Source organism: Saccopteryx bilineata, chromosome 8 (assembly GCF_036850765.1).
Source record: "Saccopteryx bilineata isolate mSacBil1 chromosome 8, mSacBil1_pri_phased_curated, whole genome shotgun sequence".
NCBI lineage: Eukaryota > Metazoa > Chordata > Mammalia > Chiroptera > Emballonuridae > Saccopteryx > Saccopteryx bilineata.
This window is the reverse complement of record NC_089497.1, coordinates 37158562-37230650: the sequence shown is the minus strand read 5'-3', so window position 1 is coordinate 37230650 and position 72089 is coordinate 37158562. Positions and strand designations below refer to the sequence as shown.

Below are 72089 nucleotides of genomic sequence, written 5' to 3'. Positions count from 1 at the left end.
CTCACCTTAGAATTGTAAGTCTAGCAAAAATGTATTTCCAGAAGAAAGGAAATAAACAAATTTAAGACACTGAAGACAGAATTTGTGTTCAGTAGATAAACACTACTGTGTTTATCATGTAGAAGGAAAGTTATACCAAGTGAAAACTCAGATTCAGGAAGAAATGAAGAGTTATAAAAAGGTGAATATGGGACAAATTGAAATGTATAGTAAACTAATGATGATGGTGATTATGATAACAATGTTTAAAATACAGGCAGAATTAAAAGACATACAATGATAGCTTGAATGTTAAGAGCAGACTAAAAAGAATTAGAGTTATCTAAAAAAAAAATAAGGTCCCTGCTGTAAGGTCGGTGGATAATGGGGGATGGTCATGTGGGGGACTCAGACCCGTGAACTTTGGCTAGGACCGCCCACAACCAAGCACGCCAAAGGAGGCTTCACAGGAACCGTTTGGAAAAAAGCGACCATCTACCAGCCAGTGGGGTTTCACCACATCATATTAGCTCAACTTCCCTAGAGGGACCCTTTAAATATCTCCCATGCGGTTTAATCCGTGCAACTTCCCTGACTTCCATCTTACCTCGGGGCCAGGGAACCTTGCCGGGTGGGATGCGCACTCTGTACTCAATAAAACCTTTTGCTATTCCACACTTTGTGGCTCTGGGCCCCTTCCTTCCTTCTCGGTGAAGAAAAATACCTTACATTTTGGTGCCGAAAACCTGGGAGGAGTAGAAGTCCGCAAGGACCGCTCCTCTTCCTCATCCCCTCCGAGAAAGAACCAGGATCTCTGACCTTCCACCCACTTCGGTGCACGGTGCAGTAAGTCCCCTGCCTCCAACCTCCCCTCAGTTCTTTCCTCCGAGACTCCCTGTCTGAAACCGTAGCTACATCAGGAAAGTCTTTTCCATCCGTCCGAGTGCGTGTGCTTGTCCCCAAGCACATCCACTTTACCTTTTCCGTCTGTGGCCAGACCTTGAGTTTTTAGGACGCTAATACTCAATACTGACCACTCTGAGGACTGAGGGTGGCTGTAGGGGCACAGGAATCTCCCTCCCTAAAGAAGAAGAAACTGTTCTTCTTCTCCGCTGTGGCCAGGCTACAGAACCCACTGAATTAGCCTCCTGAAGGGACTTTCAGTGTTAACACCCTCACCAATTTAACTATTGCCAAAAAAGCTGGGAACTGACTGGAGATCTCTTACATACATGGCTTCTAATTATTCGCGCACCTGTCCTTAATCTCTGTGCCGCCTGTTCCACACTGCACAGGTCTTTTTCTGGCCAGAGAAACCTCATCTAAAAACCTCCATTCCTGATCTTTCCTTCTCCGTGGACTCCCAACTCTCTCTCCCTCCTGTCTGACCCCCGGGGCACCCCTCTCTCGGGACTTTTCTCTGGTCCCTCTGCAGACCTCTTCAGTGCTCGGGTCTCTTCCCTCTGAGAGCCCCCTCCCCTCCCTTCACAAAAACCTGTTTCTTATTCACCACTACCATCTCTGTTTCTCCTCCCCTGCTGGCCAGGGGCCCCTCCCTTCACTGTGTTCTTTAACCCCTCCTCCGTCAGGCCTTTCTCAGCTTGGCATTGGCTCTTACACCAGTTTTCAGGACGTCCAACCCCAATTTTCTTGCAGGAAGTTCTGGCCCTGTGCTGCCTTTGGCTACAGCATTTCCTGTGTGATCTGGGTGCCGGGCTCCGCATGAGCCCCCCTCCTCTTATTCCTAAACCCCCAAACCCCTATCCGGAACCTGTGAACACGGCATTTAAAGTTTTTAATGGTCCCAACTGGTAGAAACAGGCCAAGGCTGTTCGCCAGGCCCACATGCAGCAGAAGGTAATGCTCCAAACCCAAACTCTTGTGGCAACCTTGAGGCCAGCAGAGCCACCAGCAGCTTGCTTTAAGTGTGGCAAGCAGGACCACTGGTCCCGGCAGGGCCCCTGCCGGCGGCTGCCCACTGAGCCCTGCCCTGACTGCAAGCAGCCCAGTCACTGGCGAAGTGATTGCCCCTTTGGGCAACAGGTTTTTTCCTCAGCGCCTCTACGTGGAGGACAAGCCGCCCAAATGGAAGGCCAATCCACCCAGGTGGGTGCATCGCTCAAACTCCTAGGACACGGCCTGGACTCGGAGAACCCAGGGTATGCTGACACTAGTGAGTAAGTCCATCTCATTTCTTGTGGATATGGGCTACCTTCTCTGTTTTGCCATCACACTCTGGACCTCTAATTCCCTCACAGGTCTCGGTTATGGGAATGGATGGGACCCCTTCCTTTCCCCTTTTTACGCCACTCCTGACATGCAGTTTTGCCTCAAGCTTGCCTCCTTATAGGACCTCTGGCAGTCGGAACCACTGGACTCCATCCATCTCCAGCTCACCAAAAGGCTGGACCCTGCAAATCCCCCTATTACTCCTCTCTTTTTTTAAATCTTACAGGACTGCATCTGCAAAGTTTCTCAACTCATGGCCAAACGGATGTTCCTCCTGACACCCCTCAAAGCCACCACCTTCCGATCTCCCCCTCACCACGATGCCCCTATTCAGCAGGAAGTAGCCAGAGAATAAACGGCGCCCTTTTCTATTTAACACAAAAGGTCAGAATGTAAGGTCGGTGGATAATGGGGGATGGTCACGTGGGGCACTCAGACCCATGAACTTCAGCTAGGACCGCCCACAACCAAGAGCACCAAAGGAGGCTTCACAGGAACCGTTTGGAAAAAAGCGACCATCTACCAGTCAGTGGGATTTCACCACGTCATGTTAGCTTCACTTCCCTCGAGGGACCCCTTTAAATATCTCCCACGCGATTTAATCCGTGCAACTTCCCTGGCCTCCATCTTACCTCGGGGCCAGGGAACCTTGCCGGGCGGGATGCGCGCTCTGTACTCAATAAAACCTTTTGCTATTCCACACTTTGTGGCTCTGGCCGTTCCTTCCTTCTCGGTGGGGAAAAATACCTTATACCTGCCTTGCCCATAAAGAAGGTAAAATATCGGCCCTGGCCAGTTGGCTCAGCGGTAAAGCGTTGGCCTGGCGTGCGGGGGACCCAGGTTCGATTTCCGGCCAGGGCACATAGGAGAAGCGCCCATTTGCTTCTCCACCCCCGCCCCCTCCTTCCTCTCTGTCTCTCTCTTCCCCTCCCGCAGCCGAGGCTCCATTGGAGCAAAGATGGCCCGGTCGCTGGGGATGGCTCCTTGGCCTCTGCCCCAGGCGCTAGAGTGGCTCTGGTCGCGGCAGAGCGACGCCCCGGAGGGGCAGAGCATCGCCCCCTGGTGGGCAGAGCGTGGCCCCTGGTGGGCGTGCCGGGTGGATCCCAGTCGGGCTCATGCGGGAGTCTGTCTGACTGTCTCTCCACGTTTCCAGCTTAAAAAAAAAAAAAAGAAGGTAAAATATCAATTAATATAGGGTGTGTTTTTTTTTAATTCATTTTTAGAGAGGAGAGAGAGAGAAGGGGGGAGGAGCTGGAAGCATCAACTCCCATATGTGCCTTGACCAGGCAAGCCCAGGGTTTTGAACCGGCGACCTCAGCATTTCCAGGTCAACGCTTTATCCACTGCGCCACCACAGGTCAGGCCTAATATAGGTTTTTTTTTTTAATTCATTTTAGAAAGGAGAGAAAGAGGGAGAGAGAGAGAGGAGACAGAGAGAGAAGGGGGGAGGAGCAGGAAGCATCAACTCCCATATGTGCCTTGACCAGGCAAGCCCAGGGTTTCGAACAGGCGACCTCAGCATTTCCAGGTCAACGCTTTATCCACTGCGCTACCACAGGTCAGGTGTAATATAGGGTTTTAAGAACCAAAAATGTATGTCATAATCTTGCAATGAATCTGTAAAAAAACTGCAAAAAAATGTGTAATTTCTAAGTGAGTAGAGGGAAAAGGTAGAATAATGATTTGCAGAAAAGGCCGGAAAGAAGAAAAATTTAGAAGAAAAGAACATAAAATAGGTGGGACAAATAGAACACACCGAGTAAGCCAGACACGAAACAATTCATGCGGAATGATTCAATTACTTGAAATTCTAAACAGGCAAAACTAAACTATGAGGTTTAAAGATGCATGCTTAGGTAGTAGAACACAAGAGAAGCTGGAAAATGATAGCCACAGATGGTCACAGGAGGCTTCCTTTGAGGGAGAGAGAGATGGTAGTGGTTTGGAGAGGACATGAACAGTTAAGGGTGTTCTATTGCTTGGCTAACCAGGTGGTTACCTGACGGGCTTTTGTGCTGATTCACTTAAATACAGGTATTTTTTGCACTTCCTTGTATTTATTCCATTTTCACACCAAAAAAAAAAAAAAAAAAGAAATAGAAATATAAGGGAGCTCTAAATGTACCAATATCGTATAATCTTCAGAAATATATAGTTAAATAAAATAAGGCACAAAACAGCAGAAATAGCATGCTCTTGTTAGTATTAAAAAGCTTACATACTCGGCCTGACCTGTGGTGGTGCAGTGGATAAAGCGTTGACCTGGAAATGCTGAAGTCCCCGGTTCGAAACCCTGGGCTTGCCTGGTCAAGGCACATATGGGAGTTGATGCTTCCAGCTCCTCCCCCCTGTCTCTCTCTCCTCTCTCTCTCTGTCTCTCTCTCTCTCTTCTCTAAAATGAATAAATAAAAAAATAAAATAAAATAAAAAAAGCTTACATACTCGGGCCCTGGCTGGTTGGCTCAGTGGTAGAGTGTCGGCCTGGCGTGCAGGAGTCCCGGGTTCGATTCCCGGCCAGGGCACACAGGAGAGGCGCCCATTTGCTTCTCCACCCCTCCCCCTCTCCTTCCTCTCTGTCTCTCTCTTCCCCTCCCGCAGCAAGGCTCCATTGGAGCAAAGATGGCCCGGGCGCTGGGGATGGCTCTGTGGCCTCTGCCTCAGGTGCTAGAATGGCTCTGGTTGCAACAGAGCGACGCCCCAGAGGGGCAGAGCATCGCCCCCTGATGGACATGCCGGGTGGAACCCGGTCGGGCGCATCCCGGTTGGGCGCATGCGGGAGTCTGTCTGACTGCCTCCCCGTTTCCAGCTTCGGAAAAATGAAAAAAATAAATAAAAACTAAACTTTGGGCCTGACCAGGCAGTGGCGCAGTGGATAGAGCATCGGACAGGGATGCAGAGGACCCAGATTTGAGACCCCAAGGTCGCCAGCTTGAGCGCAGGCTCATCTGGTTTGAGCAAGAGCCCACCAGCTTGAACCGTGGTCACTGGCTCCAGCAAGGAGTTACTCGGTCGGCTGAAGGCCTGCGGTCAAGGCACATATAAGAAAGCAATCAATGAACAACTAAGGTGTTTTGCAACGCACAATGAAAAACTAATGATTGATGCTTCTCATCTCTCTCCATTCCTGTCTGTCTATCCCTCTCTCTGACTCTCTCTCTGTCTCTGTAAAAAGAAAAAAGAAAAAAAAACCATAAAAAGCTTACATACTCAATAAAACATTGACCTGGAATACTGAGGTCGCTGGTTCAAAACCCTGGACTTGCCTGATCAAGGTACATATGGGAGTTGATGCTTCCTGCTCCTCCTTTTTCTCTCTCTCTCTCTCTCCTTTCTAAAATGAATAAATAAAGTCTTCAAAAAAAGAAAAAAGCTCACATACTCATATACATGCTTGTATTCACACAGATCATTTTTTAGGACATATGTAAGAAATTTGATCTGACCCCCTGCCTCTAAGAGGGGAGAGTAGGACTCTGGCGTTTACGGAAAGGAGGGGCTAATTTTCACCTATCCGCTTTCACTGGGAAAATAACTTTGAATTATATTTTTAATTACAAAAAAAGAAACTTTACCAACCTGTAAATCAACTTGGTAACAAAATAGGGTTACCATTTGATGAAATCATTATTTTCAAATTAATAACTGCAGCTTGAAATCTTAATTTAAGTGTGACAGTAATAACCAAGAATTTTAAATCATTGCTAAATTTGTTCAAAAGATGCATCCAATTTTCATAAGCAAGAAGGGAAGTGGCTTTTATTTTAAAATAAAAACCCATGAATCTAGTCTTTCCATTTGCCTCACACAAATGGAGTAAAGAAAGGTATAGATAATTCATGTTCATTTTAACTTGTTTCTGGAATATTGGTAGAAGCCTTTCCATCAGCATTACAATGGAATGGCACAAAAATTAGGAAGCTCTCAGCATAAACTGAATGGTTGAATTTAAGAATCTGCCATATATCATAAAATTATACTTTAGGCTTTTAGCCATGTTTACAGTAGACCAGTTCAGAATCTAATAACATGGATAATCTGAGTTGTCAGAGCAATTAGAACTAAATGCAGTATATATTTCAGAAATTCAGCAATAAATAAAAAGGTGACACCCACTGTTGACAAGGTGTGAAGAAATGACCCTCCCAGGACTTCTGGATTAAGAAAACAGCTTGAAGGCATGCTTCTAATTTTGTGTCTTATCTCAAGTCAATAAAATTTTAGAGGAGAAATTTTTTAAAAAGAAAAAATACAAATCAGAACAATAGGAAAAGAAAAAATCAGCAAGATTTTGGGAACTAGAGAAAGATGGGTAAGTACTAACTGACAGTAAATTCGAGAAAACTATTTCCTAACAATTACTGGGAAAATGTGAGAGCCCCCAATTTTACTACACAATGTTCAAAAGGCAAAGAGTTGCCTTTGAAACAGGTGGTGAAAGGAAAACTAAGATTAGAGAAAATAATCTTCTGTGAAAACTATTTTTTATAGCCATCAAATGCAGATTATAGGCCCTGCTATAGGCTACAGGTTTGTGACCCCCCCACATTCATATGTTAAAACCCTAATGTTTAGTGCAGTGGTTCTCAAAGTGTGCACCAGGTCACACTGGTGTAGCCTAGAAGATTTCCAGGTATGCCCTATGTATTCCAGAGAAATATGTGCCTGTTGGGGACCAAAAAACCAACAGGGTTTTTGGAGTTTAGATTTTGGGGGGACAGAGGTGTGGGGAATTGGCTGTAAGCTGACAATCTGCCCAACCCCCCATCTTACTTGCCTGATTAGGTTGCAGAAGGCTGTTAAGCTGTGGTGCTGGATTGTTTACACTAACCCCCATGTTCCCTGGAAAAACTGGAGGCAAGTTTCTTCTATCCTTTGTTGGTGTAAAATTAAGATGATATGTATGGTGGGGGTTTTCTGCACTCAACACAATTAAGAGTAAAAAGAGAGGAATTCTTCAATGTATTGATGAAGAAGTGAGAGTTTGCCTTCCAAATATATGCCCAAACATTGAAGAAATCGCTAGGACACATCAGGCTCATGTTTCTCATAAACACAAGAATGAAAAAACTTAACACACTTGCACCGGGACCTGCCGAATTTACTAAATCTTACTAAGAATGTATCTATATATATAAAAAGATAACTTTTTTTGTCATTTTTTTAACCCCTCTTTTTTACAAATTCTAAAAAGCATAACTCAAAAAATGTAACATAAAAATGTTTTTTAATCTCAGAATAAATTTAATTTTGTCATATTTATTTTGTTTAATTACTATAAAAGCATACTTGGACTTTAAATTTTTTTCTTTAATATTTGACTTAGTTATTATAACATATTTCTCAGAAATTTGTATATAGTATGCCTACAATTATTTGTAGGATTTTAAATGTGTCCTGTCTTCAAAAAGTTTGAGAACCACTGGTTTAGTGTAATGTCATTGGGATATGGGGCCCTCATGATGAAAATAGTGTCCTTATAAGCAGAAGAGAGTGTGCTTTGTGTCTCTGCTCTCTCTCACGTGAGGATGCAATGGGAAGATGACCAACTGCAAACCAGGAAGAGTGTCCTCACCAAACACTGGATCTGCTGGCACCTTCATCTTGGACTTCCCAACCTCCAGGACTGTGAGAAAGAAATATTTGCTATTTAAACCACCTAGTCAATGGTAATTTGCTACAACAGCCAAAGTAGTTTAACATCCCCCCAACTCCCACAATGAACAGGTCAGAAGTCTACACTGATGACACCATGCACATATTGAGAGGTAAAAAATAAATTGTATTATATCATGAAGCTGCCTAGGCAGAGCAGGATGGCACCCACACTGGTCTAGAATTGACTTGAGTTGTCTTAAGAGAAAGTGTGAGTGAATAGGTCTAGTTTTTATCATGATTGGGGAGGGGGTAAGGATTATAGAAGAATTCACTCCCGGAATGGTATGAACTTCCCTCTGACACCAAAGGACGGAGTCCCCTGGCTTTCTTGTCAGCTTGCTCAAAGAGGGGGCAGAAAGAGAAAGAATAAACTAGGTCTTGGAAGCTCTCAGTAGTCAAAAAAAATTTTAAATGTAGTTAGATTCTATTCTACTATTTAAGAAGTTAAACCTTCCAGATTCCTTCCTCTACTCTATTTTGCTGAGCAATTGATCCTTCCAACTCTGAGAGAAATCTGGTAGGTTGTTCTTTGAAGAAACTCAAAGCAAAGGATTTGGACTGATGATCCTGACACAGGTGAGAGTTGAAGTAAGGGTTAGGATGAAGTGATCAAATGCATACCTAATGCTGAAAGCAGGTAGCCTTCTTACCACCAACCTAGATCACCCTACCAAGGTGTGAACTCAGTTGATAAACATGGCCCACAGTGTAAGCTCTCAGAGCCTCTGAGGAACTTTGTAGCCCCCCCCCATTTTTAATATTAAGGATATATTCAGATATTACCAGATATCTGAGGAAAGCTCCGATTATGAAAGATAGAAACTAAAACTAATCTCCATCACAGAAAAGCATCTTGGAATAAATAATGCAGGGGCAAGTGGGGTGGGGGTGTGTAATAAGAATCACTAAAACTCAATGAAATTCAAGTAGTATTATCATCCTCAGAGAAATCCTGCAATCATAAAAATAGAACAGGATGCTATAAAAAAATTAAGAGAACAGAAAAGAGGTCTTGAAAATAAAACAGTAGAAGTGAAGTCATTAAAGGGTTAGAAGATAAGTAGAAGATGTCTCCTAGAAAGTAGAGCATAAAGACAAAGAGGCAGAGAATAAAAGGAAAAGATATAAGAAAACTATTCCAGAAAATTTTAGGGGGTGGGAGAGGGAACAGAGAACAGAAACCAAAACAAAATTATTCAAAAAAAATTCCCAGAACAATAGGAGGTGAACTTCATTCCTGAAAAGTTTACTGAGTAGAAAGAAGTAGATGAAATACCTACAGAGACATTTACACTTATAGAACATTATGGAGGGGAAAAAAGATTCTACCAACTTCCAGGAAGAAAAGGCAAATCAGAAAGCATCAAAAATCATAATGGCTTTATACTATGCAATAGCATCACTGTGAGCAAGAAAAAATGGAGTAATGTCCAGAATTCTAAAGAAAAATGACTTGTAACCTAAAATTATAGTCCATTTCTCAAACACTGTGAGGGTAGAATGACATTTTCAGACATTCATGGTCTCAAAAAAATAAATTTACTATTCATCCTCTTTCTCAAGAAAGTACTTGAAATATGCTGAACCAAAGTGTAACCATAAACCAAAAAAAAAATTCATCAAACTAAAAAAATTTTGCTCAGCATAAGAAATCATCAAACCTACTAAATGGGAGAAGTTATTTGCAAATAACATATACAATGAGGAGTTAATATGAAAAATCTATATATAAAGAACTTACGCAACTCAACATCAAAAACAAACAAACAAAACAACCCAATTCTAAAATAAGCAGAAGGCCTGAACAGACATTTCTCTAAAGAAGACATACCAAAGACCAACAGGCATATGAAAAGATGTTTGACATCAGTAATCATTAGGGAAATGCAAATCAAAACCACAATGAGATAGCACCTCACACCTGTCAAAGTGACTATTATCAAAAAGACAAGAAAGAATAGCTGTTGACTAGAATGTGGAGAAAAGGGAAACTTCTGTGCATTCTCAGTTGGATTGTGAATTAGTGCAGTCACTGTGGAAAACAGTATAGAAATGCCTCCAAAAATTAAGAATAGAACTACTATACAATCCAAGAATTTCATTTCTGAGTATCCAAAGAAAACAAAAAACACTAATTTGAAAAGATATACGCACCCCTATGCATCTTGCAGCACTTTTTACAATAGCCAAAATTATGAAAGTGACCTAAGTGTCCCTAGATAGATAAACGGTTAAAGCAGCCAATGAGATATTTCTCAGCCATAAAAAAAAAGAAAGAAAAGAAAGAAAGAGGCCCTGGCCAGTTGGCTCAGTGGTAGAGCGTCGGCCTGGCGTGCAGGAGTCCCGGGTTCGATTCCCGGCCAGGGCACACAGGAGAGGTGCCCATCTGCTTCTCCACCCCTCCCCCTCTCCTTCCTCTCTGTCTCTCTCTTCCCCTTCCACAGCCAAGGCTCCATTGGAGCAAAGTTGGCTCAGGCGCTGAGGATGGCTCCATAGCCTCTGCCTCAGGCACTAGAATGGCTCTGGTTGCAACAGAGCGACACCCCAGATGGGCAGAGCATTGCCCCCTGATGGGCATGCTGGGTGGATCCTGGTCGGGTGCATGCAGGGAGTCTGTCTGACTGCCTCCCCGTTTCCAACTTCAGAAAAATACAAAAAAAAGAAAGAAAGAAAAATCTTGCCATTTGCAACAACATAAGTCAGAAGAGAAACTCACATACAGAGAGCAAACTGATGGTTGCCAGAGGGGAGACGGGCAAATAAAGGTGAAGGGGATTAAGAGGTAAAAGTTTTCAATCATAAAATAACTCCCAGGAATGTACAGCATAGAGAATATAGTCACTAATATTATAATAAGTTTGTATGGTGACAGGTGATTACTAGACTTATTATCATTGTGATCACTTTATAAGGTACATAAGTGTCTAATCACTCATATACTTGAAACTATTGTAATATTGTATGTCAACTATAATTTAAAAATAAATTTATTTTAAAAAAGACATGGTACAGGACTATGAGTTCTAAAAACAAGAAAGAGATGAAGGGAGTCCAGGAGGATAGTGAGCAGACATCATGAGGTGCTCGCTGCTCGCTGGAAACTAGACCAGACTGGAGCAGTGTGAGTCTAGAAGAGTACGCTGCACGACATATGATTGGTATAGTTCTGTTTGTTTTTGTAACACCTCAATGAATGCCCTGGAGAGCCATGCCCAGTTAGAAATTTGGTGATCTTGACAATTTGCTGATAAATTTCCTGCTCTTTCCTCCAGGTCTTGCTGCCTAAATTGGCTGTGGACATTTATTTCATCACACCGAAGTGTTTCACTTTGCTTTAGCTCTGCGAGCTAGAACAAGGCCATAGGGAGCTTAGAAGCGAGAAGCACAGGGCAGGTCACTTCACTCCCACTGTTCATGCGTTTAGTTCCTGTTTCACATTACAACCCTTCCAAATCCGTGCACTGTGGTGAGCCTCGGCTTTCCTAGAACTCATGTATTGCTCTCCCACTGAACACTCCAGAAAGTCCTCTTGAAAACCCCCAGGAAGCAGAAGCCTAAGACTCAGAGATTATTGAGTTTATTTTTTCCTGGAAGCCCTTATATCACTAGCTTTGTATTTGTCACCCGGTGGGAGGGGAGGGAGGCATGGAGAGGAATGTTGAGAATGAGATAAATTCCCAGAACAATGTGGTAATTGCAGGGGTTGGGGGGAGGTAAAGAAGGATATAGGGGGAATAAATGGTGATGGATGAACACTTGACTGGGGGAGGTGAACACAATATGGTATATAGAGATGTGGTGTAGAACTGGGAACCTGAAGCCTATATAATTATGTTAATCAGTGTCCCCTCAATAAATTCAGTTTAAAAAATACTACAAGAAATAAATAGTGTTTGTTTTGTGTGTGTGACAGAAACAGAGAGAGACCGAGAGAGAGGGACAGATAGGGACAGACAGGCAGGACGGGAGAGAGATGAGAAGCATCAATTCTTTGCTGTGGCACTTGAGTTGTTCATTGGTTGTTTTCTCATATGTGCCTTGACTGAGGGGCTACAGCAGACTGAGTGACCCCTTGCTCAAGCCAACGACCTTGGGCACAAACTGGTGAGCCTTGCTCAAACCATCTGAGCCTATGCTCAAGCCAGTGACCTTGGGGTTTCAAACCTGGGACCTCCATGTCCGAGTCTGACTCTCTATCCACTGTGCCACCGCCTGGTCAGGCAATAAATGAATAATTTTAAAAATTGTTTTTTGGATTAAACATTTATATTTTACACATAATTTCACATGCAGAAAATAAAGTAACGGGAAATAAACCTATTCATCCAATGTTTGTACTATAAATTGAAACAAACTTCCTAAGTGACTTTCTGGCAATGAATATCAAAAACTTTAAAATTGGGCATGTAGCCTGAACAGGTAGTGGCACAGTGCATAGAGTGTTGACCTGGGACACTGAGGACCCAGGTTCAGAGCCTTAAGTCCTCCGGCTTGACTGCAGGGTTGCCAGCTTGAGTGTGGGATTATAGACATAATCTCATGGTCATTGGCTTGGTCCCAAAGGTTGCTGGCTTAAAGCCTAAGGTCACAGCCTTGAGCCCAAGATCACTGGCTAAAGCAAGGGGTCAGTGTCTCAGATGGGACCCCTTGGTCAAGGCATGTGTGACAAAGCAATCAATGAACAACTAAAGTGCCACAACTATAAGTAGGTGCTTCTCATCTCTCTCCATTCCTGTCTCTCCCTGTCTGTGTCTCGAAAGAAAGAAAGAAAGAAAGAAAGAAAGAAAGAAAGAAAGAAAGAAAGAAAAAAGAAAGAAAGAAAGAAAGAAAGAAAGAAAGAAAGAAAGAAAGAAAGAAAGAAAGAAAGAAAGAAAGATTGGCCGTGTATTTTGATGCAATAATTCTACTTCTAAAAATTATTCTATGGTCTGACTGCTAATGGCAGTGAGGATAGTGTTGACCTGGGACACTGAGGTCTCAGATTAAAAACTCTGAGGCTTGCCAGCTTGAGCACAGGTTGATGGCTTGAGCATGGGACCATCAACATGACCTCAAGTTTGCTGGCATTAGCCCAAAGGTTGCTGGCTCAAAGCCCAAGTTTTTTGGCTTGGGCAAGGGGTCACTGGGTCACTGGCTTGGCTGGAGCCTACCCTTCATCAAGACACATATGAGAAGCAATCAATGAACAACTAAAGTGATGCAACTACAAGTTAATGCTTCTTATCTCTCTCTCTTCCTGTCTTTTTCTCTCTACCTCTCTCTAAAAAAAAGTGTATATATACTTCTAATATTTATATATATTCTACAAAAAGTTGGACAATGCCCAAAGTATACAGAAAGACTTTCCTAAATCTGAAACTAACAGTTGAAAATTAAGAAACAAAAACACTCACTCCTGCAGAAATTATTAAAATCAGTGGGATATTTACACAATTGACCATCATGGAATTATTAGATATGATGCATTTACTAACATCTGAAAAGTTCACATTGAAATTTACTTTAAAATACTTAAGTATAAACCATATGATCTGTATTTGTATTGGTTTAAATTGCTCTGTGGACGTGGTTGGTTAATATTTGAAGAACCCTGTTCAGTGCATGCTCTCCAAGCATCTGTGCTATAGAAGCAGCTACTGCAAGTGCTTCAATAATAGCTAACTCCGTCAGCATTGGAGGATTTTCTAACTAGCATGAGAGATGCTCAAAATATCTATTCATTGGTGAAAAACACAAGTACATCTGCTCTTGTATGAACAGGAATATAATAAAGCCTATACCCACAAGAGTGGTTAGCACTAGAATATTTCAGTGTCTGCCTCTAATAAACCTGTCATGCAAGAAACTTCAAGTAGCTAAAGGACAAGAACTATGGCAGCAAGCTTGCATGAACAGGTTTTGTGATTCTTTATGGTAACTTACTAAATGTATGTATTATTTTGGGTACTTCTAGAAGCAGATGCCAAGAGGATTATTGCAGATTTATTGGGGGGAATATACCTCTATGAAGAAAAAGAGGAGAAAGCTGGAGAAGGCAAGAAGGGCCTTCAGACTTTGATGAAAGTGTTTTATGTGATGTTAACAGGGAAGGAAGGAGGCTGGGGTGGTAAAGACTTCAGTTTGCAATGAGGTTCCAAGAAAGTTTTAACCAGTCTGACGGCAAGTCCTTGTGCCAAAGTCACCCATCCAGAGTAGTCACACATGTCACAGCAAAGGTCCTGCATTAATACGCCCAACTGTGCTCAGCCTCGGGAAGCGTAACGTCAGTGTGAACGAGTTGGCAGACCCACATAAGCAGCAGCTGCCTCAGCCAGTCAGTTATGCTACACACAGCAGGGGACCTGAGTGTTTTCATGGCTGCCATGGTATGTGTGATGGGATACTATGTTTAGTTAAGACTGAGAAAAACCACCTACTAGACAGTGAGTGCCCTCATCCATAATCTAATCATTGGAAACTGTTGGATACCGTTTCCCCTCGTGTATAAGATGCATCCTTTTCTGAAAAAATTTGGAGTCTAAAAACTGGATGTGTCTTATACAGTGATTGTGGCATTTCAAATGCCATCGATGGAACTGAGGACGAGGCAATATATGAAGACAGTGATTTGTCATCAGACACAGATGAGGACAAGCTAATGGATGGGAGTTTTGACAGTGATGAGGAGTTGTATGAATTTTATGACGAATAAAACTTGAGTTCAATAACTTTATGTAATACATTTTCTTTTCAAATTTTGGGCCCCAAAGGTGTTTCTTATACATGGGAGTGTCTTATACATGGGGAAAATACGGTAACTAGGAAACAAGAATCTGATGGTTGTCCAATAGCCAGAGTAGCTAGAATCTGTTCTCAGCAGTATAGTTCTGTATATGTGAGTTTCCGTGTGAATATAGCATGATTCCATTTTTTTATTTAAAAGTCAATTAAATTATATGATTTTTAATAAAGAAACTTGTTTTATTAAATAAAACGGGTAGAATTTTTAGGAGTATTTTACTACCTACCACTGGAATTCCCATCAGGGACTTTGTCTCCATCCTGTCCAGGCCCTCAGGCCCTAGATACCCCAGGCAACCATCTGATCAGGTCTTTTTCTAGGCACCGTGAATAAAAAATTACCATAAATTTGGGATGGGGAAACAGAAAGAGCAAAGCAACAACGTGTTCAGAGGTTAAAAGACTTTATGCTGCCTTGTGAGTGATATTGCATGTGTTTTGGGAAGGATGAGGAAAAGGAACTTTATGCCAAATGAAGAGAATATCTACACAATGAAATAAAAAATGATAACCAAGGACAAAGCCCCTGAGCATGCATTGAATGTCCTGCCTGGGCCTGGGAGTACTTAAAAAATACATACACTCAGTGGTAGAGCGTCGGCCTGGCATGCAGGAGTCTTGGGTTCGATTCGCAGCCTGGGCACACAGGAGAAGCGCCCATCTGCTTCTCCACCCCTCCCCCTCTCCTTCCTCTCTGTCTCTCTCTTCCCCTCCCACAGCCAAGGCTCCATTGGAGCAAAGTTGGCCCAGGCGCTGAGGAAGGCTCTGTGGCCCCTGCCTCAGGTGCTAGAATGGCTCTGGTTGCAACAGATCGACACCCCAGATGGGCAGAGCATCGCCCCCTGGTGGGCATGCCGGGTGGATCCCGGTGGGGCACATGTGGGAGTCTGTCTGACTGCCTCCCCGTTTCCAACTTCAGAAAAATACAAAAAATACACACACACACACACACACACACAGACTATTACAGTAATATAATTTATAGTAATTAAACATGTAGACATATAGAAAAATATAGAGGATATATAGAAATAAATTAGGATATAATATTAAAAGCTATTAAGGCAAGTGAATAAGGCTATGTCCTCTCGGTGGGAGCTAATCTAGTGTGTAGGGATATGAGAGGCAGACTCTACCTTTTGTGCAGGGCCCAGTTAGTGTGTGTGTGAAGTTACAATATATATGATAAAAAAGTGGCTTGATGTGACAACTGTAGATTAACATAAAAAAGGGCTCCCTGCTAGGAACTCTTCAAAAATAGCTTGATGTAATAATCCTGTAGATTAACACATGTTAGAAGGCATATGCCAGAAAAATGTACTAAAGTGGAGGGCCCCCCAGCTGCAGTTAGTCGTCCAGACTCTAATGTTGAACATGGACTGTTTCCATGCTGCTCTGACCAAGGACAGTTGAGAGGAGCACACCGATGAGCCCCATTAAGCTGTACCCAGGCACACCATAGGACTTGTGTATAATAAACTGCCTGTGTGATTCTTGCAACTAACTTGTGTGTCAGTCATGTCTTTCCTGTGGTAGCATTTGGTCTCAGCACTTATAAGTAGAATCCTCATAGCCGCCTCAAAAGTAGTCTCAAAGAGAGGATACCAAGATGGCAGTGGAGTAGGCAGATGCACAGACACCCAGCTCACACCACCAAACTGGAATACAAATTAATTTAGGAACAAGCAGTGTAAAAAACCAACTTCAGACTACAAGAACAGGTCTCAAAAACCAAGGAGCAAAAAAGAAGACACACCGAGCCTGGTAGGGGCTGCGGAACATGGTGGGAGCTCCTCTGCTTCCAGGCAGGGGGACAGGCTGAGACCCAGAAGGGCTCTCATTACAAGAAGAAGAGCAGAAAATATTGCTCACAGCCAGTTGCCTGGGGACCTGGGAATGAGGTGTGCTGAGAGGGCTGGCTTGTCTTACAAAAGGAAAGTGGGGAGAGAGGGACAGATGGTCAAGGGCAGAGGAAGGCATGGGATGATCTGAGAAGCTGACTCATCCAGTGTAAAGGTGGCCATAGCTGGGAGAAGGGTTTATCCCTCCACATAGCACAAACCTAAAGTAGTTCTGGTTGACCCACCTCCAGAAAGCTCTCCAGCTCCAATCAGCACAACAAGACGCAGCTGAAAACAGGAAGTGGGGAAGAAGGACAGTAACTAGGTCTCCGTGGAGATCTGAGATACACCTCCCCCTACTGAAGTGGAGAAAACACCCTGCCCCCTGAGAGAAGCTGGCAATCAAGCCTTCAGAGTCTCAGGTTACACCCATGCATTCCTGGATACAGTTTCAAGTAAGCCCCCTGCTGAGATCAATAAACAAAATTACCACCAAGTGAAGAAAACTGAGAAGAAAACAAACAAATCAAGAAGACTTCAAAGAGGCACTACTAAGTAAGGAGATCACAACTGGAAGAAGCCTATAAGTTATACAGAGAATAATGGGTAGTCAGAGAAGCATAAGTCATATGCTTCAACAAGATAAGTCCTCAGAAAAAGTCCTGGATGAATCAGAAGTAATCAAATTACCAGATGCAGAGAATAAAATAATGATTGTTAAGTTACTCAAGGATCTCAAAGCTACAATGGATGGACTTAATGAACACCTCAATAAAGAAATTGTAAGCATCAAAAAGAACATGAAAGTCATAAAGAAGAACCAGACAGAAATGACAAACACAATATCAGAAATGAAGACTACACTAGAAGGAATTAAAAGCAGGCTGGATGAAACAGAGGATTGAATCAGTGACTTAAGAGGACAAGATAAGTGAAAACATAGAAGCAGAAAAGCAAAAAGAAAATAAGATCAAAAAGTCTGAGGAAACCCTAAGAGAACTCTGTGGTAACATGAAGAGAAACAATATCTGCATAATAGGGGTTCCTGAAGGAGAAGAGAAAGAACAAGGACTAGAGAAGCTTATTGAAGAAATTATAGATGAAAGTTTCCCTAGATTGATGCAAGAAAGAGTCACACAAGTTCAAGAAGCAGAGAGAATCCCATTAAAAAAGAACCCAAAGAGACTCACATTGAGACATACTATAATCAAAATAAAGAAAGAATACTAAAAGCTATAAGAGAAAAACAGTCAATCACCTACAAAAAAACACCCATAAGGATGACATCTGACTTCTTAACAAAAACACTTGAGGCCAGAAGGGATTGGTAAGAAATATTCAAAGTAATGCAGAACAAGAACCTACAACCAAGACTTCTTTATCTAGCAAGACTGTCATTTAAAATTGAAGGAGAAATAAAAAGCTTCCCAGACAAAAAAAAAAAAGAACAACTCAAAGGAATTCATCACAACAAAACCAATGCTGCAAGAAATGTTAAGGGGCCTGCTGTAGACAGAACAAAGTGGAGGGAAATATATGTGTGTATATATATATATATATATATATATATACACACACACACACACACACATACATATATATTAAAAGAGAAATAAATAATTTTTAAAAATGGCAATAAACAGCTACATATCAATAATAACCTTAAACGTAAATGGATAAAATGCTCCAATCAAAAGATATAGCATAGCTGAATGGATAAGAAAACAGGACCCATACATATGCTGCCTACAGGAGACCCACCTCAAAACAAAAGATACACATAGACTGAAAGTAAAAGGATGAAAAAAAATATTTTATGCAAATGGAAATGAAAAATTCCGGCCAGGGCACACAGGAGAAGCGCCCATCTGCTTCTCCACCCCTATCCCTCTACTTCCTCTCTGTCTCTCTCTTCCCCTCCCGCAGCCGAGGCTCCACTGGAGCAAAGATGGCCTGGGCGCTGGGATGGCTCCTTGGCCTCTGCCCTAGGCGCTAGAGTGGCTCTGGTCGCAACAGAGCGACGCCCCGGAGGGGCAGAGCATCACCCCCTGGTGGGCAGAGCATCTCCCCCTGGTGGGCGTGTCAGGTGGATCCCAGTCGGGCGCATGCAGGAGTCTGTCTGACTGTCTCTCCGCGTTTCCAGCTTCAGAAAAATACAAAAAAAAAAAAAAATACCGAGGACATACTCCAAAGATATAGAACAAATATTCCAAAAATTCATATGGAACCAAAAAAGAACACAAATAGCCTTAGCAATCTTGAAAAAGAAAAATAATGTGGGAGGTATCACACTTTTGGACATCAAGTTATACTACAGGACCATTGTACTCAAAACAGCTTAGTACTGGCATAAGAACAGGCATATAGATCAATGGAACAGAACAGGAAACCCAGAAATAAATGTGCACCTTTATGAATGATTAATATTTGACAAGGGTGGTAATAGCATACAATGGAGTAAAGACAGTCTCTTTTACAAATGGTGTTGGGAAAATTGGTCAGCTACCTGCAAAAAAATGAAACTAGACCACCAACTTACACCATTCACAAAAATAAACTCAAAATGGATAAAAGACTTAAATGTAAGGCATGAAACCATAAGCATCCTAGAGGTAAACATAGGCAATAAGTTCTCCAACATCACTCGCAGCAATATTTTTCTGATTTATCTCCACATGCAAGAGAAATAAAGGACAGGATAAACAAATGGGACTATATCAAACTAAAAAGGTTTTGCACAGCTAAAGACAATAAGAACAGAATAAAAAGGCAAACCACACAATGGGAGAACATATTTGACAATAAATACATCTGATAAGGGGTTAATAACCAAAATTTATAAAGAACTTATAAAACTCAACACCCGGAAGATAAACAGTCCAATCAAAAAATGGAAATGGGCCTAACCAGGTGGTGGTGCAGTGAATAGGGCATCGGACTGGGATCTGGAAGGACCCAGGTTCGAGACCCCAAGGTCGCCAGCTTGAGCGCGGGCTCATCTGGCTTGAGCAAAAAAAAAACAAAGAAGCTCACCAGCTTGGACCCAAGGTTGCTGGCTTGAGCAAGGGGTTACTCGGTCTGCTGAAGGCCCATGGTCAAGGCATAGGTGAGAAAGCAATCAATGAACACCTAAGGTGCCGCAATAAAAAACTAATGATTGACGCTTCTCATCTCTCTCCATTCCTGTCTGTCTGTCCCTATCTATCCCTCTCTCTGACTCTCTCTGTCCCTGTAAAAAAAATAAATAAATAAAGGAAATGGGCAAAAGAAATTAATAGACACTTCTCCAAAAAGGACATACAGATGGCCAATAGACTGATGAAAAAATGCTCAATATCACTAATCATTAGAGAAATGCAAATTAAAACCACAATGAAATACCACCTCACACCAGTCAGAATGGCACTTATCAACAAAACAGCACAGAATAAATGCTGGCATAGATGTGGAGAAAAGGGAACCCTCCTGCACTGCTGGTGGGAATGCAGACTGGTGCAGCAACTATGGAAAACAGTATGGAGACTCCTCAAAAAATTGAAAATGGTACTGTCTTTTGACCCAGCCATCACACTTTTGGGAATATATCCCAAGAATACCACATCAATGAGTCAAAAGGGGAAATGCACCCCCATGTATATGGCAGCATTGTTCACAATAGCAAAGAATTGGAAACAGCCCAAGAGCCTGTCAGTGGACAAGTGGATTAAAAAGCAGTGGTCCATATACACAATGGAATACTACGAGGCCATGAAAAAGAAGGAAATATTCTTTGTTTTTTTAGACAACATGGATGGACCTGGAAACTATTATGTTAAGTGATATAAGCCAGGGAGAGAAAGAAAAATATCATATGGCCTCACTCATCTGAGTAATCCGACGAACAATATGAACTGAGGAGCAGAATAGAGACAGAGGCGGGATCAAAGGATCCAGAAAGAAAGCAGACAGAGGGAAAGGGGATGATAGGCTGATAGGATGGGATGAGAGCAGAAAAGCAAATCCTGGAGGGAAGGGGGGAGAGTGTGATAGGGATGGGGACAGGGGGGAATGTACTGGGGAACACGGGGGAGGGGAGGATGAATTTGGGGAGACACTAGAATCTATAAAAACACAAATTAATTTTAAAAAGTAGTCTAGAAGCAAAATATGTATAATTTTTTTAAAAAAAGTAGTCTCGAAGAGGCTGCCAGCCCTGCTGTTAAGCAGGAGTGTCCCACTGTGCAGGGAGGTCAAATCTGGGACTCCTGATCCATATAGAGCTAGGGCTTTGCTGGGACACAGGCACGAAGTATACGTGAGTAGAAATTATTTTATTGTATGTATAAAATGCTAGTATTGTCTTTATAGGATTGGGTTCTAAATGATTTTTTTCTTCTCTATTTTCTAATTTTTTAACAATAAACATGAATTGGTATACTATAAATGAAAAGATGTTGAAAAAATGGAAATAATTTGTGTAATCACTTATTTCCAGGATAAATAGGAAATTTATTAGGCTAAATATTTGCTAAGTAAAGTCATTGTTTTCCCAATAGTCTCTAACACAGGGGTCGGTAAACTTTTTGGCTGAGAGAGCCACGAACGCCACATATTTTAAAATGTAATTCTGTGAGAGTCATACAATGACCCATGTACCTTACGCATTATCCTATAAAAATTTGGTGTTGTCCCAGAGGACAGCTGTGATTGGCTCCAGCCACCTGCAACCATGAACATGAGCAGTAGGAAATGAATGGATTGTAATACATGAGAATGTTTTATATTTTTAATCTTTTTTTTTTATTAAAGATTTGTCTGCGAGCCAGATGCAGCCATCAAAAGAGCCATATCTGGCTCGCGAGCCATAGGTTCCCAACCCCTGCTTAAAATAATTGACCATTATAAAAGAACTCCACAGAGCAGGCCAGTTTACCCTGTAACCCATGTGTGCATTTTGTAGCTAATTTATCCTGAAAGGTATGTTTGGTAGACCATGTTAAGCAAAGTAGACTGTTTAGTTAGGATTTTTTTCTCCCATGGCTGTTGATAACTAGCTCTTTGAAAATCTTTTGACCAGTTCCATCTCTACTTTGCTCTGTAATGAGGTCTTAAGGAAAATATACTGCTCACAAAAAATAGGGGCTATTTTATTGCTTCGTATTCCTTTTGAAATATCTCCTAATTTTTGTGAGCAGTATATTACTTCAATGATTAAATTCAAAACTGAGTACAGTTAAAGCTATATTTTCTCAAGAAGCAATCTCCCTAGATTATAGGCTAGTTCCCCCCTCTCAAGGACATGAATGACTTGTCAGGATGCTACTGATAAACTATTATGTAAAATAATAAAGTACCTGCCATAATGACTGGGACATGAAGATATTGCCTTCTCTCCTACTGCTACTCACATTTCCACTTGCCAGCGTAATTTCTAAAACATGTAGATTCATCCTTAATTAGTAGCAGCTATCACCTTAGACTCCTACTAGAGCATATCGAAAAACAGTCGTATCCATTAGAAATACATACCTGGTGAAATAATGTCAGAGATTCTAATTGCATGCTGTATATGACTTATGAAATTATAACTGAGTCAGTGATACAAAAAAAAGTATACTAGGATATATATCAATAGATTTAATATTTATCACTCCCATAGACTAGCTTCATAAGAGGAACTCATATCTACAGTTTTGCCTTGAGCACCTGACACAGATCTGGCTACATCATAGCTTAAACATTTGTTGAATGGATTAAACCAGCATGCCTTAGCTAATGTGCTTTATGAGAGATCTGGGTTTTGAACCAGAAGAACTTCTTCCCTTCTTTGAATGTTAAAGATTAGATAATTTGACTCTTGCCTTGCCACATTTCCAAGAATCTCAGACATAGGTTTATATTCGATCATAGCTATCATGTTGACTCTTCTGGTTGGAGTATTGACTCTTGTTTCCTCTTTCATATTTTTTCTTTTACTCTTTATTATAAGCTGTTCTAAGCTGTTTCAAATCCCTCTTCAGAAAGATTCAGGGTATAAATAAATAACTGAAAGCCTTATAGTGCAATCACTCACCTGTTCCTGAAATAAAATGCTGACATTTCAAATGTTTCTTATTGTAAAGGTTAGATGATTAAATATATTCCTCTTCTGCTATCTCAGATTACCCAAATAAACATCAACCACATGCAAATCACACAAATAGATTAGGCTTTTGAATGGAGGTAGTTTCAAGAGACAGAGGTTTGAAGATCAAGAGAAAAGAAAGTGCAAGACACAGCATTTTAGTTTAAAAACAAACAACAAACCTTAAGAAAACTACCACATTTAAGCTTATTATATGGCCTTTTAAAATATCAAGCAAAGCCAGCAACTAGCTAATGTATTTTCCCAAAGATTCTGAAGAAGCATCAAGATTCTTTTCTCCCAGCCTGACCAGGATTGGCACAATGAATAGAGTGTCGAACTGGAATACAGAGGACCCAGGTTCGAAACCCCAAGGTCACCGGCTTGAAAGCAGGCTCATCTGGTTTGAGCACAGCTCACCAGCTTGAACCCAAGGTCACTGGCTGGAGCAAGGGGTCACTCGGTCAGCTGTAGCCCGCCCCCCGGTCAAGGCACATATGAGAAAGCAATCAATGAATAACTAAGGTGCCACAATGAAGAATATATGCTTCTCATCTCTCTCCCTTCCTGTCTGTCTGTTCCTATCTGTTCCTCTCTCTGTCTCTCTCTCTCTGTCTCTGTTACAAAAAAAGAAAGAAGATTCTTTTCTCCCATGAAAACAAGCTTATTGTAAGGTCTGCTCTCAACATTCAAAATAATTGGATTAACTACCTCATTTGGTAAACAGTACTTAAAATGAGGCCAAATATCAATTAAACTTCTAATCTGTACTATTTTCTAATAAAAAGGATTTAACAAAAAATACACAAAGGCTAACAATCCCTAATTGGCTTAATTCCTCATCTAAGTTATATATCTCCTGTAGTCTCTAGCAGAGCTTTATTATCTCAGAGGAAAGCTCCTTGTGTTTTCAGGAAAGTTTCTGTGTTAAGTAAAGCATCGAAGTCTATCGAATAGTCCACCTATGGAAACAAATTGGAATTCTCAAAGCACAAAGTCTCTTGGTATGCTAGCCAGCCTCATCCTCCCACATGACAGGGAAACAAATGGAAGCAGAGGTTAACAGACTTGCCTAAGACCAGAGAGAGAGAGAGAGAGAGAGAGAGAGAGCAGCAGCTAGGACTATGTGCTGCTTCTGCACCTGCAGCCTCTGTAGGAAATACTGATGAGCTGGGAAGATCAACTGAAGGAGTCAGGTGCCAAAGGAGAGATTAACAGCTCACACACTGACAAGTACCCTGGGCAGATGCTTAAGTTCCAAGAGACTATAACCCCCATTCAATATAATAGGAGGCCTCAATATAACAGGAGGCCATGTGCTCACATTCGTATCTAAGGATTCTCCAACTGCCAACGTTCTTGTCTCCGGAGCCACGGAACACACTCAATCAGTGTGCACAGCACTTTTATGGAACACCAACAATCCCGTTTTGAACTACTGGCTCTTCCGAGGGTGGAGGGGCAAGAGAATGCACTCATGGCACACATACGATGAGCCAACTTGAATTTAATCTAATTTCAGAGGGTGAGAGTTCCTGATAAAAGACATAACGTGAATACAAAAGCACCATTTTCAACCCATCTGGGAAAACAAGGGCATTTGTTCTTCTGAAGAGCTGGGGAAAAAAGTTTTGGCACAGAGCCTGGCATCTTTCTTGGTTGGCATAGCAACCTTTATATTCAGATGAGTAGGGGGGGGAAGTCTCCTTTTTATAGTGAGGATACCTGAGTCTTGTTGTTCAGTAATGCTGTTAGGTGTTTTAGCAGCAGGCAGGTGAGAGCCAGGGCTCTGGAGTTGGGGGTTGGGAGTTCCTTCCAGCTCCAAAATTTACTAGTTATATTATGTTGATAAAACGGTAGTCTTTAAGCTGTTTCCACATCTATAAAATGGAGCTGGGGGTAGCAGTAGATACAAGTAGTCTCTTTAATGTTCATAACAACTTGATGAGGTAAAATTGCCAAGCTCTCTAGTAGGTGCCGGAATATTTTTTCACATTTACTTTTTCTATTGTCTTCCCAGCTTTTCTTCTGACAGAAGATATAGGGAAAGGAACTACGGGTATAGACAGCTCATCCTTAAGTCATTTGGGGCCAGGCAAGCTCCTCTTCTGCCAATCTCCATCACCCCCAACAATATTCTTTTCCTATTTAAAAATTGAGAAGCACCTGACCTTTGGTGGTGCAGTGGATAAAGCATCAACATGGAATGTTGAGGTCACCAGTTCAAATCCCTGGGCTTGCCTGGTCAAGGCACCTAAGAGAAGTAATTGCTATGAGTTGATGCTTCCCTCTCCTCTCCCTGTCTTACTCTCTCATGGCATCTCTAAAATCAATAAATAAAATTTTTTTAAAAAAATAAATAAATAAAAATTAAGAAGCAATGAACTTCAATAACAGATTCAAAAAGGGAAAGAACCCACAAAATGGCAAAACGGATGCCTACGGATGTGGGAGTAGAGATAATTCTTTTTTCCCCCAAAGAGGCAGTACAGGGCTTTCCTCATGGTAACAAAGAGTAGATACCCACCCCAACTTTTTCTCCTCCCTTAATTTCTTTTTCTCTATCATGTATTTTCATAGGTATTTCTAAGTTCAACAGTTTGATTGCCAACTTGATAGTGATTGGGGCATAAAGACAAAAAAATGTGTCCCATGCATTTCTCCTATTCAGAAGAAATAAAAGGATATATAATTACTACACTAAACATGAACATACTAGACTTCTGCTAGGAGAAAAAGACTCAGAAGAGAAAGTGATAGGTCCTCTGTAAAGCCATCCACAGTCCTTCAAAGATAATATTTGAGTCACGCCTTGCAAATTAAGAAGGATTTATTGGGGGCAGGGAAGAAGGGGAAGAGCTCTTATGAAGTCATTTAAACCTAGCAAAGGGTTGTGAGGGGAGTGCAGTTCCTAAACACCCTCAGCTTCAATTTCCACACTAGTAAATTAGGACTGACATGCCCAAAGTCCAGAGATCAGTTTCAATGTGGCAAAGAGCCAGACCTTACTCCAGATCAGGTCTTGTACTACTCTGTAGCTATGTCTATCTCTACACATGGTGTTCTGTGGAGACCCATGGGGCAAAACTTTAATCCATTTCGTAAGGCTATTCTGGCCATGCTCCAGCAACCAGCTCTGCAAAGGCTTCTACCAGCTAACCACAGATAAAGCCTGGAGCACCTTTCCTTGAGACCACAGCATTGCCTAGAGACATAATGGCAAACCTTCTTATAAAAACCACCCACTTTTGCAGTGCTGGTCAACCTGGTCCCTCCCTCCCACTGTGAGTGGTCCAGCTTTCATGGTGGGCCAATCATGGCGCCTGTTTGGTTGCTCTGCTACTGCCCATCATGAAAGCAGGACCACCCACTAGTGGGAGGGAGGGACCAGGTTGACCAGCACTGCAAAAGTGGGTGTTTTTTATAAAAAGGTTCGCCATCACAGGCCTAGAGGTTCTGAAGCTGGACATGAAAGAGCCACAGGGATTCTCTGACTGCATTTCTGTGAGCTGCACACACACACACACACACACACACACACACACACACACACACACCAGAAATATAAGAGAGGCACTGTCCATGGCAGGTTTGGAGAGCATGGAACAATGCCAACACTTCTGAAACACATTTCCTAATGTTCCTCAGAAGGTCCTGAAGGATTGAACACAGTTACTGGAGGTGGTGACCTAATCAGTAGTGCACCTCTTGGTTGACCTTCTTTGTTCCTGGTTTTATTCCCCCCGAATCACAGTTCTGCTTCCTGCACCAGCTTTTGTTTCACTGAAAGAGCCTGAGACAGTCACGCTCAAGTTGCATCCTTCCACCTCCTTTTGCCAATCTCAGGCTCCCACCCTAACCAGGTACAAGCATGGGTCCTTCATGATCTAAAAGTCACTCAGGAACTTTGTTTTCATTTCTGTAATAAAATGACCCAATCTCTGGATGTCCTGGTTGACCCCTTTAAAGAGCTGCAACACGATTGCAGTGTTAGTTTGCTATCAAGTTGTAAAATTTTGTTCTATGTTAATAAGGACAGGGGCAGGCTTATGTGACATTTGCATCAACTGAAGAGCAAATGACATACCACCTAGAAGGTAACACCAGTGGCTCAAAAAAAAAGTAATTTTGTACTAAAAATTATTTACATCAATACTGGGAATACAAGAGAATTTTTTTTTCTAAAAAAAATGTATTACTCAGGTCTGAGAAAAACTGCGTTCATATAATTATATAATAGAGTATAATTGTAGTCTTAGGTCAGATTTGCATTTCTAATCACTCCCATGTATTTTTACTCATGAAAACTTTTGGGCTTCACTCTCAACTAGTAAAAAACACAATATCATCTTTTTGCTGTGACATCTAGCCTTTCTAAACCTTCTTAATTTTATAAGGTACTATTATTTAGTATTAAAATGATAAGTTCCCCAACAACTGTAGATTCCTCAAAGATGTTCAGATATTACTTTTTAAAAATCTTCTATCACCACCCTCACTCTTAGAAGCTGTAATTGAAACTCTCTTACAACTGCCATTTAACCATCTTACCAGAGTAACAAATTTTCTCTATTTCTTCTATAAAATATGCTTACATAGGTCAGGTTCCCTAGAAGTATTATCAGACTACAACCCATCTGGGGTCCAGCTCACCTGTTGCTGCAATAGCCAATAAGCAGAGACTGGGTCTGAGAGGGAAACAGGCATCTTTAATCAAGATTGCCCAGCAACTTGAGAAGACAGGGCAGCCGAAAGCCTGCCTTACAATCTCTGTCACAAGGGCTGATAATATAATTTTTCAGGGGAAGTTAGTACAATCAGGGGCATGCAGTTAGTCATAAAAAGGATAGCTGGTTCCCAGCATGTAAGAGTCATCAAGTAGGATGGCCGGTTCCCATAATCGAAATTTCTTCTCCATGGCGTTAGGATCTAATTGCGGTCTTTATTGCTTCTTGGGCGCCAGTCATCTCTTCAGGGGGTATGGGAACATCCAGCTTCAGTAGTTCTCCTGCATTCCTGGGTGGGGGTAGCAATCATATATATGTATAATATACATATTATATCATATCTATATCATATATATTCATCATATATATCATATATTCATCACATATATATATCATTGATTGTATACTATATCAATACCCTACCAGAAGCAGAGCCAGGAATGGGGATTCTCCTGCAGCCAATTTTCTGAGGCTGCAGTTTCAGGAGAAAGCCTATCATAAGGAAGTGAGGGAAGTAGGACAGAGAAGGAAAAGAAGCCCAGCAAAGATGAGCTTGGTTGAGCTCTGTTGTTTGACCAATGGCACAGGGAGCATTGGAGCATGAATGACACTATCTACTTGCTCTTCTTTGAGGGAAAGGGTTAAATTTTCTATCCTCAAATCAATCAGTCATTAGACATGAGCCAGTCCAGATAGGATGTACAACCTCCCAGCCATCTTCAGGCAAAGGCAGTTCTCTGGAGAAGGAGGTATCTGTTGGGCAAATGAGTTTGTAAAATTTGTATATTTTGACTTTGCTCACTTTTATTGTTAAAAATGGCACTGGGTAGCCACATGTGTGCTTGCCCTCAGAGCAGGACAGCTGATTGCAAATTGCGGATTGCATTTCTGCTTGGGAGGGGCCATTGTTTTACTAATGTTTGCTGGAGGAGAGGTTTTGTGCTAGAAAGAAGAAGAAGCATAAAGAAGCCATGTTTGCAGAGTGAGAGCAGAGAGAATGCAGAGTGATAAGAGAGAAGCCATGTTGGCAGGGAGAGAGAAGGTGTGCAGATAGGGAACCAGAGCTGAGGGGCTTTTGATCATAGGAGAAACCAGAGAAGATTCTCCTGATTATGGAACTGGAGAATGTGTCAGGGCTTTGTGAGCTCTGAATGAATGAAAGGGAAGTGTTTTCCCTGTGTGTTGCTCATTGGCCGATGTGAGACTTTAATAAAGGAATGGCCTACCATTCTTTGGCTCCACTCTTTTTTTACTGTCTGTCCATATTCAATGAGAACCTTCATGTGCATGGCCATGATGATGGTGGCTACTGGCCATACAGTACCCAAGGGCAATTATCAACCAACAGAGCAGCAGGAAGTTGGTTGCACCTGTGCAGCAAACAATATTTGGGCACAACATTAGTAAAGGTTACTGCTCATCTGACATCTGTCCATATAGATTACATAGCCAGTAGTCTATAAGGTCCATCCAGGAAACAGCAACAACCATAGGTTGTTTTATAAAGGAGAAATTAATTATAGGAAATTGGCCATTTGGGTGATAGGAAACAATAGGATGAATGAGGCAATCCACTGATTAGCAGTAATAAGAAGCTACTACAACCATTAGGACTAAAAGGCAAGGGAGAGGGTGGTGTTATCATTCAGGGTTGTAGGAAGGAGCTAGAACCCCTGGGGTGATGCAGATGAGACACTTCAGGAAACAAGGAGGGGGAAAATAACCTGATTTTCTTCCCTTCCTTCTTTCAGTTTTCTGCCAGTGCCTCCTATTGGCTAACCTTACATAGAAGCTAAAAGGATGGGGGCTGTGAGGTGTAGCTTTCTGTAATGTACAGCAGCGGAGTAGAGGAAAGGCAGGAGGAAAACAAAAACCAATAGACAGGTGGCTGACACGGTGCTATAGCTCATCTGTACTCTTCTGTTCACACCAAATGAGATAAACGCTTACCAAAACAGTGATGTATCATTTTCTCCATTATATAGAATGAGCTGGTTTGGGGACATAGAAATCTCTTTAAATTGATAAAGAAGTTATCAAATTGATACCAGGTCTTAGTTAACTCTATCAAATGTATATCACATGTTGGTTTTATACTCAGCCCCTAGTTCTCAAACCATTCCCCATTCCCTAACCTAAATTAATTCTAGGCAAAGAGATAAGAAAAAGGAGGACATTCTTTTGGGTAACATTAAGAACTGAGTTCCATTCTATTAATTTTGGCACAGAATGACTTGACAGGACCTTTTTCTTGAATTTCCATTTTCTTCTTTAGATAGATATATGGGTAAATAATACTTAATATATGATATTACTTAACATTTTCAAAATGTTAGTCATCACCTGAACCTGAAATGTTTTGCCACTCACTAAATAACGATTAAGTATTAACCACAGATCCCAATTTAGTGCGCACATTTACATGTGCCTTTAATTATTTGTTGATTTGTGTCAGTACTTCGGACTCCTCAAGAGACAGCTTAGACAATGGCTGCCCCAAGGGACTTAACAAGTGATTACAGGCTAATTAGGAATCACAGAGAGACAAGCCTCCCAGGTGTGCTCTACCACTTGCAAATCAAATAGCTGAGAAAAAACACAAAACAAAACAAAAAAAATCGGTTTGCTTGCTAGGAGTGGAACCATTTTTCAAGTATATACACTACAAGCGACACTCATAGTAGTCCCATTTAGTAAACAGAGGAAAATAAATAATAGCAATCTGTCAGTGTTCTCAACTCCATATTTCTTTAAAGCAAACAGAAGATCTGTAAGCTATAACCTTCCACCAAATCCATAGTGGATTTTGGTGAATGGTAAAATCTAATGCAAAAAAATATTATTTATGTGTAGGCATATGAGCACCACAGTTGCCAAAACTATATTTATTTAAAAATTATGTCTGAATATGCATGTTAAGTGTTGAATTTTTAAAAAGTTTCTGTCTTCAAGAAACTTATATACTGGGACAAATGACATAGAGTCAAATATTTATGATATAATACACCACATATTCATATCTTTCCCAAATCCAAATTTTTAATGGTCTCTCAAGCTGTCAAAACCGTCTTGAGCTGTACCAGAAAGGCACCCGGTTCTCTATCTGCTGAGACGAGAAATCAAGATCATAATCGTAACACACAGCAAATCTGTTCTCACTGCCAAAATGGAATGTGGGATGCAGTTCATTTTCAGTGATTAACAACTTTTGAGAGTCGGGATTCAGATTGTTATACTATAAAATTTCTCTTGAGAATCCAAATGAATTACTCCGACTTGCCAAAAATTTTCAAAAAAAATTAATTAAGACAGCTGATTATTTTTCTCAACAATTAAGAAGAAAACAATGTGTCATTAACTTCAACAGAATATGATTGATGAAAATAACATGAGTGTGTTAACTGACACTTCTGAGGAATTTTGTATTTTTTCAGATATTTTTCTCCTAAAAGCAATTTATAAACTATGTAACTGCTCTATATCCATGTAAGACTTTATTTTTTCCTATAAATATAAAAACTGCAGATAAAATATTCTAAAAATTATTTTAGCTTAAAATTCCTCTCTAGAAAAATGTATTTGCTGTAGTTTAGGTAAATATGGATGGTCTGGGAGTACAAATTTCTGGAGTAATGAAGTGATAATTTAAAAAAAACTGTGAAGGGTGTCAACAGTACACAAGCATCAACTTCAAAGAACATCTGATGGCCAAGGCTGGAAACTTTAAGCAACAAAATTAATTATAATATTGGAATATACCCCCCTCTTTTAAAACCCCATGAGTTTATACTGTCATAAATGGTTGAATGAATTATTTTCCTTATGAAAGAATTATGCACATACAATATATTACACCCCACTTTAGGAAGTAGGGCTTAATTCCCCTCTCCCTCAGTGTGAGCTGGACTCTCACTTACATCCAACAAGCAGAATATGAAAAGGAGAAAAATAGTAACTTCACAGTGGAAAAAGTAGGCAGATAGCACCTTAACCACGTGACCAAAGGTTAGCATTATTCGTGGTGTCATGTTGCTGTCATGTACCCTCAACATGATGAGACAGGCACTTTGCTTCTGCAGCATTTTGTCACAAAACCCACCACCCCAATCTAATCAAGAGACAAACAATGGACAAAGCCAATTTGAGAGCTAGTCCGCCAAATATCTGACTGTTACACCTCAAAACTGTCAAGATCATCAAAACTAAGGAAAGACTGAGAAATTGTTGCAGATCAGTCAAGACTAGAGAGATAAGTACTAAATGCCATCTTGGGTGATATAGAAAATAGAAACTAGTGGGAAAACTGATGAAATTCAAATAAAATCTGTAGTTTAAACAGTGTTTCGCCATTACTGCTCTCTCAGTTTTGACAAGGAACCGTGGTTAGGTGGAAAGCTGTGTAAAAGTAAACAGCGAATCTGTTATATTCTTGCAATTTTTCTGTAATTCTAAAATTATTCCAAAATTAAAAAAATTAATTACAACCAAATGAAAAATATAATACAACATATGCAAACAAAACAAAATAAGAGAGCAAGAGGAAAATGTGATTGTAGATCTAAGGAAATGAAACAGGCATTAAGATTTCTAGATAGAACAACAATATAGAGCTAACTAAGTATAGAAGAAATACTATTGAAAGCCAATTACCATATATTTTTTAAACACCTATAGTTCTCCTCCTTCTGCCTGTCTCCTTTACTACTAACTAACACAGCACATGTCACTGCTGACACTTCAGTTTACCAAATGTGTATGCCCTTGAAATAATTGGGGGCAGGGGGGGAAACAGAGCTGACTTCAGGTGGTGGTGGGAGAAAACTATGGGGAAAGAATTGTGAGTTGAATAGAAGTACCTTATGAAAAAAAAAACTGCAGGAAGATAAATGTAGAAGAAAGCAATACCTTAGAAAACAACAGATGTGTTTAGAATCTTCAGAAAGGAAATGAATAAAAGTGAGAAAATAGAGCCACAGTAGACTTGGAATTCAATCATCTATTTCTGCTGTCACATCTCTGAAATTCACAGGCAAGACAAAAGGATGGTAAAAAGCCCTTCAGAGACAACTTGCAGAACTATGTCAGAGCATGCAACACTAAAAGAATAAGAATGTACAAGAATTAGAAATGTAATCCTACTCTTAAGATATAAATTTGTTTTGCATATAAAATAAAAAGCTAAATTCAATGAGAAAAATAGGTTTTGGGGTCCTAGGTCTCTTCATTGTTTTTTTTGTTTTTGGGGTTTTTGGGGTTTTTTTAGTGAGAGTAGGAGAGATACAGAGACAGACTCTCACATGCACCCCAACCAGGATCCACCCAGCAACCCCCAATCTGGGGCCAATGCTCTGCCCATCTGGGGCCATGCTCACAAATAAGCAATTTTTTTAGCACTTAGGGCAAAGGCTCCACAGAGCCATCCTTAGCACCCAGGGCCAATGTGCTCAAATCAATTGAGCCATGGCTACAGGAGGAAAAGAGAACGAGAGAAGGGGCAGGGAGATGAGAGGAGAAGCAGATGGGTGCCTGTCCTGTGTGCTCTGAGCGGGAATCGAACCCAGGACTTCCACACACCAGGTGGACAATCTACCACTGAGCCATCTTGCCAGGGCCTTCATTTTCAAATTTTAAAGACTTACTCCAAGACTGGAAGATAAATTAGAAGAGATATTTTAAAATGTATAATCTCTTCTTTCTTTTCCAATGGGAAAAGAAATTTTCTTTATTTAATTGTAATACTACAAAAAATTTCAGATGTGTTAGAAGCTAAATCTAAACATTTGTTATTATTCATTTTTGATTACTCAAAAAATTTCAGATGTGTTAGAAGCTAAATCTAAACATTTGTTATTATTCATTTTGATTACTCTTACCAAGATTAAAGCACATTTAGATAAATACACTAAGATTCTTAAAGTGTTTAAGAATTTACAATTCTTTTGCAAGCAACAGCGAAATTCTGGAATAAATGCTTAGATGACAAAGTTTTCTAAGAAACATAACTGAATATTCTGGAGCCATGGCCAGTGGCTCAGTGGATAGTGTTGGCTGACATATGAACATCACAGGTTCGATCCCCAGTCAGGGTACACATGAGAAGTTACCATCTGTTTCTCTCCCCTTTTCCCTCCCCTTCCTCTCCCTCTTCCCTTTCCACAACCAGTGGCTCAATTGGTTTGAGCGTGGCCATAGGCACTGAGGATAGATAGATAGCTCAGCTGGTCTGTTCTTGTTAGCCTCAGGCACTAAAAAATAGTTCAGTACTCCATCGGCTCCAAAGTTGCCAGGTGGATCCCGGTCAGGCCACACGCAGGAGTCTGTCTCACTGTCTGCCCTCCTCTCACTTTAAGAAGAAGAAGAAAATAAAAGATTCTGGGATCATCAGATCAGTTTGATCCAAGACTCATTTTACCAGGTCCCATGTCTCTGCTTTGCCTTCGCTGGGTGTGCTTGACGTACAATCTGGCTTCATACCCTTGATAGTTAAAGTGAGATCTGTAAACCAGCAAATTGCAGACACAAAGAGTAAGACTTCCAGCCAGCATCTTTTGATGGAAAGTTTGTTTCCCAGAAGCCCAAGCAAAGCACTCTTTGCATGTTATTGACTCAGCTGTGTTATGTTCTCATCTCACATATCACATTGGCCTCCCCTTCCATGAATCTTTCTCCTGGGATCACTGTTGTAGTAAATCATTTGTACCCAAATCTTTGGCTAAGCAGCTCCTTGTCCTAGAATCTTCTCTAAGACACACACTGATGCAGTCAGACCTCCTGGCAAGCTATCCTTGAAAGCCCTGAGCTGTTCCTTCCCACCCTCCGCGAAGGCTGGCATTTCACGCTGTGATCAACACGCTCATCTTTTCATGTTCACTCTTTCTCCGGTCTCTGCTGCTTCTCTCTGACCATGCCTCCTGCTTCTCCAGAAACTCTCAGATCTCTTCCACATGCCCTCCGAAAACATCATCCAACAACGAACTGCTCTTTACCCATAATCTGCTTAGATTTCTGCCACCTGTCAGCCTCAATTGAAATATGATTCATTCCCATGCACCATTTCCCCTCTTCCTTTTCTTAAGAAAGGGTGACTCCTTTTCCTATCTTCTCTCCCATTGGACTCTGGAAATAAAGCTGGCAAGCTCCCTGTACATCACTTCTGTATCTTTAGGGCTCCTAGGTCTCACTGTGAGAATCTGAATTTCTCTTGAAGTGCCTTGTTTCTACACAGGAGGGAACCAAGGGAATGTCAACTCTGTTTCAGTTGGGTGGGATAGATATGGTTAGAACATAGTATTCTTTTTTTTTTCTTTTCATTTTTTCATTTTTCTGAAGCTGGAAACGGGGAGGCAATCAGACAGACTCCCGCATGCGCCCGACCGGGATCCACCCGGCATGCCCACCAGGGGGCAATGTTTTGCCCCTCTGGGGCGTCGCTCTGTTGCATCCAGAGCCATTGTAGCGCCTGAGGCAGAGGCCACAGAGCCATCCCCAGCACCCGGGCCATCTTTGCTCTAATGGAGCCTCGGCTGTGGGAGGGGAAGAGAGAGACAGAGAGGAAGGAGAGGGGGAGGGGTGGAGAAGCAGATGGGTGCTTCTCCTGTGTGCCCTGGCCGGGAATCGAACCCGGGACTTCTGCACGCCAGGCCGACGCTCTACCGCTGAGCCAACCGGCCAGAGCTAACATAGTATTCTTTATATCTTTTATAGATATGAAATGTTTTTTAATTGAATTTATTGGGGTGACATTTGTTCATAAAATTATATAGGTTTCAGGTGTTCAGTTTTATAATATATCACCTGTATATTGTATTGTGTATTTGCCACCCCGAGTCATATCTCCTTCCATCACCATTTATCCCCCTTTACCCTCTTCTTCCTCCCCCGACCCCTGTTCCTCGTGTAATCATCATGCTGTTGTCCGTGTCTATGAGTTTTCTGTGCTTAATCCTGTCACCCTTTTCACCCAGCCCCCCAACCACTGTCCCCTCTGACAGCTGTCAGTCTGTTCTCTGTAACTGTTGCTATTTTGTTTGTTAGTTTATTTTGTTCATTAGATTTCACATATAAGTGAAATGATATGGTACTTGTCTTTCCCTAACTGGGTTAATTCACTTATTTTAATATTTTTCAGATCTATCATGCTGTTGTAAAAGGTAAGATTTCCTTCTTTTTTATGGTTGAGTAGTATTCCATTGTGAAAACGTGCCACAGCTTTTTTATCCACTCATCTGCCAGTGGGCACTGGAGCTGCTTCCAAATCTTCGCTATGGTAAATGATGTTGCAATAAACATAGGCGTGCATCTATTCCTCGGGGCTTGGGTGAGGACCAGCAGGAAGAAAGCTGTCTGACGGGGGCCTGGCCAGGCCTAAAGCAGGGCCACTACCCTCACACTCAGAGTTGAGAGGGAAGAAAAATAAGGCCTCTTCCCTGAGCACAAGGCACTTACTTGGCTCTGTCTCCTCCTGCTCTACCCCACCCATGGATGGGGCCCTCTTTCCCTTGCTCCTCCCAGGGTCCCAGAGGCTGTTCCAGGCTGAGCCTCTGAAAGAAGCTTTTGCCCAACTGACACGTGCTAATCATGATGTCACAGGAGGGGCCAACCTTGATTATTCTTGGAAGGAGGCCTGCGAAGAGTCCCCCGGTGCAGGACTCAGCCTGGATCCTTGGCAGCACCAGCCAGGTGGATCTGAGTGCAGTGGCAACACTCTCCCAGCCTCCACCGCTCCCAGGGCAACAGTCTTGAATCCTCACGACATCAAAGGGTAGAGTCAGGATGGCCACCATTGTCCCTGAGATGCCACAAGCGACAAAACTGATGTCTGGTCCTTTGGCCGGAGCCCACTGAGCCAGCTCTTCTTCACCAGCTCATAGTTGAACCAATGTAGGGCTGAAAAGCACACATCCCAAAGAGCCGTGGTGAGTGCCAGCTGCCCTGAGCCACGGCAGCTCAGTCACAGGCACCAAACCCCAGGTGTGACACAAGATGTGCCTCCAGCTTTGTCCCTACCAGCTCTAGGTGCCCCAGTGGGCCAGTGCACCAGAAGTCAGTGGTCAGAGCTCAACCACACAGGAAGGCCTGGAGTTGGTTGTAGGCCATGAAGTTGATGGAGGTGGCTGGTACAGTCATCACCAGGGTGGCTGGGAGGCCACTCCATAGGGAGCTAGTGCCCTCATGTCTCACAATCTTTACAAAGGCCTCCATGGTGCCAGTGGAGGGAGTAGGGTGCTGAAATTAGGTGGCACAGTGGCCACCATTTGGGCACAGGTACAGGGAGGGGCTCCAGAACACCGTTGTATTACAGGAGGTGCTTCCTTTGGGCAGAAGAGAGGCTCTAGCAGAGGTCCCCAAACTTTTTACACAGGGGGCCAGTTCACTGTCCCTCAGACCATTGGAGGGCTGCCATATACAGTGCTCCTCCCACTGACCACCAATGAAAGAGGTGCCCCTTCCGGGAGTGCAGCGGGGGGCTGGATAAATGGCCTCAGGGGGCCACATGCGGCCCGCAGGCCGTAGTTTGGGGATGCCTGCTTAACGTCTGGAGGTAGCCATCAGCTCCTCGGTCACTGCGGGGCGCTGAGGCTGCAGGCCTTACCACGTCTAAGGGTTCGTAAAGAGGGAGGTGACTACAGCCCTAGCATCTGAGGCCGCCATTTGTTGGAGAGGGCTAATGTCCCCAGGGGTCCTGGTCTGCCATCTTGTAGCTTCAACTGTGGCCCGTGGCAGGGATTTGGTAAGTATATACTTGGCAGGTTCGGGGTGGGGGTCCACTACAGCTCTGCAGCTGGTGCAGGGTGCGTGCGCTCACTCCCTCCGAGGCCAACAAGGGAGCATGAGATGTTTTAATAATGAATGCCTTGCGGCTTGGATTATCTGTCTTGGTTTTCCTAAGCCCCTTACTCACTTGCTATCTACCAAATCCTACTCACTTCCCATGCATTCGAAACTAGCACCAAAAATTCAGTGTCCCACTCCATCCCCAGTACTAACAGTATTCTGGGTGATGCTGATACTCAGTGATGAAAAATTTAAAACTCTTGAAGAAAAAAAATCAAGAACTCCAAAACTAGTTACTTCTCCATTCAACCGATCACTTCTGTAGATGAATTTCTGCTCTTATCACCCAGTACCATTCCACCCCTAAAATCTCAAACACAGAATATCTTACCCTTTACAGTTCTCATTACAAAAAAAAAAAAAAAGTTTGTAACTATGTTTGGTGACAAATGTTAACTAGACTTATTATGAGGATCATTTATATCTATATATAAACATCAAGTCAGTATGTTGTATTCCTGAAACTAACATGATGTTATATGTCAATTTATATTTTAATAAAACATTTTAAATTTTAAAAGTGAGATCATATCATTAAAAACAAAAGTATCCGCTGCACAATTTGGGTCAGATATGGCCCGTGTCAGTCATAGGCAGCCGGCATATTAATAAATCTCTTCCTTTTAATAAAACCCTTCAAAATTAAAAAAAAACAAAACAAAAGTCTCCTACCCCGGCACAACTCTACCATTCTAATACTCACATCCCTTGTCCCCTCCTACTAAACTAACAGTCTTGAGAGGTCTAAGCCCTGACTCCATCCATTGCCCCCGTCGTCACTTAAACTATTATATATTTCCTTGGTATTTTTACAAAAGCTATCGAATATTTTAAGCTTATATTTTAAAAAGACTAAAACTGGGCCCTGGTCAGTATCTCAGTCAGTGAGAGCATCCTCCCAAAACACCAAGGTTGCAGGCTTGATCCCCAGTCAGGGGACATACCGGAAGTGGCCAATGAACACACAACTAAGTGCAACAACAAATGAATCCCCCCCCCCATCTGTCTCTCTAAAATCAATGAATCAATGAAGAAAAAAAAAGACTAAAACAACAGGTTTCTTTTCCTCGTTGCCAAGTTGATCTTGGTAAGTACAGGGCTGCTAGCCTAGCTTACATGTAATTAGATTAGTAGTATAATTGGTCAATTTGTATATCTCTAAAAGATTAGTAGTATAATTGAGCAATTGCAGTTGCATTAGAAGAAATTTATATTTCCACAGGGAGGCTGGCCATAAGGACAGGAAGGGACATGAGGTATATGCACCCTTAGATTGCTAAATAAGGCTTTGGGTTTTCTTTCCCCAAAAGATAAAACTGTGGTGGAAAGGCTCACTATTCCCAACTAGCACTTAATACAACCAAAGATGAAATGAATGGTAAACCAGCATCCCCAAAGAATTGACCCTACAGTTATCATTAGTATTTATGATTTAAAATTCTATGAGGAAATGAAAAAGAAGTCCTTTTAATTAAGAACATTAAGTGCATATCCTCTTAATAAGAACGGCAGAAGAAAAGCTTCTCGCACCCCCTACTGACCCCACTCACTCTCTGCCATGTACATATAAAGTTGTGGGTCCATCCACTTGTCACTGACACTTAAAAAACACTTGAATCACTGCAGCAAGTGGACTCCTATTGATATCATCTGGACAGTTCTTTCTTCAAAAAATGCTGAGACTTTTTTTTTTAATTAGCTACACCATCCGGAGATCCAAGAGAGAAGGGTGGTCTCATTTCTGTCATCAGCATTCCTAAACCATAGAATACACTCATGGCTTAAAACCAATTCTCGAAACAATGAACTACCCGTTACTTGTTAAAGGGGAAGTATCCTTTCTGAGGCTGGAAAAATAGTCAAAGTTCACAATGACTTTCCAGGAACCCAAAGATTTACAGACTGAATTTGGATCCGCTATTCCTAGGGAAACAGAGAAAGGCTGCAGAGAAGTACTGAATGAAGCACGGGTTCCTTCTGGTTAATCTTCAAGCAATCACCAGGAAAGAATTCCTTTGTTCAAAAAGAAAGAAGCAGGAATTCTCAGAACCATCTAGGGAGACCAAGAAGCTCTCAACAACTCTTTGAAGTGATTTTGTAAAAGCCACTGATCTCTCCCCTTCAACTGTACTCCAAACCCTGTTAAAGGCACACAGGGAGGAGCTTATTCCTCTGCACACTGCACATTCTGTGCACACACATCTTCAGGGGCACAGATTTTAGAGGCATAATTCTTATCTATTTCTCAGCCGAGCTTTCATATTTTTTTCCCACCGGGCTCCTATTCTAAATGTGTAATATGGGTAATGCAGATACCATATGCCAGGTCACCGCTGTCCTCAACAGACACTGATTTTAAATTGGCTAGGGAGTAGATGTTTCTGATGGCCATCCTTCTAACATGAAGAGGTTAGGTATAAAATGTTCGATAAGAACAAGTGCAGAGGAACATGTAGTTTTAGATTTAAAAATAAACACTGCCAACTCAGTTTAGGGAGAAAGATGGGGATTGAGGTATTTTATTATATTGACCAAAATGGTAAATAGTAAAAGGAGAAATAAGATGCTAAGTAGGCCAAATTCAAAAATGTGATTATAATAACCGTGTCAATTACACATCATGTTCTCTCTTTAGAAAAATCTAAGGGAGGGTAAGAGACATTATCCCTTCCCAGAAATCCCTCTCTCATCTCTAGTTTGCAGGGCTAATGGAGGATAAACTATAGAAAAGGGAAACATTTCAAACAGAGCATCTATAGAGAGAGCCTTAAATAAATGAGGAGTTAAGAGAGCCTTCTCTATGGATATGTACTTTGAAATGATGTAAAAGGCTGGATGATTTTTTTATGTGCTATAATCGTCTCCATTTAAGTTTCTATTTGATCTCCACTTAAAATGAGAAAATGGAGATTCAGAGAATAAATAAATTGCTCCAAGTCACAAAGATACGTAAGCAGTAGACCTGAGTCCTATTCCAAAGCCGTGTGCAGCATCAAGAGGCTGAGGAGCCAATTATTTTCTAAGCATTTCCAGGTGCGACCATTTCAGCCATAAATCTTAGGTGAGCTGTGATTTCTGTATGCTCCTGTCTTCCAAGTGGGCGCTCAGACCCAGGTATATAAAGACAACAACACAAACTTGATCTTAGAAAGCTCTTTTTGCTGCCCACAAAGATGTAGAATGACCCCTTTTACTCCCCCTCACACACACATACACAAAGCTTTCCTGTGGTTCACTTTGCAATCAGTGGAAGTCACTCAAGTGTTGGCAATGTGGCAGGAAATGTGCTAAGTATGTTATAAACATGTTTTTACTTAATCCAAGCAATAACTCTATAAACTATGTACTAATATGTCTATTTTGTATATGACTAAGTCGAAGGGCAAGGAATTGAATAATTATTCCAAATTCATAGCAAGTAATAAGGCCTTAGCATAAAGCACCTGTGTAGGGAAAACAGCTGTGTTAGGCTTGCTCGCTTGTCCTTTGCATGATCGGTGTGAGCACACGGCAGAGCCATGTGTGCAGAGCCTATGTAAGGCTACGGATGCTTTGACTCAGGGCAGTGTGTTAGGATGCTCACAGGCTTTAATTAAAATATCAGAAAAGACAGATTCCTGTTTGAGGTAAGATTCATGTGAAGAGGTCAGCCTCAGAGAGGGCTTGGCAAAGCCGCATTTGGTGCTGGCACTGGAAGAAAGGCAGGCTGCACTGCTCAGCATATGCTTAATACTTAACAGACAGTAGAATTCTTATTCTGTTTGCATCTTCCAATTAAAAAAAAAAGTGGTTCCTTAAGCTAAAAATGTAGAACAAAAAATGTCTAAGGGGCACTGAAAGCCTAGGTCGAGTGAGGCTCTCTAATTTCTGGGCCCAGATTAAACAACATAAGATGTAAAAAGAACTTTCTTTGCCCTTGTAATTATGGCATCCTTGTCAAATTCCTCAAGGTTGTTCCCATAGGCAGTCTTTAAATATAATACGCATGGATCATGATAAACTTAGCTGCTCATTTTCTTGTGTCACACAGACATCCCGGGATGACTTAAGTCATGGAGTGAATTGATATGCGGTTACTGTATTTTACATCCATTTGATCTTACTGGGTTTTTAATGCTGGGTGTGTTCTGATTGGGCAGTGTCTCCACTGACTGGCTAGTGCCCCAGCCTTATGGGTTGTTAAATATTTTGAATATACTTTCACTCATGGACAAATATTAAATCCATAAGTATGTAGATGAAAACGAATCCTGGCATTTAAAGCTCCAGAAATAATTATGGCGACTGAGAGAGCTATCTATATCTGATAACATGTAGGCAGAGAGATATAAATACATCATAGTTGATCACGTTGAGAAAAACCAATAATGAATAATTGTTGGGTTCCTGGCTGTTAGGTATGGACAAAAATGGGGATAAAACCTCTTGGGAAGTGGTTTGAAAGAGTAAACAAATTAATATGGATAGAAGTGCTTAGAACAATGTCTGACATACTATCTATACAATAAGTTTTAATGATTATAAAAGCCTTGGAATTCTGTAATGAGGCCCCCTTATCAGTAATTACCATATAGAGTTTTAGAAATTGCTAAAAGCTTTTTGCCTTATAATCAGAAGAGATAAAAGGCTTGAGAGTAAAAAAAATTCATATTTTTATCATCTACAGCTACCACAGGAAAATAATGTACTTTGAAGGATAAAAGTTAACAACCAATAACATCTTAGCCCCTAGAACTTCATCCCATCATACCCACGAGGAAATGGTCTTTCCAGCAACCTTCTAAGTCTGAAAATAGGGTACTTTTTATACTCTATCTCAGCATTTTATGAATTCTAAATTGACTCTAGTATTATACATGCTCTGTATTTACTGAGCTATTGCTTTCAAAAAGGGTTTTGTACATACACTGCTACTAGCCATGTTTGGAAATGCTTTTCACCAGCATTAACTATTTAAAATATTTTGCTAATAAAAAGGGGCATCTTGCCCTGGCCAGTTGGCTCAGTGGTAGAGTGTCAGCCTGGCGTGCAGGAGACCCGGGTTCGAGTCCCGCCAGGGTACACAGGAGAAGCACCCATCTGCTTCTCCACCCCTCCCCCTCTCCTCCCTCTCTGTCTCTTTCTTCCCATCCCACAGCCAAGGCTCCATTGGAGCAAAGATGGCCAGGGCACTGAGGATGGCTCTGTGGCCTCTGCCTCAGGCACTAGAATGGCTCTGGTTGCAACAGAGCAATGCCCCAGATGGGCAGAGCATCGCCCCCTGGTGGGCATGCCGGGTGGATCCCAGTCGGGCACATGTGGGAGTCTGTCTGACTGCCTCCCTGTTTCCAACTTAAGAAAAAAAAGGGGGGCATTTTCATCTTATATTAGTTTGCATTACATATATTTACTGCAGAGAGAGAGAGAGAGAGAGAGAGGAAGGGAGAGAGATAAGAAGCATCAACTTGTAGTTGTGTCACTTTGGTTGTTCATTGCTAAACTAAAAACATGATTGCTTTTCATATGTTGCCTCGACTGAGGAGCTCCAGTTGGGCCAGTGACCCATTTCTCAAGCCAGTGACCTTGGATTTAAGCCAGCGACCTTGGGCTTCAAGCCAAAGGGGTCATGTCTATGATCCTGTTTCCAAGCTAGTGAGCTTGCGCTCGAGCCGAATGAGCCTGCGCTCAAGCTGGCAACCTTGGGGTTTCGAACTTGGGACCCCAGCATCCCAAGTTGTGGCTCTATCCACTGTGCCACCACTAGTCCAGCTGCATTTATAACTTTTTAAATAAAGGAGTCAGATTTATTAAATACCTTAGCTTGTTGCCTATGTTACTTAGAAACATATGTGGGGATTTTTTGCAGTTATGAAAAGTTTTGGTTAAAATTGCTTACATAATTATAGATAAATGATCATTAAATCATTTGGGTTTCTAAAAAAAATACAGCATAGCTACTAAAAGATATAGCACATTCCTTAGACATCAGATGGTTAAATGAAATGGTTCAAAGATTACATAAATTAAGAAAGTCTACTTTAACGTGGGAATTTTTTTAATACTTTAAATGCTGACTGAGGTGGGGATTGGGTGATCTGGCTGGGACAGTAGGAAGGAAATGACTCAGTTTAATCATAGTTGGCTTAAAGGAAAAGCATACGTTAAGGTAGTCCCAAAATAATAAGTAAATTTTAAATATATAACGGAATAGAATGTTCAATAAAGAACCGGATTTTGTGTAATACTGTGATATTTTCAAAGAAAATATACTTTCCTAATTTGAAATTATGTTAAACTTTATCATCCTGTAAAAAGAAATATTATCAAAATCAGTTTTAGTAATATTGATTTTGTATAATTGACAGGACATTCTAGGGAATACAGCTAAGGGGGATGGAGGACAGAACAGAAAGAGAAAGCCAGAAGGTTTTTCCCTTCAGAAGATATTCCCTGCAATGCCCGTAACCTAGGTTAAATTAGATTAAAAAAAAAAACAAAAACATTTGTCAAAGATGGTGTGTAGGACAGAACCTGGTGGTCATAGAGAAGACATCCCACATGAAACAAAAAATATTAAAGTAATAAAGCCATAAGTATACATTTGCATATTTCCAGTTTGTATCTTAATTATTTTCTTGGTTGGGAATTAGTAGTTTAAATGGCTGATAAGGAATGGTGTACAACTAAAGACTACAATATTCTAAAATAAAGAGCAACCCACATTACCCAGAATTTAAGAGTAAGCCTCTAAAGAGACATTTACGGTTTTTACAGGGGAAAATCCTGAAACTGAAGAGATGATAAGAAGCTACACCTGTTGATCACATCTCATTCTTCAACAGAGAAGGAGGCAGTAAAGTGAGTTATCACAGAGACCTACTAGAAATGAACATCCAGTGAAGAAAGCTGGCAAGGGTAAGGTTTATCTCAAAAGAAATACATGTGATTTTAAAATCACAGAGGCACCCTGGCTGAGTAGCTCAGTTGGTTGGAGTATCCTCTTGAAGTATAGAGGTTGCTGGTTCAACCCCAGTCAGGGCACATACAGGAACAGATTGATGTTCCTGTCTCTCTCTTTCTCTTTCCTTTCTCTCTCACTAAAATTCAATTTAAAAAAAAAAGTCATGGAATCAATGAGGACCTAAACTCATTGATTGGGAAATTTAATTGGGGCTACATTAGAAGGATTTTTAATACATAAATACCACAACAGAATGCCAGTGAAAGGTGTGCATATGTTAGATGGATAGCATTGTGTTGGAAAGGAGAAGCCAAAGTTAAAAACAGCAACATAAAACAGAATTGCAGGATTTTTAGAATGCCATATGTTTTTAGCTCCAATTAGGTGGAATTAACTTGGACCCTAGTTTTTCTCTGGAAACAGGTCAGAGACCTAGAAAGTGTATCCAATGGCCAGTCTCACCTGTTGAGAAAGACTGGGATTTTTTTCCTGACAAGGCAATTTGGTTTTCCCGGAGCTTAAAATAAGTCAGGGCACTTTGAGAGCCCTTGAACAACTACTGAGGTGCTTCTCAGAGAAGAAATATTTATTTCCAATAGCTAGAGGGGAAAAGTTTGCAATGTCTAGAGTTGGAAGTCAGTTACAGAGATTTATTCAAAACCTCAAAGATGAAAGGACTGTTATGTAGCTGTTGAGAATGTTTCTACTCCTCTGCAAGTCGCTTGGAATTCTGAGTTGACTGACAGCTGTAAGAGGAAAGACCCTCAGTGCCTTACTATACAATGTACAACTGGTTACTGACCACAGCAAGGACGGGCTGCCCAGGATCCATAGTTATTGATAAAAATATTCATACAGCTGTGTTCTCCTCTAAGAACCTGGAGAAAAACGAAATCCAGGAATTGGTCTCTTCCCCAGCGCAGACCAACTGATAGAGCCCACTGTTGGGCCACGTACTAAAACTGGACAGAGCCTTCTTCATCCATAGACTTTAAGAACCTCCAAACTTTGGTAGTTATATTATTATAGCTATCATAATATGATGTAACTAGAAAATTATTTTTTATATCCAAATTTTGAAATAATAATAATCAATATTTATTGAACATTTTTTATATACCAGGCTCTTGCTAAGCACCTTAATATATTTTACTTTATCTTTACAACAAACCGAGGAGGTCCTGTCTACCCTATTTCACGGTTTAGTAAACTAAGGCTCAGAGAAAAAGATACAACTGCTTAAAATAATGGAGTTGGTTTTCATACCGAGAATTATTTGAATTTGAAAACTATGATCTTGATCATTACCCTTTCTTATGTCTTTTCATTAAAATATGCCTAAAAATGTGGGATATGACACCAGTTTACTGTTCTAGACAGAAATTATTTCCTCCAAGTTTCTGGGAAATGGAGAAACTGAAATTTGCTCTGTCAGGTGCCAGTAATACAGAAAACCTAAATACCTTTTAGTATTTTTTTCAAGTTCCCAAATAATAAGAACCTAATAAAAATTAATAATAACCTAATTAGAACCTAATAAGTATTAAATTTTAGGCCCTGGCCAGTTGGCTCAGCAGTAGAGCATCAGCCCAGCATGTTGAAGTCCCAGGTTCGATTCCCAGCCAGGGCACACAGGAGAAGCGCCCATCTGCTTCTCCACCCTTCCCCCCTCCTTCCTCTCTATCTCTCTCTTCCCCTCCCACATCCAAGGGTCCACTGGGATAAGGTTGATCTAGACACTGAGGATGGCTCCATGGCCTCCGCCTCAGGCTCCCCGCAGTGACCAAGGAGCTGATGGCTACCTCCAGACGCTAGAGCCTCTCTTATGCCCAAAGGAAGCATCTCTTGTAATACAACGGTGTTCTGGAGCCCCTGTACCTGTGCCCAAATGGTGGCCACTGTGCCACCTGGTTTCAGCACCCTACTCCCTCCACTGGCACCATGGAGGCCTTTGAGAAGATTGTGAGACATGAGGGCACTAGCTCCCTATGGAGTGGCCTCTCAGTTCCCCCTCCCCCACTTCTCACTTCAGAAAAGTATTTTTAAAAAAAGAATTAAATTTTAACTTGTTGAATCCTTTCTTAAGAATTAAAAATGAGATTAACTTAAGACAAGTTAAATATCTAGCAGACTTTAGATTTTCATTTTAGAATATAAAGACCACTTGATTCTGCTACCACAGTCCTTTTTTTCTGCCAAAGAGAAGGAACAAGTATATTTTTGGGGCAGCTAATAAGCTTCTGTAGTATAACTAGATGACCAATTGGAAGAGTGTACTCTCAGACATAAATTTTCTGAAATATTTATCAAAACAGATATTTCTCATTCCCCGTTCACCATCTTATCAGAACATTAAGACTTTCATCTTTGGCATTGTATCACTTTGGGTAAGTTTCTTTTATTTGAAATATTTCAACATAATCAACCTTTCATTAAGCATTTGTTTTGCTCATATGTACTATAAATCTTTGCATGAAATCAATATAAATAACCAGTCACAATATTTTTTTTGTAACAGAAAAATAATGTGATAAGGAAAATCACACATTTTTAATTCATTCATGCCCAAGTTTAAGTTCTAGGTATAAACATGTTTGAAAAAAAATTCTTCCCTTATTTATACATCTCTGCCTTTCAGTGAAATGCTAAGTCAATAAGAATAAAGGTTACGTTGTGATGTGAAGGAAGAGATGATGAATGCAGTGTGAGTCAGACAGTAAAGTCTAAGGTATGTCTTTTCTTTCCTGTTATTGAACTTATTGGGGTGACACTGGTTAACAAAATTGTACAGATTTCAGGTGCACAATTTTACATCACATCATATGTTTGTTTAATTATCTAAGAACAGATCAAGGAAACCAATGATGTTCGCAGGACTTCTTTCAAAGTAAACTCCACCCAGATCAGAGTCAGTGCAGAATTTAAACTTGAGAAATCAGAATGCCCATTAACAGAAAATATATTGGAACAACTAGACATTTACTTGTGGAAATAGAGCACTCTGGTTCCCATCGTCATGAATCGGATAACTCCTTGGGGTGGTACTGTTCTATGACCTTCATGTTCAGAACAAGCCTTTCAAGATTGTTGCAGAACAGTAAGAACAAAGGAGGGGGTGCTTCTGGTTGCTGTGGGTGCTGAGAGTTCTATGAAAAAGAACTATAACTCTACACCAAGTTATAGTTTATCTATGCTTACAATTCCTATTGCAGATGTTTGTTAGAACACCCAAACCTAACAAACTCAGCTTCAGAGAAAAGCCTTCTTGTAAACACTTCCTGGAACTCTAGGGGAGAGCTTAGCAATACCTCTCTTTTATGTTACCGTATCACACATTGTTTTTATAATGGTGTTTTCTTCTTTCTCTCTCTGTCACACACATGGACACATGTAAGGTAGATACTAGGAACCAGGCTTTACCCACTTCCGTACCCCCAACAACTAGCATTGTGCCTATTACAAACTAGCACATGGTGGGTGGTCAAGATTTGCTTGTTGAACGCGTGGAAACAAAACTAAATGAGAAGATTCTTCATGAAGATAATGGACTCTTCAACAGGACTTCAATGAGGCTTTTTGGTCTGGAATAAAGGGTACCATTCACACCTTAACAGGGTACACAATGACCTTGATCATCTGGCCCTGCCTAGCTTTCTAGCCTTCATGTGATACTGTATCCACCTGCCACTTGGAAACACTTGGTGGAAGGGACAGGGTACATTTGTGAAACTTCTCCCTCTTCTTTTCCATCTCTTCTTTACCCTCCTTCTTCTACTCAGGAGTCATCTGTGGTGAGCCTTTTATTACCTGCTGGAAGCCAAATTTCCTGTTTTCCGCCCAGGACCTCCAAATTTACTTGTGCTAACTTTTATCACTATTTAACAAGATCCATTATGAAATAGGATCAAACTTGGACTTCCTTTAGAGATGCAGGCAATCCCAGATTTCACCTTCAAATCCCTAAGGCCACGTAGTTCCTGAAACATTACAGCCATTCTTTTCTGCTTCTCTTTCTTCTCCTTCTTTCTTCTTTTTTTTCTTTCTTTCTTCTTCCTCCTTCCTCCTTCCTTCCTTCTTCTTCTTGTCCTAATTCTTCTCTCCTCTTCCACTTCCTCCTCCTTCTTCTCCTTCTTCTTCTTTTCTTTTTCTTTTCCAAGTGAGAGGAGGGAAGATAGAGAGACAGACTCTTGCATGATCCCAACTGGGATCCACCCAGCAACCCCTGTCTGGGACTGATGCTCTGCCCATTTGGGACCAATGCTCACAACCAAACTATTTTTAGCACCTGAAGCAAAGGCTCAATGGAGCCATTCTCAGCTCCTAGGGCCCTGGCCAGATGACTCAGTGGTAGAGCATTGGCCAGGCATGAGGATGTCCCCGGTTTGATTCCTGGTCAGGGTACACAGGAGAAGTGACCATCTACTTCTCTACCCTCCCTCCCTCTTCTCTCTCTGTCTCTCTCTTCCTCTCCCACAAAGGAATGTTACTTTAAGGAAGTAACTAAGGTACATAATCATGCCCATGGGGAGAGCAAACTTTCACAGAATCTCAGAATAGGAGAACTAGATATTCTTTGAACATTTTTGAAGTTTTAGGATGAAATACCATATATACACAAAGCTATTTATTATGCAGAAATTGTTCAATCTAAAGTAAAAATAGAATTAAAGTTTTTAAGACCATCAATGACTAAGAGATAAGGGATGCTCTGAAGTTTATGTCACAGAGAAAATTGCTACTGCATTTACAGTATGATTGAAGGCTAGAGCAACAGTTTTAGGATGGCCCTTTACCTTGCAATGTTGTAACTACCTCTTCAGAAAGGGGTACTTGAAAAGAAGTAGGATGAGTCATTAGGGCACTAGATTGGAGAAGTCCATAGGGCCACTGCTTGTAGAAGTTCAGCTCCTGGGCTTTGAGATCTGTTATTACTTCAAGTGTAAGTTTGGGCTCTCTTCTACTAAATTCCCTCACAATGTCTTCAAGTTGCTGGGAGGAGAGATGGCATATGCAATACTGTTAACCTTGGTTATATCTATAATGCATGTGCACCTACACTAAGGCTCAGAGGAGAATTTAAACCAATGTTGGCTGCCCTGGCCGGATAGCTTGGTTGGTTGGAGCATCGTCCCAAAGCACAGAGGTTGCCGGTTTGATCCCTGGTCAGGGCACATACGGGAACAGATATTCATGTCTCTTTCTTGCTCTCTCCCTTTCTCTCTCTAAGATCAATAAGATAAACATTTAAAAAATAAAGTAATGTTGACATTTAATACTTACTAAATTTGCAAAAGTTCTGAAGAATAAAAGTATCACTGTCATATAACTTGAGGATGGAAAAGTAGCTACTGGCTGTAATCAAATATGGCTGAAATTAATAATCCAACTGGAGTCTTTCGATCGTCTAAACACTGAAGTAGAAAGTGAATTTGAGCTGTAAAGCTGAGGCGTAGACAGACAAGACAAAAATGTAGATCTTAAATTGGTCTGAGGGGCAGAGTAGGCATGATAGTCTTTATATAATAAGCATTTGCTAAATCAGTTCAATCAATGTTTATTTCTAACAAGAAATAAATCTCCTAATATCCCATCTAGTAGTTAATGTGATCTGTTAAATTCACACATTTTCCAAGATTCTAAATGTTATCTGTCTTCATTTGTGCTTGTCTTCCTTTCCTGGTTGCTACAGAACTCTCAAATAAAATACAGGGGCTTCTCATGGCCTTCTGGATTCTCTGTGACTTCCTCATGGTTCTCTGTTTTCCCTGTATTTCTACATGTCTCAGGTCTAAAACATACTCAACTACTTTTAGTTTTGTAGTGAGCTATTCTTAAAAATTGCTTTCAAAGTTCTTTTTATAAATCCTCGATTATCACTCCAAGGAACAGGCAAGATAGGCTACCCCCTGCCTCTTCTAAAAAGAGGAAACAGGTGCTAAGAGTAAACAAGTGATGCACCTAATGAATAAACATCAACGATAGGTGTCACATTAGACATCTGCCATTCCCCTCTCCTATCCCATCAGCCCAAGCTTTAGCTCTGTCTACTGCTGAGTCAGCTGGAAGCCGTGCACAGACGTTGTTTACGGCACCTTATCTCAGCTCTCTTGTGAGTCCTGCTTGCTTGGGTGCTCTACTTTTTTAGTAAGAACCCTAAAGGACAGAAAACCAGTACACTCTAGCGTTAATTTTAGCCCATAGGAGTCATGCTGCTCCCTTCTTCTGTCTCTGGTCAACAATTCAGCATCTTCTATCTGGTTCCTTAAAGCATCCCCACCAGGACTAAGCCCAGTTGCCCACAGGGTGAGCCAACTCAACAACACTCCTTTGCATTAGCTCTCCCTCTTCCCCGTCTCACCCTTCTCAGGGCCCTGTCTCCTGTTCCCTGGGCTTCCTCCCCAAAGTCAACCTCTTGCACGGAAGATTTATTTCAGGCTCTGCTTCTTGGAGGAACCTAAGTTACAACAGACTACAATTACATTCTTTCGATTTTCTGGTTTATTCCTCTTATTACCCTATTAATCACCAGGCCTAAAATTCAATACTCATCTCTTTTTTCCATTTACAATCACAGACAAAAAAAAACTATAAAAATTAATATTTGATACCAAGTAAAACTTCTTTAAGCTCTATAGAGCCTTGCACACATTAGGTGCTTAATATGGGAAACTTTAGTTACTCTTAAAGCTGAGATTATTTAAGAAGAGTGATGTCTATGTAAATACAAAGAGAAATACATAAATTGCCCTTCTAAAGATGACTTTAGAGAGCTGGTAGCAGCTATCTCTACCCAATGGCATCTCTAGGTTTAGTCTATAAAATTCCATGTCTGTAAAGCTTCCTGGTTGGTTTCTTTTGATCCTATGTTTTCTAATAAAAAGTAAAACTTTTATTTTTATGGTTTATTTTAGATATACTGTATTGGTGGCTTACTTTAAACAGTACCCCTGAATAGAAAGAACAGAATGATATCTCTATAGCTTTGAAGGTTTTTTAAATTTTTATTTAGACATTTTAATTTAACAAAATGACATTGATCAATAAGAGTACATAGGTTTCAGAGAAACATCTCTATAGCATTGGAATGGTTGATTATGTTGAATATCCATCACACTAGGTCAAATCATTTTCTGTCACCTTATATTTGTCCCTCTTACACCTCCTTTTCCCTATGTTCCCCTTTCCCTGATAACCACTTCACTTTTATCTATGTTCATGAGTCTCAGTTTTATATTCCACCTATGTTTTAAATCATACAGTTCTTATCTTTTCTGATTTACTTATTTCACTCAGTATAATGTTCTCAAGGTCCATCCATATTGTTGTAAATGGCAATATGTCATCATTTCTTATGGCTGAGTAGTATTCCATTGTATGTATGTATGAAATCTTCTTTATCCAATCCTGTATCAAGGGACACTTTGGTTGTCTCCATGTCTTAGCCACTTTGAATAATGCTGCGATAAACATGGGGGTGCATGTGTCTTTATATACCAATGTTCTTGAGCTTTTGGGGTATATACCCAGTAATGGGATTACTGGGTCATATGGTAGTTCTACTCTTAACTTTCTTCCATAATGGTTATATTAATTTGCATTCCCACCATCAGTGAATAAAGGTTTCTTTATCTCCTCTCCAACACTTGTTGTTACCTGTCTTGTTGAAATTTTAATAGAAATAATATCAATATTTACCAGTTGTAATTATACACACACACACACACACAGACACTAATGGGGGTTTGCCTGTCATGAATTTTATAAAGATTGAACATGGTTATTCATGATTGTTTGTGGTACAAAAAATAAAGAAAATCTCTTGGCTGAAGTACAATATTGCCATCACAGGATTAAGAAAACAAACTGCTGAATGCCAAGCTATTCTTGACTTAGAAAGGTCAAATCTAAGTAGAAATAATAGTGCAAAAGGAACAGTTGTAGTCAGATTGTACACACTATCAGATCATTTGGCCATGCTGCTTCTAATTTAAGAGCCAACAAAGATCATTTTATAATATTTGAGATACTAGAAACAAGTCTGAATATAAACCTTCTTTTCTAAAGAACATATACATATACATTCTATATAGATTAGCCAAGGAATCAATTTCTCTCAAAGCATAAAATAAAGATACCTGTAACAAGCTGTCAGTTGCTATTTTATGGACTGAACACCAGAATCCATATGATTAATAGCTTAATAAAATTACTGAAGAACATTCAAATTGCAGTGTGTTTGAACATAAAAAATAATAGGTCAGTTCAGTTAAAAAATAATAAAATCTATTTTCATTATTGCTCTTAATTCCTTAGGAAAAAAATACATGTACTTGATTTAAATAAATTATTGAAGCCCTGTGCAATTTACTCTTTAGTCAGAAAGTAAAATACCTCTGTTTCTTTCAATAAGCCTATTCTTTGACTTCATATTTCACTAGCATATAAATTCTCATAGGCATATTATGACTTTCCCTATTCCTCAATACTATCATCAAAATTAGATTTGTATTTACATGACTATCTTGGTAAAAACAAAATTATAAAAGTATTCTAATTAATTCTGCATAAAATCCTGTATGTTGACATGGTTATAAATACTAGTAGTGTATATTCAGAAAAGAGCAGTAATTCATAAGAAAACATCAATGACTGAAGATTAGTAAACATTAGATGGCCAGGATGGGTTGTCGGTCACCTTTTAATGATACAGATGGCCAACAAGATTAAAAAGGACCAACAGCATAAAAATCTCTTTTAAGCACTTGGTAAGATTTAGGCATAAACTAGTGGCAGACAGGGTGGACTTTATTGGATATGCATTATGAAGTCTTCACTCTGTAGGAAATTACATACTTGCTCTGGAAATGGGGCAATTATGCAAAATGTTAATGAATACTTTCAGACAAAGGAAGTGTCAAAATAGCAAAGTGGGGTTGGATTTTATGAGGAGTTTAATTTCTAAAGTCAGCATATAAAGCAAAATACTCACAAAATCAAAATTACCTCTGAAAATTCCTTATGAAAATTTCTTATCACATAAGAAACAGACAGAAGTATCCTGAGTTCATGATAGTTTTTTTTTTCTTGGATTTTTATTTTTTAACCATGGAAACAGATTTCTATTTTCTTAGTTCAGATTACTATTATTTGGTTGAGGGCCTGTCATAGCTGGCTTGCATTTAGGGGATATATGGCACCAAAAAAATCTAAAAGCGGCCTGACCTGTGGTGGCGCAGTGGATAAAGCGTCGACCTGGAAATGCTGAGGTTGCTGGTTCAAAACCCTGGGCTTGCCTGGTCAAGGCACATATGGGAGTTGATGCTTCCAGATCCTCCCCCCTTCTCTCTCTCTGTCTCTCTCTCCTCTCTCTCTCTCTGTCTCTCTCTCTTTTTCCCTCTCTCTCTCTCCTCTCTAAAAATGAATAAATAAATAAAAATCTAAAAGCAAAATATTCCTAATCACTATGAAAGAGTTACACTCAAAAATTCAAAATTAAGCAGTATAACTTTTGGAAAGTCACAGAACAATGTATGGTTTCAATTACCTGTAAGATTGCAACAGCATTTGAGGTCACTCCCTACTCCCAGTACTATGTCTGGAGATAGGATAATTCCAACTTAGAAGAAAACAGTCTGGAAGTATTGATCGACAATAAAGAAAATCAGAACACCCCATAGCAAAATGCTACATTTTGACTTATCACTACTAAGACACTAGCTCAATACCCACACCAATCACCTAAGTCTGAATTTATAGTTTGGATTTTTGACTCAACATCAGAACTGAAGGTCCTCTGAGAGAGGACTGAGTCAATAGTTTGGGTCAGATTTGAGTATGAGCTTTAGCAATAAAGAGACCTTCATTTGAACCTCAGAATCACTTTCAAAACACTTTTTATTTTGAGATAATATTAAAATTCATATGCAGTTGTAAGATATAATAGAAGGAGATCCCATGTACTTTTTACCCAGTTTCCCTAAAAGGTAGCATCTTGCAAAACTGTAGTATAAGTCAGTTTCCAGAAAGCCACAGAGTAGGCAGATGCTCCAACTCCAACTTCCCAGAACCAAGGTGGATTACAACTTAAATCTGAGAACACTCGTTGTGAAAGACAAACTTTGGACTAAATTAAGAGGATTCTGCAGCCAAGGACCACCAAAAAACCCACACTGAGACTGGTAGGAAAGGCAGAGATGTGGAAAAGGCTGCTCCGCTCCTGGGAGTGAGCGGCAGCCGGGACGGACTTTCCCAATGGGGAGGGCTGTCCAGCGAGTTGTAGGTCCTTATCCCCAAAACCAGAATCCCAGCCTGATAGAGCCCTGGAGCCTAGAAGGGGCTTACAGACTATATTTGGCTGAAAAAAAAAAGCCTAGCCATGATTTGAGAGAAGGAGGCAGCACTCTCAGACCCAGGCTCCATATTAGAGGAATTGTATGGAGAGCCTCACTCACAGCCACTTTCCCAGAGCTCCAGGAGGGCACCCTAACCTCTGGGCTGAGTCACTCCCCAAATTTAAAGTAAACATATTTCCTGGGAACAGCATCACCAGCAAAGGAAAGAAAGTGCCCCATCCATCAGAGGCTCCCTTACCCCAGCTAGAACAAAGGTGCTTAGAGCCAGGCGCCATGTTAGGGTCACAAATAAGGAGTGCAGAAGTCTAAGTTACACTACCTCCCCCCCACACACACTGCTAAGTGCTTGCCCGGGGCAGGCAGGCCAGAGGCAGCAGGGCGCAGCTGTGGAAGTTCAAGCGAGCATGCTGCAAGCTGGCCTGCAGAGCTAGGAACCACCACTGCTGCTGCGGAAGTCCAGGCTCACACACAGTCTTGCTGCCTGAGTGGCCCGCCTTTGGAGGGTACAGAGGCACAAGCATCAGCAGGGGGAAAACACGCAGGTGACCGCAAGCCTACCAGCGAGGGCGGAAGTTGTGCCAGCTGCTACAGGGATCCAGGCTGGTGTGCAAACCTGCTCAGGGTGCAGGCGCACCCTCAACAGCAGTGAAAGCACGGGTGACCTTGGCAGTGATTGGAGCAGGCGCATGCGCCCCCCCCCAGGCAGCTGCTGAGGTCTGAGCCAACCGAAGCAGCCCTAGAAGTAGCCCCACCTGCAGGGTTGAAAGCCAGGAAAGATGCCCGAGCCCATGAGCAATAGTGCCCACAGTGCACACTGGTTCTCAGAGGCAGCAGAGGATGGGGCGGCCATGGAAGCAGTCCAAACGGGCACGTGGGTACATGCAAAACTGTCCAGGGAAGCTGCGGTCACAGAGGTGGGCTGGCACTAGCAGCACCTGAGCCCAAAAGCCCCAGGCAGCAATAGCAGCAGTGGCCTGGTAGACAGACCACACAACGGGAGCACAGGGGCCACACCCACTGAACCCCTGTGACTACAACATATTGAGTGCTGAAAAAGAACAAAAAAAATAAAATAAAATAAGTAAATAAAGTGATTGGATAGAATGACACCTGAGGCTAAGGAGTAGGCCACATCTAATACTGTACCTAATCACTGAATTACAGTACTGAGCCCAACAAGTAGCCAGCAATCAGAGGCAACAGAAAGCAGATTTTAGGGAAACTTGAACTTTTAAAGGAACTTCTCCCAGGCCAAGAGTAGATAAAAGCAAGCCTAGGAGTGAAGCTGATATTTACAATGGTACCTGCATGCAGCACAGTCTTGGCTCACACACAGTCTTGCTGCCTGAGTGGCCCGCCTTTGGAGGGTACAGAGGCACAAGCATCAGCAGGGGGAAAACACGCGGGTGACCGCAAGCCTACCAGCGAGGGCGGAAGTTGTGCCAGCTGCTACAGGGATCCAGGCTGGTGTGCAAACCTGCTCAGGGTGCAGGCGCACCCTCAACAGCAGTGAAAGCACGGGTGACCTTGGCAGTGATTGGAGCAGAGACAGCCACAAGATCTGGATAACCTGTAGCTCCCAAAAGGTGGATAAGAACCAGTCATAGGCAGTGACCCCACTGATCTGCACCAGGCCCTGGCCAGGGAGGTCCAGGGCAACACAGACAAAATGGGAAGACAGAGAAGTGCAATCCAAATGAATCAACAAGAGAAACCCCCAGAAAATAAACTGAGTGAGATGGAAATAAGCAAACTACTGAGTGCAGAGTTTAAAATAATGATTATTAGAATGCTGAAAGATCTTAGAACAATGGATGGACACAGTGAGCACATAAATAAAGAGATAACAAGCATCAAAAAGGACATTAAAATAATAAATAAGAACCAGTCAGAAATGACAAATACAATATCAGAAATGAAGACTACACTAGAAGCAATTAAAAGCAGGCTGGATGAAGCAGAGGGTCAAATCAGCGATTTAGAGGACAAGATAAATGAAAACATGAAAGCAGAGCAGCAAAAGGAAAAGAGACTGAAAAAAATCTGAGGAAACTCTAAGAGAGCTCTGTGACAACCTAAAGAGAAACAACATCCACATCATAGGAGTTCCTGAAGAAGAAGAGAAAGAACAAGGGATAGAGATCTTGTTCAATCAAATCATAGCTGAAAACTTTCCTAAATTGAAGCAGGAAAAAGTCACACAAGTTCAAGAATAACAGAGAATTCCATTAAAGAGAAACCCAAAAAAATTCCACAAGACACATCATAATTAAAATACCAAAGCTAAAAAATAAAGAGAAAATATTAAAAGCTGCTAGAGGAAAAAAGACTATCACCTACAAAGGAGCCCCCAGAGGGATGACATATGACTTCTCAACAGAAACACTTGAGGCCAGAAGGGAATGGCAAGATATATTCCAAGTAATGCAGAACAAGAGCCTACAACCAAGACTACATTATCCAGTGAGGCTATTAATTAAAATTGAAGGAGAAATAAAAAGCTTCCCAAAAAATACTCTCAAGGAATTCATTACAACCAAACTAATGATGCAAGAAATGTTAAGGGGCCTGTTGCAAACAGAACAAAGGGAGGAAAAGAATATAGTAAAAGAGAAATATAGCTTTAAAAATAAAATGGCAATAAACAACTACATATCAATAATAACCTTAAATGTAAATGGATAAAATGTTCCAATCAAAAGACATAGGGTAGCTGCATGGATAAGAAAACAGGACCCATGCATATGCTGTCTATAAGAGACACAACTCAAAACAAAAGATACACATAGACCAGTGATTTTCAACCTTTTTTGAGCTGCAGCACATTTTTTACATTTACAAAATCCTGGGGCACACCACCTACCAAAATGACACAAAATGACACTCTAACACAGTGCATATTATACATATAGTTAATAATATAGTTTCTAAATGTATTTATACTCACTTAGTGTGAAACCTGGGCCTGTTTCGATGAACACAAAAGGGATATCCTGGCAGGAATGGTAGAAATACACACACGAAGCTCTTCCTCAACAGTTCTCAGTCTCTCTCTGTTTTTAGTTTTTATCGCAGTCAAGCTTGAGAAGCTCAGCTCACATAGATATGTGGTTGAAAACGGGAGCAATGTCAAAATAGCTTTGTTGGCCAGAATGGGGAACTCCTTGGCAACAGATAACCAAAAACTGTCCAAAGGAAGATCAGCAAACTTTAGCTTTAAAGTTAGATAACATTGTGATGCATTGTATATCACCCTCTGCTGAGGCCTCTTTTAAAACGAAAAAGGTCAAATATCTATATACACCATCAGGACAGACATAACCAGCTGAGGCTGAGGCTTCATCTAGTGGTGGCAACATTTACCTCCAGTCCTGACCAGGATTAGAAATTGGGACCATGGGGAGAAGTAGCAGCTTCAACTACTTGCTGTGGCCACACAATGACAAGTGCACGGCAGCCCGAGCAGGGACCTTCCTGGGTGTGGATGAGAGGCGGCCTACTACTGGTTCATTGCTAGTGGTCAGGATGAATCCTAGAAGGTGATTGGTCAGTGAGCATTCCCTGTGCCTCCACTCTTCCTGTCGCTGATAGCTGGAGGGATTGTGAGGGGAATGTTTATGTTCGGATGGAAGCAGCTGGCAGCGGGACGGATAAATAGCCTCCGTGGGCTGTATCCAGCATGCGGGCCGTAGTTTGGGGACCCATGTTTAATTTTCCCATGGCACACCTGACCATGCCTCACGGCATACTAGTGTGCTGCGGCACACTGGTTGGAAAACATTGACATAGACTAAAGGTAAAAGGATGGAAAAAAATATTTCATACAAATAGAAATGAAAAAAAAAAGCTGGGGTAGCAATACTTATATCAGACAAAATGGATTTTAAAACAAAGGCTAGAGGAAAAAAAGACTATCACCTACAAAGGATCCCCCATAGGGATAACATACGATTTCTCAACAGAAACACTTGAGGCCAGAAGGGAATGGAAAGAAATATTCAAAGTAATGCAGAACAAGAGCCTACAACCAAGACTACATTATCCAGCAAGGCTATTGTTTAAAATTTAAGAAGAAATAAAAGTAAGAGATAAAGAAGGTCACTACATAATGATAAAGGGAGCAATCCAACAGGAAGATATAACCATTATAAATATCTATGCACCTAACATAGGAGCACCTAACTATATAAAGCAGACTTTGATGAATATAAAGGGCAAGATCAACAGCAATACTATAATAGTAGGGGATTTTAATACTTCATTAACATTACTAAATAGATCATCAAGAAATAAAATTAACAAAGAAACAACAAACTTAAAGGACACACTAAATCAACTGAATTTAATAGATATCTTCAGAACCTTTCACCCTAAAGCAGCAGAATATACATTCTTTCCAAGTGCTCATGGTACATTCTCTAGGATAAACCACATGTTAGGGCACAAAAGAGGTCTCAACATATTTAAGAAGATTGAAATCATATCAAGCATTTTGTCTGATCACAATGGCATGAAACTAGAAATCAACCACAACAGAAAAACTGAAATTACTCAAACAGATGGAAACTAATAGCATGTTATTAAATAACAAATGGATTAACAGTGAGATCAAAGAAGAAGAAAAAATTTCTAGAAACGAATAATAATGAGCATACAACAACTCAAAATCTATGGGACACAGCAAAAGCAGTATTGAAAGGAAAGGTCATAGCATTACAGGCATACCTTAAGAAGCTAGAAAAAGCTAAAATAAACAACTTAACCCTGCATCTATAAGAACTAGGAAAAGAACAGCAAGTAAAGCCCAGAGGTAGTAGAAGGAAGGAAATAATAAAGATCAGAGCAGAAGTAAATGACATAGAGGCTAAAGAAACAATACAGAGGATCAATGAAACCAAGAGCTGGTTCTCTGAAAGGGTAAACAACATTGATGAACCTTTAACAAGACTCACCAAGAAAAAAAGAGAGAGGACTCAAATAAATAAAATTAGAAATGAGAGTGGAGAAATAACAACTGACACAACAGAAATACAAAATATTGTAAGAAAATAGTATGAAGACCTATATGCCAAAAAATTAAACAACCTAGATGAAATGGACAAATTCCTTGAAACATATAATCTTTCAAAAATCAATCTGGAGAATCAGAACACCTAAACAGACTGATTACAACAAATGAGATCAAAACAGTTATCAAAAAACTCCCAACAAACTAAAGCCTGGGGCCAGATGGCTTTACAAGCAAATTCTACCAAATATTCAAAGAAGAACTAACTCCTATCCTTCTCAAGCTATTTCAAAAAATTCAACAGGAGGTAAGACTTCCAAGCTCCTTTTATGATGTGAGTATAATTCTGATTTCAAAACCAAGCAAAGACAACACCCAAAGAAAGAAAATTATAGGCCGATATTCCTGATGAACCTAGATACTAAAATTCTCAAAAATATTGGCAAACTGGATCCAGCAATACATGAAAATAATCATACATCATGATCAAGTGGGATTTATTCTGGGGACGCAAGGATGGTACAATATTTGTAAATCAATCAATGTGATTCATCATATAAACAAAAGAAAGGAGAAAACCCACATAATTTCAATAGATGCAGAAAAAGCATTTGATAAAATCCAGCACCCATTTATGATCAAAGTGGGAATACAGGGAACATACCCCATTATGATAAAGGCCATCTATGACAAAACCACAGCCAACATCATAATTAATGGGCAAAAATTAAAAGCAATTCCCTTAAAATCAGGAACAAGGCAGGGGTGCCCCCTTTCAACACTCTTATTCAACATAGTACTGGAAGTCCTAGCTACAGCAATCAGACAAGCAGAAATAAAAGGCATCCAATTTGGAAAAGAAGAAGTAAAACTATCATTATTTTCAGATGATATGATACTGTATATAGAAAACCCTAAAGTCTCAGTCAAAAACTACTGGACCTGAAAAATGAATTCAGCAAGGTGGCAGGGTATAAAATTAATACACAAAAATCAGAGGCATTTTTATATACCAACAATGAACTGTCAGCAAGAGAAATTAAGGAAACAATCCCTTTCACTATTGCAACCAAAAAAATAAAGTACTGCCTGACCTGCAGTGGCGCAGTGGGTAAAAGTATTGACCTGGAACAGTGAGGTCGCTGGTTCGAAACCCTGAGCTTTCCTGGTCAAGGCACATATGGGAGTTCATGCTTTCTGCTCCTCCCTCCCTTCTCTCTCTCTCTCTCTCTCTCTCTCTCTCTCTGTCTGTCTCCTCTCTCTAAAATGAATAAATTTTAAAAATCTAAAAATAAATAAATAAATAAATAATTTTTTTAAAAATGTGGTTTAAAAATAAATAAATAAATAAAGTACCTAGGAGTAAATTTAACCAAGAAGATTAAAGACTTATACTCAGAAAATTATAAAACATTGATAAAAGAAATTAAGGAAGATACGAACAAGTGGAAGCATATACTATGTTCATGGCTAGGAAGAATAAACAACATTAAAATGTCTATATTACCCAAAGCAATTTACAAATTCAATGCAATACCAAATAAAATACCAAGGACTTACTTTAAAGATATAGAACACATATTCCAAAAAATTATATGGAACCAAAAAGAACTTGAATAGCCTCAGCAATCTTGAAAAAGAAGAATAAAGTGAGAGGTATCACACTTCCTGCTATCAAGTTATATTACAAGGCCATTGTACTCAATACAACTTGGTACTGGCATGAGAACAGACAGGCATATAGATCAATGGAACAGGACAAAGAACCCAGAAATAAACCCACACCCTTATGGACAATTGATATTTGACAAAGGAGGTAAGAGCAAACAGTGGAGTAAAGACAGTCTCTTTAACAAATGGTGTTGGGAAAATTGGAAAGCTACCTGCAAAAAAATGAAACTAGCTCACCAACTTACACCATTCACAAAAATAAACTCAAAATGGATAAAAGACTTAAATGTAAGTCGTGAAACCATAAGCATCTTAGAAGAAAACATAGGCAGTAAGCTCACCGACATCTCTCACAGCAATATATACAATATTTGCTGATTTATCTCCATGGGCAAGTGAAAGAAAAGACAGGATAAACAAATGGGACTATATCAAAATAAAAAGCTTTTGTACAGCTAAAGACAAGATGAACAGAATAAAAAGACAAACTACACAATGGGAGAACATATTCGACAATACATCTAATAAGGGGTTAATGACCAAAATTTATAAAGAACTTGTAACACTCAACACCAGGAAAATAAACAGTCCAATCAAAAAATGGAAATGGGAAAAAGAAATGAATAGACACTTCTCCAAAGAGGACATACAGATGGTCAATAGGCATATGAAAAAAAATGCTCATCACTAATCATTATAGAAATGTAAATTAAAACCACAATGAGATATCATCTCACACCAGTCAGAATGCCGCTTATTAACAAAACAACACAATAGGTGCTGGAGGATGGCAAGGATGTGGAGAAAGGGGCACCCTTCTGCACTGCTGGTGGGAATGCAGACTGGTGCAGCCACTGTGGATAACAGTATGGAGATTCCTCAAAAAATTAAAAATGGAACTGCCTTTTGACCCAGCCATCCCACTTATAGGAATATATCCCCAGAACATCATATCACTGATTCAAAAAAAAAAGAAATGCACCCCCATGTTTATGTCAGCATTGTTCACAATAGTGAAGATATGGAAACAACCCAAGTGCCTGACCAGGCAGTTGTGCAGTGGATAGAGTGTCGGACTGGGATGCAGAAGACCCAGGTTCAAGACCCCGAGGTTTCCAGCTTGAGTGCAGGCTCATCTGGTTTGAGCAAAGCTCACCAGCTGGGACCCAAGGTTGTGGGTTCGAGTAAGGGGTTACTTGGTCTGCTGTAGCCCCCCGTCAAGGCACATATGAGAAAGCAATCAATGAACAACTAAGGTGTCGCAACAAAAAAAAACTAATAATTGATGCTTCTCATCTCTTTCCATTCCTGTCTGGTCTGTCCCTATCTATCACTCTCTCTGACTCTCTCTCTGTCTCTTTAGGAAAAAAAAAAAAAAAAAGAAAACAGCCCAAGTGTCCATCCATCAGTGGCCGAGTGGATTAAAAAGTAGTGGTACAGGTCAGAGTAATGGCGGAGTAGGAAGCGATACCAATAAATCTCCCCCAAAACTCAACAAAATCTTAAACCAGAAACAGAAAAACCTATACTTGGAGCCTCCAGATGCTTCGCAATACACCCGAAGGTATAGTCGAGTGAAAAATTGGCTAAATATATAACCAAACCCTGAAGGAAATAGGGAGTAAGAAATGCTCCGCCTTCCTCACTAACCTAAACAGGGCGGCTTTCTCTGGTAACTGTGAATATAGAAACTGAGGCGGGCAAAGGGGGTGAATAGTTCCAGGCTGCGGCACAAACAGCCGAACCAGGCTGTGGCACGGAGATCCTAGCCGAGGAAAAACCGATCCTGTGGCAAGCCGGGCAATACAAGCTAACACTCGCGCCAAACCCAAACAAAGAAAGACAAGTGGAATGGCCATTTTACCCGATCCCTGGTCGGTGCGCAGTTAGTGGGCGAGAGATTTCTTCCTAAGCCCCGGAAGTGGGTGTCTGTGTTACCCCACAGAGAGGCAGGGTCAGAGGCCTTTCTGTGGGCCGAAAGCAGAATCTCTGGGCAGCCCCAGCGCCCTGGGAAAGCCACGCACGGGAGGGAGCAAGAACTAATTCCAATGGTGGAAATTTTCCGTGCTGGTGAGGGTTTCACTCAGAGGGAAACGCGGCCGGCCTCATATCCTGGTGTGCGCGTGCAGAGGGGAAGTGCGCGCCCGTGTTATCGCACAGAGGGGCAGTGTCAGGGGCCTTTGTGTGGGCAAAAGCGGAATCTCGGGCCGCCCCAGCGCCTTGCAAAAGCCGCGCACAGGGACGGAGCGAGAGCGAATTCCAACGCTGCAACTTTTCCATGCAGTTGGGGGTTTCACTCAGAGCGTGAGACTGCTGGCCGGATATCCAGGTCTGCGCATGCAGATAGTGAATGAGAGTTTCCTCCAAGCACTTTCGACAGAGTGGCAGAGCCAGAGGTCTTTGAGTGGGCGGAAAGCCCGCCTGATTATGGTAGCAGCTCTGACTGACTGAGCCTTACCCAGAGCCCTGTGCTGAGTGGGAATAGAGTGGGGAGATGCCAGCTCTTTGAGCCTCTTACTATCCAGGCAGAGGCAGCAGCAACCCCATAGCTGGATTATCAGGCTACTAATTGAGGAAGGAAAGACTAGGAGAAAGGCTCCAGGAACACGGACTCTCTCACTGTCGGAGCCTATAAATACTAATGAGCCTCGACTGCCAACGAGACTAAAGCACAATACATGATATTGCCATAGAGACTTATCAACTGCAAACCTCTACCTGAGCGTGCCAAAGGGGCAGAACCCGGGGTACAGAGTCACCGACCAGGAAGAGGGAGAGGAAAAAAAAAAAAGCAAGAAGATAACCTCTCAAAATCAAGAATAATCTGCAGACTTTATAACCTATCCCATTTTATTATATTTGTTCGTTTGTTTCTCTTATCTTCATTCTTGATACTTTTTTTCCTCCTCCAATTTGGCCGATTAACTCTCTGCCGGTCTTACTCTCTCCTCTCCTTGAACTACACTACCCATAAGTGTTACATCTCCCATTATCTTTTTTCTCCTCTTCCTTTCTCTCTATGAGGGTTGCACTCCAAAACCCTTAACTCTCTCTCTCTCTCTCTCCTTTCTTTTTTCTTCTTTTAGTGGTTCCCTCTTTTTTTCTCTCTCTCTTTCTTTTCTCCCTCTATATTAGTTTCTTCCTTTCTCCTTTACATCTCCTCTCATTCAAACCTCAATAACAAACAAATTCTCTTATCTGGGATTCAAACTTATGTTTGTGGCTTTTTGGGGTTTTTTTACTTCACCTTTTTAACTCACTAGCAGTGCTCCCATCCCTGGCTCTCCATTTTATCTAGTTCTTGTTCCACTAAATACAATAGTATTTTTTTAATTTGTCCCCCCATTTTTCTGTTTTCCTCTTTTTCCTCTCATCATAACTCTTAGACAACCAACACCTAAAAGCAAATCATTTTATTCTTGACCCAAATTTTTTCCTTATTTGCTTTTTGTGGGTCCATACCCCCCCTTTTTTTCTTTTCTTTTCTTTTTTTTATTGTCCCTTTATTACTTTTCCCCAATTCAGGCCCTCCATCACAGGCATTGTTTGTTATAATTCACAGTTCACCACAAGATTTTCTCAAGAAAAAGGGGAGAGGAGAGAAAAAAAGGGGGGGAATAATTTCCTTTTTTAAAAAATTTTTATTTTATTTTATTTTTCTTTATTTCATTATTAATTTTTTTAAAAAAACAACTCTTTTTGATTTTTTATTTTTTTTAACTTTTTATTCTTTATTAAATCTCATTAATACTATCAACAAAACCACCCTCAGATGCCATTAAGGAAGAGAAAATCGAATATCATGGATACAAAAGAAAGAGAGGTAACACAGCTAGATGAGGAAAAATCTATGGAGAAAAAATTTAATATATTGGAAACCTTGGAGCTAAATGACAGAGAATTCAAGATAGAAATCCTAAAAATCCTCCGAGATATACAAGAAAACACAGAAAGGAAATTTAGGGAGCTCAGAAAACAACTCAATGAACACAAAGAATATATGTCCAAAGAAATTGAAACTATAAAAACAAATCAAACAGAGATGAAAAACTCAATTCACGAGCTGAAAAACAAAGTAACAAGCTTAGCTAATAGAACAGGTCAGATAGAAGAGAGGATTAGTGAAATAGAAGACAAGCAACTTGAGGCACAACAGAGAGAAGAAGAAAGAGACTCAAAAATTAAAAAAAATGAGATAGCCCTACAAGAATTATCTGACTCCATCAAAAAGAATAACATAAGAATAATAGGTATATCAGAGGGAGAAGAGAGAGAAAATGGAATGGAGAACATACTCAAACAAATAATAGATGAGAACTTCCCAAGCCTGTGGAAAGAACTAAAGCCTCAAATTCAAGAAGCAAACAGAACACCGAGTTTTCTTATCCCCAACAAACCTACTCCAAGGCATATCATAATGAAATTGACACAAACCAACAGCAAAGAAAAAATTCTCAAGGCAGCCAGGGAAAAGAAGAATACAACATATAAAGGAAGGCCCATTAGATTATCATCAGATTTCTCAGCAGAAACTCTACAAGCTAGAAGAGAGTGGACCCCAATATCTAAATTCCTGAAAGAGAGGAACTTTGAGCCACGAATACTATACCCATCAAAGCTATCCTTCAAATATGAAGGAGAAATAAAAACATTCACAGATACAGAAAAGATGAGGGAATTTATCATCAGAAAACCCCCACTCCAGGAATTACTAAAGGGGGTTCTCCAATCAGATACAAAGAACAAAAAAAAAAACAGAGCCACAAGTAAAAGCTCCAAGAAGAACACAATAAAACCAAATTTAAACTGTGACAACAACAAAAAGAAAGAGGGGGAGAAGATGGAGATTAACAGTAGCAAAGGACGATGGAGTGCAAAAGTACTCACAAAATAGTTCGCTACAATGAACAGGGTAGGGACCCTTTTCATTACTCAAAGGTAACCACCATTGAAAAAACCACCACAGAAGCACATGAGATAAAAAAGATAGCAACAGAGGAAAGATGTATGGAATACAACCAAATAAAAACAAAAGATAGAAAAACGAAAGAGAAGGATCAAACAAGACACAAAACTAACAGAAAGCAAGATATAAAATGGCAATAGGGAACTCACAAGTATCAATAATTACACTAAATGTAAACGGATTAAACTCACCAATAAAAAGGCACAGAGTAGCAGAATGGATTAAAAAAGAAAATCCAACTGTATGCTGCCTACAGGAAACTCATCTAAGTAACAAGGATAAAAACAAATTCAAAGTGAAAGGCTGGAAAACAATACTCCAAGCAAATAACATCCAAAAAAAAGCAGGTGTAGCAATACTCATATCGGATAATGCTGACTACAAGACAGGAAAAGTACTCAGAGATAAAAATGGCCATTTCATAATGGCTAAGGGAACACTGAATCAAGAAGATATAACAATTCTTAATATATATGCACCAAACCAAGGAGCACCAAAATATATAAGACAGCTACTTATTGATCTTAAAACAAAAACTGACAAAAATACAATCATACTTGGAGACCGCAATACACCGCTGACGGCTCTAGATCGGTCATCCAAACAGAGAATCAACAAAGACATAGTGGCCTTAAACAAAACACTAGAGCACCTGGATAGGATAGACATCTACAGGACATTTCATCCCAAAGTGACTGAGTATACATTTTTCTCTAGTGTACATGGATCATTCTCAAGAATTGACCATATGTTGGGCCACAAAAACAACATCAGCAAATTCAGAAAAATTGAAGTTGTACCAAGCATATTTTCTGATCATAAAGCCTTGAAACTAGAATTCAACTGCAAAAAAGAGGAAAAAAATCCCACAAAAATGTGGAAACTAAACAACATACTTTTAAAAAATGAATGGGTCAAAGAAGAAATAAGTGCAGAGATCAAAAGAAATATACAGACTAATGAAAATGACAATACGACATATCAGAATCTATGGGATGCAGCAAAAGCAGTGATAAGAGGGAAGTTCATATCACTTCAGGCATATATGAACAAACAAGAGAGAGCCCAAGTGAACCACTTAACTTCCCACCTTAAGGAACTAGAAAAAGAAGAACAAAGACAACCCAAAACTAGCCGAAGAAAGGAGATAATAAAAATCAGAGCAGAAATAAATGAATTAGAGAACAGAAAAACTATAGAAAAAATTAATAGAACAAGGAGCTGGTTCTTTGAAAAGATCAACAAAATTGACAAACCCTTGGCAAGACTTACCAAGGAAAAAAGAGAAAGAACTCATATAAACAAAATCCAAAATGAAAGAGGAGAAATCACCACGGACACCGTAGATATACAAAGAATTATTGTAGAATACTATGAAAAACTTTATGCCACTAAATTCAACAACCTAGAAGAAATGGATAAATTCCTAGAACAATACAACCTTCCTAGACTGAGTCCAGAAGAAGCAGAAAGCCTAAACAGACCTATCAGTAGAGAAGAAATAGAAAAAACCATTAAAAACCTCCCCAAAAATAAAAGTCCAGGCCCTGACGGCTATACCAGTGAATTTTATCAAACATTCAAAGAAGACTTAGTTCCTATTCTACTCAAAGTCTTCCAAAAAATTGAAGAAGAAACAATACTTCCAAACACATTTTATGAGGCCAACATAACCCTCATACCAAAACCTGGCAAGGATGGCACAAAGAAAGAAAACTACAGACCAATATCTCTAATGAATACAGATGCTAAAATACTAAACAAAATACTGGCAAACCGAATACAACAACATATTAAAAAAATAATACATCATGATCAAGTGGGATTCATCCCAGAATCTCAAGGATGGTTCAACATACGTAAAACGGTTAACGTAATACACCATATCAACAAAACAAAGAACAAAAACCACATGATCTTATCAATAGATGCAGAAAAGGCTTTTGATAAAATACAACACAATTTTATGTTTAAGACTCTCGACAAAATGGGTATAGAAGGAAAATATCTCAACATGATAAAGGCCATATATGATAAACCATCAGCCAACATCCTATTAAACGGCATAAAACTGAGGACTTTCTACCTTAAATCAGGAACAAGACAGGGTTGTCCACTCTCTCCACTCTTATTCAACGTGGTGCTAGAAGTTCTGGCCAGAGCTATCAGACAAGACAAAGAAATAAAAGGCATCCATATCGGAAAAGAAGAAGTAAAGCTATCACTTTTTGCTGGTGATATGATCCTATACATCGAAAACCCGAAGGACTCCACAAAAAGATTATTAGAAACAATAAACCCATACAGTAAGGTCGCAGGATACAAAATTAACATACAAAAGTCCATAGCCTTTCTATATGCCAACAATGAAATATTAGAAAACGAACTCAAAAAAATAATCCCCTTCACGATTGCAACAAAAAAAATAAAATACCTAGGAATAAACATAACAAAGAACGTAAAGGACCTATATAATGAAAATTACAAAGCATTGTTAAGGGAAATCGAAAAAGATACAATGAGATGGAAAAATATTCCTTGTTCTTGGATAGGAAGAATAAATATAATCAAAATGGCCATATTATCCAAAGCAATATACAAATTTAATGCAATTCCCATCAAAATCCCTATGAGATTTTTTAAAGAAATGGAACAAAAAATCATCAGATTTATATGGAACTATAAAAAACCCCGAATAGCCAAAACAATCCTAAGGAAAAAGAATGAAGCTGGGGGCATTACAATACCTGACTTTAAACTCTATTATAGGGCCACGATAATCAAAACAGCATGGTATTGGCAGAAAAATAGACACTCAGACCAATGGAACAGAATAGAAAGCCCAGAAATAAAACCACATATATATGGTCAAATAATCTTTGATAAAGGGGCCAACAACACACAATGGAGAAAAGAAAGCCTCTTCAACAAATGGTGTTGGGAAAACTGGAAAGCCACATGCAAAAGAATGAAACTCGACTACAGCCTGTCCCCGTGTACTAAAATTAATTCAAAATGGATCAAAGACCTAAATATAAGACCTGAAACAATTAAGTACATAGAAGAAGACATAGGTACTAAAATCATGGACCTGGGTTTTAAAGAACATTTTATGAACTTGACTCCAATAGCAAGAGAAGTGAAGGCAAAGATAAATGAATGGGACTACATCAGAATTAAAAGTTTTTGCTCAGCAAGAGAAACTGATATCAAAATAAACAGGCAGCCAACTATATGGGAACTGATATTTTCAAACGACAGCTCAGATAAGGGCCTAATATCCAAAATTTACAAAGAACTCATAAAACTCAACAACAAACAAACAAGCAATCCAATAAAAAAATGGGAAGAGGACATGAACAGACACTTCTCCCAGGAAGAGATACAAATGGCCAACAGATATATGAAAAGATGCTCAGCTTCATTAGTTATTAGAGAAATGCAAATCAAAACTACAATGAGATACCACCTCACCCCTGTTAGATTAGCTATTATCAACAAGACGGGTAATAGCAAATGTTGGAGAGGCTGTGGAGAAAAAGGAACCCTCATTCACTGTTGGTGGGACTGTAAAGTAGTACAACCATTATGGAGGAAAGTATGGTGGTTCCTCAAAAAACTGCAAATAGAACTACCTTATGACCCAGCAATCCCTCTACTGGGTATATACCCGAAAACCTCAGAAACATTGATACGTGAAGACACATGTAGCCCCATGTTCATTGCAGCACTGTTCACAGTGGCCAAGACATGGAAACAACCAAAAAGCCCTTCAATAGAAGACTGGATAAAGAAGATGTGGCACATATACACTATGGAATACTACTCAGCCATAAGAAATGATGACATCAGATCATTTACAGCAAAATGGTGGGATCTTGATAACATTATAAGGAGTGAAATAAGCAAATCAGAACAAAACAAGAACTACATGATTCCATACATTGGTGGAACATAAAAATGAGACTAAGAGACATGGACAAGAGTGTGGTGGTTACCATGGGTGGGGGGGAGGGAGGACATGGGAGGGAGGGAGGGAGGGAGAGAGTTAGGGGGAGGGGGAGGGGCACAGAGAACTAGATAGAGGGTGACGGAGGACAATCTGACTTTGGGCGAGGGGTTTGCAACATAATTTGATGACAAAATAACCTAGACATGTTTTCTTTGAATATATGTACCCTGATTTATTAATGTCATCCCATTACCATTAATAAAAATTTATTAAAAAAAAAAAAAAATATATCATGATCAAGTGGGATTCATCCCAGAATCTCAAGGATGGTTCAACATACGTAAAATGGTTAACGTAATACACCATATCAACAAAACAAAGAACAAAAACCACATGATCTTATCAATAGATGCAGAAAAGGCTTTCGATAAAATACAACACAATTTTATGTTTAAGACTCTCAACAAAATGGGTATAGAAGGAAAATATCTCAACATGATAAAGGCCATATATGATAAACCATCAGCTAACATCATATTAAAATGGCACAAAACTGAAGGCTTTCCCCCTTAAATCAGGAACAAGACAGGGTTGTCCACTCTCTCCACTCTTATTTAATGTGGTACTAGAGGTTCTAGCCAGAGCAATCAGACAAGACAAAGAAATAAAAGGCATCCATATTGGAAAAGAAGAAGTAAAGGTATCACTTTTTGCAGATGATATGATCCTATACATTGAAAACCCCAAAGAATCCACAAAAAGACTACTAGAAACAATAAGCCAATACAGTAAGGTCGCAGGATACAAAATTAACATACAGAAGTCAATAGCCTTTCTATATGCCAACAATGAAACAATTGAGAACGAACTCAAAAGAATAATCCCCTTCACGATTGCAACAAAAAAAATAAAATACTTAGGAATAAACATAACAAAGAATGTAAAGGATTTATATAATGAAAACTATAAACCATTGTTAAGGGAAATTGAAAAAGATATAATGAGATGGAAGAATATACCTTGTTCTTGGCTAGGAAGAATAAATATAATCAAGATGGCTATATTACCCAAAGCAATATACAAATTTAATGCAATTCCCATCAAACTTCCAATGACGTTTTTTAAAGAAATAGAGCAAAAAATCATCAGATTTATATGGAACTATAAAAAACCCCGAATAGCCAAAGCAATCCTAAAGAAAAAGAATGAAGCTGGGGGCATTACAATACCTGACTTCAAACTCTATTATAGGGCCACGACAATCAAAACAGCATGGTATTGGCAGAAAAATAGACACTCAGACCAATGGAACAGAATAGAAAGTCCAGAAATAAAACCACATATATATAGTCAAATAATTTTTGATAAAGGGGCCAACAACACACAATGGAGAAAAGAAAGCCTCTTCAATAAATGGTGCTGGGAAAACTGGAAAGCCACATGCAAAAGAATAAAACTGGACTACAGTCTCTCCCCCTGTACAAAAATTAACTCAAAATGGATCAAAGATCTAAACATAAGACCTGAAACAATTAAGTACATAGAAGAAGACATAGGTACTCAACTCATGGACCTGGGTTTTAAAGAGCATTTTATGAATTTGACTCCACAGGCAAGAGAAGTGAAGGAAAAAATTAATGAATGGGACTACATCAGACTAAGAAGTTTTTGCTCAGCAAGAGAAACTGATAACAAAATAAACAGAAAGCCAACTAAGTGGGAAATGATATTTTCAAACAACAGCTCAGATAAGGGCCTAATATCCAAAATATACAAAGAACTCATAAAACTCAACAACAAACAAACAAACAATCCAATAAAAAAATGGGAAGAGGATATGAACAGACACTTCTCCCAGGAAGAAATACAAATGGCCAACAGATATATGAAAAGATGCTCATCTTCTTTAGCTATTTTAGAAATGCAAATCAAAACGGCAATGAGATACCACCTCACACCTGTTCGATTAGCTATTATTAGCAAGACAGGTAATAGCAAATGTTGGAGAGGCTGTGGAGAAAAAGGAACCCTCATACACTGTTGGTGGGAATG

At 40.3% G+C, this 72089-nt stretch overlaps 1 pseudogene; it reads right to left on the bottom strand.

Annotated features, from left to right (window-relative positions):
- Positions 1-33717: 33717 nt before the first annotated feature.
- Positions 33718-54961, bottom strand: LOC136311668 (mitochondrial glutathione transporter SLC25A39-like; annotated as a pseudogene).
- Positions 54962-72089: the final 17128 nt, after the last annotated feature.